The sequence below is a fragment of the Rutidosis leptorrhynchoides genome, chromosome 10 (genome assembly GCF_046630445.1).
Source record: "Rutidosis leptorrhynchoides isolate AG116_Rl617_1_P2 chromosome 10, CSIRO_AGI_Rlap_v1, whole genome shotgun sequence".
NCBI classification, from domain to species: Eukaryota; Viridiplantae; Streptophyta; class Magnoliopsida; order Asterales; family Asteraceae; genus Rutidosis; species Rutidosis leptorrhynchoides.
In genome coordinates, this window is record NC_092342.1 from 335,437,806 (window position 1) to 335,509,894 (window position 72,089).

The 72,089-nt window shown below is 31.1% G+C and overlaps 2 protein-coding genes across 2 annotated transcripts; both read right to left on the bottom strand.

The window, feature by feature from the left end:
* Nucleotides 1–21,977: 21,977 nt before the first annotated feature.
* On the bottom strand, nucleotides 21,978–22,553 carry LOC139871387 (uncharacterized). The gene has a single exon (XM_071859103.1). It carries the CDS (start codon nucleotides 22,551–22,553, stop codon nucleotides 21,978–21,980), a length of 576 nt encoding a protein of 191 aa, XP_071715204.1.
* A 5,086-nt stretch (nucleotides 22,554–27,639) lies between these two features.
* On the bottom strand, nucleotides 27,640–30,719 carry LOC139873652 (AUGMIN subunit 8-like). The gene is made up of 6 exons (XM_071861591.1): nucleotides 29,612–30,719; nucleotides 29,363–29,482; nucleotides 28,347–28,463; nucleotides 28,167–28,256; nucleotides 27,957–28,064; nucleotides 27,640–27,863 (listed from the first exon to the last, which is right to left on the bottom strand). Exons 1-6 carry the CDS (start codon nucleotides 30,713–30,715, stop codon nucleotides 27,801–27,803), a joined length of 1,602 nt encoding a protein of 533 aa, XP_071717692.1. The 5' UTR covers nucleotides 30,716–30,719; the 3' UTR covers nucleotides 27,640–27,800.
* Nucleotides 30,720–72,089: the final 41,370 nt, after the last annotated feature.

The following is a 72,089-nucleotide window of genomic DNA, read 5'->3' on the forward strand; positions in this document are numbered from 1 at the left end:
CTTTGAAGTATAAGGGAAGATATAAAACCCAACAATAACACAGAAATTTCAAACCATATATATCGATGCATATAGTAATATAAAGATATGGGAGAACTAAAAACACTATAAAACCAAGAGTATAGTAGAAGTAAATAGATTCTTCTGGCAGCAGATGAAAAAGAAGAATGACAGATACGAAACTTAGGAGTATATCAAGAATCAGAACTGGATGGAGCATATTAGCGAATGCTATAAGTATGAATTGAGAGAGAAAGAATAAAAGGCGTGAGTTGTGAAAATAAGGAAACGAAGGGGGTGGATATATAGTAAAATATCCGACAGAGCAATCAAAACAGATTATCGCATTTAATCAAAGCGGATCCTAACTTCCTTAATTACCGAAGAACCAAATCTTATTACGAAGATTTTCTCTAAATTCCTTGAATTCTGAAAATCAACAGTGACTATGTCATTGGTTAAAAAGAACGTGCATTTACTCATTTCATTCTTTTGTGATAACTTCACTCGTACTCTTCACAAAAATCAAATTGCTTTATTTATATTACTTGATGATAATAAAACTCTAATTTCCAACTCGTATACGTCAAGAAAACATACTTATTGTCAGCCATGACCATCCCATTCAAATTTCGGGACGAAATTTCTTTAAAGGGTAGGTACTGTGACAACCCGGAAATTTCCAACCAAATTTAAACTTTATCTTTATATTATTCCGACACGATAAGCAAAGTTTGTTAAGTTAAATCTCAAGAATTTTAAATTGTGTTCATACATTCATTGTCACCTCAACCAAATTCCGACGATTCATGAACCGTTATATATAAATAGTTATGTATATATATTATAACTTGAGAATATTAATAAAGTATTAAACGTATAATACTTTACATGAACGTTATTTTTATTATTATTACTATCGTTATTATCGTTAAGGTTATAATTAGTATTATTATTATTATTATTATTATTATTATTATTATTATCATTCAAATAGTTATTAGTATTATCATTAATATTATGATTATTAGTATTATTATAATTGAAACTAATATTAGTAACATCTAATTATTATAATTACTATTATTATTATTAATATGAACGCGATATAAAAGACGACTAAAAGCTATTAAACGAAGAGATTAGGAAATAATGAGTATGAGTATCATGATGAAATTAAGATATTGTAAGATATTGATTTAAAGGAAAAATATCGTTTTCATTATTTTACTATTATTATTATTAAAAGTATTATTAATATTAAAACTATCATTTTTACTAAAATTATTATTTTTAATAAAAATATCATTGTTAATATGAAACATCATTATTATTATCATTTTAGTACTATTGTTAATAATAATTATCATTTTGTCATTTTTAGAAAATATAATTATTTTTATTTTTATTAGTAGAATAATAATAATTATTACAAAATAATACAACTTTTACTTATTATTATTATTATCAATATTATTTTATCAAATAAATATGTGATACAAAGATATTTTACTACGTATAATATAATTACATTAATAATACCTATTATATTATTTTTATGATATTAAATGAACTTTATAAATTTTATTACTTAAGATATATAAAAGTATATTTTTATTATATAAATTTTAATATAAAATTTTATTTATTATTAAAAGAACTATATTATTTACTTTAATAAAATCTATTAAAAATATTTAAATAAATAAAACGACTATACTTAAACTATATAATAATCATATATAAATTTTGGAAGACATTTTGGTCAATATGACTCTTGTTGACTTTTGCATATTTAGTCTCGAGCATTAGGATTGTTATACACTACGACTTGACCTAAATTGTTAGACAGATATTGATCAAATATATAAATATATATAATTAATATAGGTTCGTGAATCCAAGGCCAACATTGCACTTGTTCAATGACGTCATATGTATTTTTACTACAAAATACAGTATTGTGAGTTTCATTACTTCCTTTTTAAATGCTTTTGCAATATATATTTTTGGGACTGAGAATACATGTGCTGTTTTTATAAATGTTTGACGAAATAGACACAAGTACTTAAAACTACATTCTATGGTTGGATTATCGAAATCGAATATCACCCTTTTAGCCTGGTAATCTAAGAATTAGGGAACAATACCCCTAATTGACATGAATCCTAAAGATAGATCTATGGGCCTAACAAACTCCATCCGAGGTACGGATGCTTTAGTACTTCGATTTTTATATAGACGAGAGGATTCTGTTATACAGACGAGAGGATTCTGTTTTGGGGATATTCTATATGCATCTTGTTAATGTCGGTTACCAGGTGTTCACCATATGAATGATTTTACCTTAATGCAGACGAGAGGATTCTGATTGAGGATTATGTTTATGAAAAATGAAAATCTTGTGGTCTATTATATTATTGGAAATGATTTTACCTTTATGCAGACGAGAGGATTCTGCTATTGGAATTATGTTTAATAAAAATCTTGTGGTTTATTAAAATAATAGAAATGAATGATTATGATAAACTAATGAACTCACCAACCTTTTGGTTGACACTTGAAAGCATGTTTATTCTCAGGTTTGAAAGAAATCTTCCGCTGTGCATTAGCTCATTTTAAGGATATTACTTGGAGTCATTCATGGCATATTTCGAAAGATGTTTCATTCGAGTCATTGATTTCATCAAGATTATTATTAAGTCAATTATAGTTGGATGTATTATGAAATGGTATGCATGCCGTCAACTTTAGATGTGAATAAAGTTTGTCTTTTAAAAACGAATGCAATATTTGTAAAATGTATCATATAGAGGTCAAATACCTCGCGATGTAATCAACTATTGTGAATCATTTATAATGTATATGAACGGGTCCTTTCACATGTACATGATATTATTATCTATATGTATATATATGATATCTATTAATCATTATTAAATATTTATATATATATATATATATATATATATATATATATATATATATATATATATATATATATATAAATATTTAATATCTAACAAATGTTTTTATAAGATATATAATATAAATACTAAATGTTACATAGTTAATAAGATATAATTTCTACATATTAAATTTACATACAGGTTAAAATATTATTAATATAATTGTATTACTTAAAAAAATAAATGTTAATATCTAAAAATCAGTATTAATAATATTATTATATAAACAATGAAATTTGATATATATAAACTATTATACTATTATCATTATAATTACTATAGTTATTAGAAAATAATACAATTTATCTTTATTATTAATATTATTGATATTATTACCATTATTATTTCTATTAGTATTATTATTATTTGTTAATACTAGATATTAAAATTTGTATAATTAATAAGATTATGCTTCTTTAAATATTTAATATACAAATATATATATATATATATATATATATATATATATATATATATATATATATATATATATATTTGATATATAATTTTACAAATACATAGATATATACATATAAATAGATATATGCAGATATATATATAATATATAGGCGTATTCTATAGATATATATATTAGGCATCTGTATTATTAATTAATTATTATTATTATTATTAATATATTTATTAATTATATAATTCAACAAAATCGTACTAAATCGTTATCCATAGCTATCTTACAGTAATGAAATTTGTTTTTGTCTCCTAAATTGATAGACATTAAGAAGAAATCGTACTGAGTTGTTGAAATTGCACATCGACTTTTATTTTTTTGTTTTATACATATACCGAGCGAATAATGGTTCTGGCAACCACTTGGGCTAAAAATCAAACACATTGTCAATGATTTTGGCTCACTGACTCAATTCCTTCATCACCATATTCAATTTATTTATTTAACAGCTTTAATAGACAGAATTCAAAACAGAAAAGTAAGTATACAGCTCGTCATACCCTGTCCTTCATAAATTCATCAAAACCTTGAATTTGAACTCCATTTCAAAATCTATAAATGCTAAGTTGTTAGAAATCTTTCACAAAAACTCTCTGTAAAGTTTCAACTGCCAATTTTTCCTATCGAGTTGTAATTTTAAGGTCAAAGTTTTTAACTCAAAAGGTCAACCAGTGTGTTCATCTTGAAATTCAATCGTGTTTTGAGGTTTTGAGTTAAATTGAGAATTCAGATAGTTTCTAGGAGTCGTTTACAACCTTTATCATTTTATAACTATAGTCTAAAACATCCTAAATTCTCGAATTGGAATTGAAGTTCATACGTGTTCTTAGTTTCCTGTTCGAGTTTATTTTTTTATTTTTTTTGTTTTAATTAATTCCAGCAAATACATATAGCTCTGTTTAGTTTATAAATCCAGAAAACAAATTCAAAGTGTTAGTGTTGTGATGTGACGACCCGGAAATTTCCGACCAAATTTAAACTTAATCTTTAAATGTTTCCGACATGATAAGCAAAATCTGTAATGTGGAATCTCAAAATTTTGAAGTGTTTTCATTTATGCAATTAACCTTGGACTGTTCTCGATAATTCACGAACCTTTAATGTATATATATAAATGATCATATAGGTAAATAATTTTATATAATAAATTAAATAGGTTACTGAACTATTATAAAATAAATTAAAATAACTAAAATTTATTATTTGAATAGGTAGAGTATACTAACCATAAATAATTTCGAATATGATTTATCAACGATTAAATATATACCTTGAATTAATTGTTTCAAAATAAATAATTAAAACATTTATCTAAGTAACAAAACTTAATATTTAAACAATATTATATATATAATAGTTGAAAATATATATATATATATATATATATATATATATATATATATATATATATATATATATATATATATATATATATATATATATATATATATATATATATATATATATATATGAATTCAGAACATAATTAATGTTGTATGAATATTATATTTATATAAAACATTTATATATTAAATATTCAATATATATTTCTATTATAATATAATATAATATCTTAAGTAAATATGTGCTATTATATAAATAATATGTAATGTCAAAATACTAAACTTACTTACAAAATTAAAATATAGTTGTTAAAGTATTATTGCTTTAATTTAAATAAATATTAATAGTAAAATTAATATCAATATTAATAATATAATTCTATAAAATTTGATACATTTAATTTATTGTATTATTATTAATATTATTGTTATCATTATTATCTACTCTTATTAATATTATTATTAATAGTATTAATGTTATTATTATTAACAATATTAGTATAATTAGTATTATGGTTATAAATAATATTAGTATGTTTATTATTATTATTATTTTTGAAATTACTAGTATATTAAAGTGTGATGACCCGAAAATTTTTGACTTATTTAAACCAATTCTCTATACGATTTATTATTTTAACACGTTAAACAAAGTCTGTTAGATTGAGTATCAAAATTTTAGAACTGTTTCAAATATACAATTACCTTTGACTACTCTCGACGATTCATGAACAATTATATGTATGTATATATATATGTACAAGTAAAAATGACTTTCCTACAGTAAAAATTACTTTGCTACAGTAAAACACTATTTGCTACAGTAAAACACTATTTGCTACAATAAAACACTATTTTGCTACAGTGAAACCGTATTTTGCTACAGTAAACACTATTTGATGTCGACGAACTAGCAAACAAAAACGGATAAGGCGGCCATGCGATCGCATGGCAAAAACACTGAAAACTCATGCGATCGCATGAGCTACAGTAAATCGAAAAGTAATATAAATACGTCAGTTTTCTGCACGATTCAGCACACACTCACTTCTTTTATTCTTCTGTAAGAGTAAATGATAATTATAATTTATAATTTATAATTTATAATTTAAATAATAATAAGGTATATACGAGGGTATTTTTAATTCGGGTTTCAAATCGCTTTAAGCTAAGGAAATATTGGGTATTGTTCGAGGTATTATTCGTGGTATTGTTCTTGAATCCAAGGCCAACCATACAGTCATCTACCATCATTACGTCTGCGCAATTTGCCTACAATATTGAGTCTCGATATTGAACAGTGAGTTATAGTCTCCCTTTTTAAATACTTTAAATATTTTTGGGCTGAGAATACATGCAATTTATTTTAAACGCAATAAGACACAAGTACATACAAAATTCTACACTGAGTTAAACCGAAAATCCCTTAGCTTTGGTAACTAGTAGCTGCCAGTACATAGGATATGAACTGGTGGGCGCGAATAATTGTATATGGACCCATAGGGCTTGACATCCCCGTCCGAGCTAGAGCGCTAGCCTTTTAACGGACGTATGTTATTTGAGTTTAAGACACGTTGGTTTGTGCGTATTAAAACGAATGGAGTAATTATCACTATAGCGTTAAGTTTAGTTACCAGGGTGCTCTGTTACGTAGAATCTATTGATAAACTTTTGATGAAATCTTGTGGTCTATCTTTATATATGTTTATGACTCGAGCAATTAAACCTATAACTCACCAACATTCGTGTTGACTTTTTAGCATGTTTTATTCTCAGGTCCTTAGAATGCTTCCGCTGTGATGTGCTTGTTGCCTGCATGGAGTCTCTCATGCTTTGTACAAAGTTTATTGCATTCAAAATAAAACTGCGTTGTGTAATAAATAATTGGACTGTGAAGTCAACCTGTAAATTAAAGACTTATGTATTTTGGGGTTTTGCTTATACCTAAGCACTCGCCCACATGTTTATAACTTTCTATGTTTAGAAAGTCACTTATTTTAATGAATGCAATATTTTATCAAAACGTATCATATAGAGGTCAAAACCTCACTGTGGAATCAATGATTAACGTGCTGCGTCAATAGCGATTTTGACGGGTCGTTACAGTTGGTATCAAAGCTTGAGGTCATAGGGAACCAGAAATTACATTAGTGTGTTTAACTGGTAATTGTTAGGATGCATTAGTGAGTCCGAACTATGACCATATCTGTTTTTACTGATTTTTGCTTATTATTTGGTCAAAAACATTATATGTGATATATTTATATGCTAACGTAATTGTTGTTTCAATTATGTGATAGATGACTTCCTCTAATCCTATCATTTTGTACGACTCGGAATCGGACACTGAATCTATTCTATCCACAACTGAAAAGGGCGTTCCAATACCTATTAAAGAAGAAATTGTGTTAGCCGGGGAATCTCAACTCCCGGTAAACCCAGAGGAGGTTCCAGCTCCACCCAGCTTTAGTTTTCCGGAGCCACAGTATCGTTGGCATGGACCCATGATCCCTGGTGTAAACGAGGATCGTCCATTTCTAAACAAATATGGACATTGGTCCAGATATACCGCCGACGGGCGGGTTGTGCCGATTACGCCTGGCAGATTTCGGTTCATGACCACCGGTACATATTCTTGCAGTTCGTCATCATATTCTCCTACACATGACTCAGACAGTTCGTCATCAGACGAGATCAGTAAGGAGGAGGATTTCGCTAATGAAATAAAAGAGATCACTAAGGAGAAATTCCAACTTGCTATAGATAATAAAAACAACCACAATAATAAAATGTCCTTAATTATTAAAAAAGAACAGGACCATTCGATCCGTAACCACCCTTATTGTATTAAACCCACTGAGGCAACGGGTACCTCAAAACCCCAACTAAAAATAAAATACACTGCCAGAATGTCTGTCGGACCATGTGCACACAAACAATTGGCAGAGAGAACCAAATAGGAAGAAGTTTTTGATAGTTCTGAATGAACGACCTCGCAACCATAAATCTTCCATGCGCTATTTTATTGCTTATGTGTGCTACTCTATCTTGTTATGTAAAATAAGCATATGTAAAATATCAGTATTGTATGGTATTGTATTATTTTGGTTTATTAATAATAAATGCATGGAATGATTATTTGTATTATTACTACTTCTTATTATTATTATTACATAATAATGTAGTAACTCGCTATAATTTTTCATAGTGGAATATTATTAGGATTTTAGTAGTTAATTCCTTGCACTAGCTATTATGTATGAACTTAACGGGTAGGTAATACCCTAGAAATAATTATAAAATGCTAATAAGAAGAAAAGGCTTTTATAATAATCGGTTCATATTATTAATATGCTACGATTAACTATTGACAACTCATTTTACCTATAATATTCTATATGATTAAATTATATCTGTTGTGTTTATTGAAGAAACATGTCTCAAATGTCGGATGCTGAGTTTGAGCAACTAGTCGAGAAACGTGTGAATGAAAGAATTGCTGCAACCGAAGCAGCAAAAGCAACAGCCGAAGCAGCAGCCAAAGCAGCAGCCGTAAACACAAATTCATGAAACGGATGCTCATACAAAACTTTTCAAGGATGCAAACCACAGACGTTTAGTGGAACTGAGGGACCAGTCGGTCTAACCCGATGGTTTGAAAAGATGGAGTCCGTTTTCAAAATCAGTAATTGTGCGAACGGAGACAAGTCAAAGTATGCTTCGTGCACGTTGCAAGATGGTGCACTTACTTGGTGGAACAATTATGCTAAAGCAGAAGGAATAGATACGGCATATGATATCTCTTGGGAAGAACTGAAAAAGATGCTAATCGAGGAGTACTGTCCTCGAAACGAGATCAGAAAAATGAAATCTGAGTTACGTAATCTGAAGGTTATCGGCGCGAATCTCAATAACTATGAAAAGCGTTTCATGGAACTAGCCTTGTTGTGTCCCGAATTGGTGCCAAATGAGAAACGAAAGATAGAAATGTATATTGACGGTTTATCGATCAATATCAAAGGAAATGTTACATCGTCCAAACCGAATACGATGAAGGAAGACATGACAATGGCACATCAACTCATGGACCAGATCACAGAGAGTTCGATTAAGGCACCAATTACCGAAGTCAAGACAACTGAAGGAAAGAGGAAATGGGAAGACTATAAGGGCAAAAGTACTCACCTGAAGAAACAAGAAACTTTTAAAGGTAAACAAGATGGGGCAACTGCAAGTCCAAACTATAAGGGACCCCATCCGTTCTGCAAAAGATGTTACACACATCATGCAGGTTATTGTCAAGTGGTCTGTGATAAGTGCAACAAGAAAGGACATGTGGCGAAAGATTGTTATGCCACCGTTTCTGAAGTAAAGACAAAACTGACCGATGTCAAGAAATGTTATGGATGCGGGAAGTCTGGTCACTTTATAAATCAATGCCCTGATAAGGAGAAGAACAAAGAACCCGCACGTGGGAGGGCATTTAATGTTAGTGCCAGTAAAGCACGTGAGGATCCTAATCTTGTCACGGGTACGTTTACCGTTAATAATCAACTAGCTTCTATTATGTTTGATACGGGTGCTGATAGAAGTTATATGTGTAAAGACTTTAGTTTTAAACTAAAATGTGCATCATTACCTCTAGACGATAAATATACTATTGAATTAGCTAATGGTAAACTGATAAAAGATGATAAAATTTGCCATGGTTGCGAAATGAATCTCGCTGGTGAAACCTTCAAAATCGATTTGATACCCGTAGAATTAGGAAGTTTTGACGTAATCGTTGGCATGGACTGGATGTCCAAAACAAGAGCGGAAGTTGTTTGCGCTGAGAAAGCAATCCGCATCCCTCGTAAGGATGAAATGTCATTAATGATTTATGGGGAGAAGAGCAACTCAAAGCTGAACTTTATCAGCTGTATGAAGGCCCAGAAACTTATAAGAAAAGGTTGTTATGCTATTCTGGAACATGTAAAGAAGATCGATACTGAAGAAAGAAGCATTAATGACATGCCGGTTGTAAGAGAATATCCCGGAGTATTTCCAGAAGAATTACTGGGGCTACCTCCACACAGATGTGTAGAATTCCAGATTGATCTCATACCAGGAGCTGCACCTGTAGCCCGAACTCCATATAGACTTGCACCTTCAGAAATGCAAGAATTACAAGACCAGTTGCAAGAATTATCGGATCGTGGATTTATTCGTCCTAGTTTTTCACCTTGGGGTGCTCCTATTCTGTTCGTCAAGAAGAAGGATGGATCTATGAGAATGTGCATAGATTACCGAGAATTAAACAAATTAACGATCAAGAATCGGCACCCATTACCGAGGATTGATGATTTGTTTGATCAATTACAAGGATCAAGTGTTTATTCCAAGATTGATCTACGCTCCGGATATCATCAGCTGAGAGTGAAAGAAGAAGATGTTCCTAAAACCGCGTTCAGAACCCGTTACGGTCACTATGAGTTTCTAGTCATGCCTTTTGGATTAACTAATGCTCCAGCAGTATTCATGGATCTAATGAATCGCATCTGTAGACCGTATTTAGACAAATTTGTCATTGTTTTTATCGACGACATATTGATTTACTCGAAGAACAAGGAAGAACATGAGCAACACTTAAGACTGGTACTGGAGATACTCAAGAAAGAAGAATTGTACGCAAAATTTTCGAAGTGTGATTTCTGGTTACAAGAAGTACAATTTTTGGGCCATGTTGTCAGTAAACATGGAATTAAAGTTGACCCCGCCAAGATCGAAGCCATTAGTAAATGGGAAACCCCGAAGACTCCAACACAAATTCGCCAATTCTTAGGTCTTGCTGGTTACTACCTAAGATTCATTCAAGATTTCTCTAGAATCGCCAAACCCTTAACTGCATTGACTCAAAAGGGAAAGAAGTATGATTGGTCCACAGAACAGGAATCCTCATTCCAGTTATTAAAGAAGAAGTTAACGTCTGCACCCATTTTGTCATTACCGGAAGGAAATGATGATTTCGTGATCTATTGTGATGCTTCACGCCAAGGTTTAGGATGTGTATTAATGCAACGCACAAAATTCATCGCATATGCCTCACGACAACTAAAAATTCATGAAAAGAACTATACGACGCACGATTTAGAACTTGGAGCAGTAGTTTTTGCACTCAAAATATGGAGACACTATCTATATGGCACCAAGTGTACAGTGTACACCGACCATAAGAGTCTTCAGCATATTTTTGATCAAAAACAACTCAATATGAGGCAACGTCGCTGGGTAGAGTTGTTAAACGATTACGATTGTGAAATCCGTTACCACCCCGGAAAGGCTAATGTTGTAGCTAATGCCCTAAGTCGAAAAGAAAGAGTAAAACCTCTTAGGGTCCGAGCTTTGAATATTACAATTCGTACTGATCTTACAAAGCAAATTCAAGCAGCACAGTTAGAGGCTTTAAAAGAAGAAAACGAAAAAGGCGAAATAAGCAAAGGGTTAGAAAAATAACTTGAAGAAAAAGCCGATGGAACCCTGTATTTTGCTGGTAGGATATGGGTACCAAAACATGGTAACCTAAGGCAACTAGTACTAGATGAAGCACACAAAACGAGGTACTCAATTCACCCAGGAAACAGAAAAATGTACCACGATCTCAAGAAGTTTTATTGGTGGCCTAATATGAAAACAGAAATTGCTACTTATGTAAGCAAATGTTTAACGTGTGCAAAGGTCAAAGCTGAGCACCAAAAGCCGTCAGGATTACTGCAACAACCAGAAATTCCGCAGTGGAAATGGGAAAGAATAACCATGGATTTCATTACGAAATTGCCAAGGACTGCAAGTAGTCATGATACTATTTGGGTGATAGTTGATCGTCTAACTAAATCAGCTCACTTTCTACCAATAAAGGAGACAGACAGTATGGAGAAATTAGCACGCCTATATTTGAAGGAAGTAGTTTCCAGGCATGGTGTACCCATCTCTATCATATCTGATCGCGACACCCAATTCATATCACGTTTCTGGCAGTCATTACAAAAAGCATTGGGAACTCGATTAGATATGAGCACCGCTTATCACCCACAGACAGATGGTCAAAGTGAAAGAACAATACAAACATTGGAAGACATGTTATGGGCATGCGTGATTGACTTTGGAACCAGTTGGGATCGACACTTACCGTTGGCAGAATTTTCATACAATAACAGCTATCATACGAGCATCAACGCAGCGCCATTTGAAGCACTTTACGGTAGAAAGTGCAGATCTCCTATCTGTTGGAGTGAAGTAGGAGAAAGACAATTTACTGGACCAGAAATTATTCATGAAACCACCGACAAGATCATTCAAATACAACAGCGATTGAAAACGGCCATGAGTCGCCAAAAGAGTTATGCTGATGTAAGAAGAAAGCCGCTAGAATTTCAAGTGGGCGACAAAGTCATGTTGAAAGTGTCACCCTGGAAAGGCGTAGTACGATTCGGTAAACGAGGAAAGTTAAGTCCTAGGTACGTAGGACCCTTTGAAATCACCGAAAGAATTGGAGCAGTTGCTTATCGATTAAAGCTACCGCAAGAACTTAGTAGTGTTCACGACACATTTCACGTGTCAAATTTGAAGAAATGTTTAGCAGAAAAGGATGTCGTAATTCCTCTTGACGAAATACGAATCAATGATAAACTCCATTTTGTTGAAGAACCTGTTGAAATCATGGACCGTGAGGTCAAACAATTAGAACAAAGCAAAATACCGATAGTTAGAGTTCGTTGGAACGCAAGACGAGGACCCGAGTTTACTTGGGAACGTGAAGATCAAATGAAGCAAAAGTATCCACATTTGTTCACTGATATCGCTCATAAAACAGGTACTACTCAAAATTTCGGGACGAAATTTTCTTTAACGGGGAGGTACTGTGATGACCCGAAAATTTTTGACTTATTTAAACCAATTCTCTATACGATTTATTATTTTAACACGTTAAACAAAGTCTGTTAGATTGAGTATCAAAATTTTAGAACTGTTTCATATATACAATTACCTTTGACTACTCTCGACGATTCATGAACAATTATATGTATGTATATATATATGTACAAGTAAAAACGACTTTCCTACATAAAAATTACTTTGCTACAGTAAAACACTATTTGCTACAGTAAAACACTATTTGCTACAGTAAAAACTATTTTGCTACAGTGAAACCGTATTTTTCTACAGTGCACACTATTTGCTACAGTAAACACTATTTGATGTCGACGAACTAGCAAACAAAAACGGATAAGGTGGCCATACGATCGCATGGCAAAAACACTGAAAACTCATGCGATCGCATGAGCTACAGTAAATCGAAAAGTAATATAAATACGTCAGTTTTCTGCACGATTCAGCACACACTCACTTCTTTTATTCTTCTGTAAGAGTAAATGATAATTATAATTTATAATTTATAATTTAAATAATAATAAGGTATATACGAGGGTATTTTTAATTCGGGTTTCAAATCGCTTTAAGCTAAGGAAATATTGGGTATTGTTCGGGGTATTATTCGGGGTATTGTTCTTGAATCCAAGGCCAACCATACAGTCATCTACCATCATTACGTCTACGCAATTTGCCTACAATATTGAGTCTCGATATTGAACAGTGAGTTATAGTCTCCTTTTTTAAATACTTTAAATATTTTTGGGCTGAGAATACATGCAATTTATTTTAAACGCAATAAGACACAAGTACATACAAAATTCTACACTGAGTTAAACTGAAAATCCCTTAGCTTTGGTAACTAGTAGCTGCCAGTACATAGGATATGAACTGGTGGGCGCGAATAATTGTATATGGATCCATAGGGCTTGACATCCCCGTCCGAGCTAGAGCGCTAGCCTTTTAATGGACGTATGTTATTTGAGTTTAAGACACGTTGGTTTGCGCGTATTAAAACGAATGGGGTAATTATCACTATAGCGTTACGTTTAGTTACCAGGGTGCTCTGTTACATAGAATCTATTGATAAACTTTTGATGAAATCTTGTGGTCTATCTTTATATATGTTTATGACTCGAGCAATTAAACCTATAACTCACCAACATTCGTGTTGACTTTTTAGCATGTTTTATTCTCAGGTCCTTAGAATGCTTCCGCTGTGATGTGCTTGTTGCCTGCATGGAGTCTCTCATGCTTTGTACAAAGTTTATTGCATTCAAAATAAAACTGCGTTGTGTAATAAATAATTGGACTGTGAAGTCAACCTGTAAATTAAAGACTTATGTATTTTGGGGTTTTGCTTATACCTAAGCACTCGCCCACATGTTTATAACTTTCTATGTTTAGAAAGTCACTTATTTTAATGAATGCAATATTTTATCAAAACGTATCATATAGAGGTCAAAACCTCACTGTGGAATCAATGATTAACGTGCTGCGTCAATAGCGATTTTGACGGGTCGTTACATAAAGAGTATTTTTTTTTTATTATTTGTAAGATAAAATTATAATTCATACATATAATTGAATAATAATAAGAGATAAACAATTAGGGATATAAATACTAATATATAAACACTGATCATAATTAATTACATATGCAGATACTGAAAACAGATATTTATAATTAAATACAGATTATAAATATATAAAAGGAATTATAAACACAATTAAAAGCATAAATAAATACAGAAAAAGTATGTGATCTGTTTACATCATTTTCAAACTGTGTTAAATTATATTTTGTGTCCCTAAATTCGTACAACCCAGGATTTAATCACTAACGAATCCAAATTCTGTTAACAATCAATTTCCCCTTTTTATTTTTCTAATATATTTATGTACTGAAGGAATAATCCATGTCGAGTTTGTTAAGTTACAATACAATCTGTAATTTAGCTATATTAGCTGTAACTATATCTATTGTATCTATATAATACTCTGTTAATTCAATTCGTGTGAAAAAGAAACGAAAAAAAATCAAAATTTCTGTTAAACATGTCGACTGCCCTGTATATTCCACTTTTCATCCAAATTTCGAAATTGAATTTTAATTCAAAATCTAATAATCCAATTCCATTCTAAATATTTCATTCAAAGTATCTGGAAAGTTTCAATCGTTAATTTTTCATATTGATCAAGAATTTAAGAGTCAAAGTTTTTATATCAAAAAGTCAAAGTTTGTTCAAAGATCAAATTGAGGTTTTAAAGACAGTTTCTATCGAAATTGCTGATTGTAAAAGTTTTCTTGATTATTTTCCAACCTATTTCATGTTATAACTTTAGTCTAAAACGTTCTCAATTTTAAAAACAAGGTTTGAGTTCATGAAGACCAAAAACGAGTCTGTCCAGGTTTTTAATTCCTTTTTCTGATAAAACAGTTCAAATGTTTCATCTTCACTTCGTTTCTGTTTAGCTTATGAATTCAATATCCAAATCTTTTGGCTGTTATTATTGTTGATTTAGTTCCAGTCGATCTGAGTAAATTGAGGGAGAAGAAGAAACAATGGACGATGGGTTATATAGTTATAATTAGGAATTAAAACCGAAATAAAGAAACATCAGAATGGTTAAGTGTGGTGTCGTGTTTCGAGAGGTCGCGGGTTCGAATCTTGCCTAGGACATTTTTTTTGTAAAGCTTGCAAAGGGTATAACCATTTATCTTTCATCTTTATTATTATTATTTATTGTAATTGTTATTGTTATTGTTATTATTAATAATTTTTATTATTATTAGCACAAATATTATAATTATTATTATCACTAATATAGGTATTAGAACTATGATTATTTGTATTATTATTATTAAGTATTACAAACAATTGTTATTAGTATTATTATTATTAATACAAGTATTAGTTGTTATTATTATTATTATTATTATTATTATTATTATTATTATTATTATTTTTTACATAACCCTAGTTACAAGTATTATATTCATTATTATTATTATTATTATTATTATTATTATTATTATTATTATTATTATTATTATTATAATTTAAATTAAGATTGTTGATATTATTAGTATGATTATTATTAATATTGTTATCATTAATATTATTATCATAAGTATTATTATTATCATCATATAACTATAACATATAGATATATTATAATTACTATCATGATTATTACTATTATTATTATCATAACTATCAGTAACAGAAAAATTGATATTTTTACAAGTATTAGTATTAAGATCACTATACTTATTATTAATATAATTAGTATTAACATTATTACTTTATTTAGTAATATCAAGTATTATTATTATTATTATTTTTACCAATATTAATATAACTTAGGTATCATTAAAATTACTAATAGTAACAAACAAATAATATATATATATATATATATATATATATATATATATATATATATATATATATATATATATATATATATATAACCCATTTAATACATATAACATAACAAAAATCAATATTTTCATATACGAAAAGAATATATGAGACATATATATATTATTAATATAAAAATGATATAATTAATAAATTATATAAATAAACTTATTAGATTACAGTTACGTGTGTTAATATATATACAAATGATATAGGTTCGTGAATCCGATGACAACCTTATACTTGTCCAATGTTGTCTTATGTATTTTTACTACAAAATACATTAGGTGAGTTTCATTTGCCTTTTTACCCTTTATATTTTTGGGCTGAGAATACATGAGCAATTTTTATAAATGTTTTACGAAATAGACACAAGTAATTGAAACTACATTATATGGTTGAATTATCGAAATCGAATATGCCCTTTTTATTAAGTCTGGTGATCTAAGAATTAGGGAACAGACACCCTAATTGACGCGAACTCTAAAGGTAGATCTATCAGGCACAACAAGCCCCATCCAAAGTACCGGATGCTTTAGTACTTCAAAATTTATATCATGTCCGAAGGAGGATTCTGGAATGATGGGGATATTCTTATATGCATATTGTGAATGTCGGTTACCAGGTGTTCAATCCATATGAATGATATTTTTTGTCTCTATGCATGAGACGTATATTTATGAGAAATGAAAATCTTGTGGTCTATTAAAATGATGAAAATGATTATTTATGTTAAACTAATGAACTCACCAACCTTTTGGTTGACACTTTAAAGCATGTTTATTCTCAGGTATGAAAGAAATCTTCCGCTGTGTATTTGCTCATTGTAAAGATATTACTTGGAGTCATTCATGACATATTTCAAAAGGCGTTGCATTCGAGTCGTTGAGTTCATCAAGATTATTATTAAATCAATTATAGTTAGATATGTTATAAAATGGTATGCATGCTGACAACTTTCGTTGTAATGAAAGATTGTCTTTTCAAAAACGAATGCAATGTTTGTAAAATGTATCATTTAGAGGTCAAGTACCTCGCGATGAAATCAAATTTTGTGAATCGTTTATAATCGATATGGACTTCGTCCGGATGGATTAGGACGGGTCTCTACATGTGAGTGAATTGATCCTGAGTCGATTTGAATTAGGGAAGATGAAGTAGAAATAGGATGACAGGATAAACGGGTCATAAATTAATTCGATGGGAATTATATCAGAAAGACAATCACAGAACAATGGTGTAGAGTGTTAGCGGGTTATCAAGGGGTCACGGGTTCGAGCCCCGTCGTGGGCAATTCTTTTTTAGAAAAACTTTCAAAAGGGTATACGCACTTATATTCTCATTTTCATTATTATTATTATTATTATTATTATTATTATTATTATTATTATTATTATTATTATTATTATTATTATTATTATTAGTTGTTATTATTATTATTATGATAATTGTTGTTACTCCTAAAATGTTAGAAGTATTATTATTATTAATCACATTAAGAGTTATTATTATTGTAATTATTAATATAAGTATTATAGTTACAATTACAATTAGGATTTTTATTATTTAATATTGTTATTACTAACATTATTATCCTTACTAGTAATATCAATAAGTAGTATCATTATAAATATTAACATTAATAATAAAAAGATTGTTGTTATTATTATTATGAACATTAAGTATTATGTATTTTTATCAAAAGTATTATTTTCGTTACTATTATTATCAAACTTTTCGTTTCATTTAAAAACTACAGTTATTATCATTATTATTAAGATTAGTAATAACACTAAACATTATTTGTATTATTTTTATATGAAGATTTTAGAATATTAGGAAGAGTGTCATGAAATAAAAATATTATCATTGTCAATAAAATTTCTATTATTGTAGTATTAACGATATTATTATTATTATTAATAAAGTTATTATTATTATTATTATTATTATTATTATTATTATTAGTAAATCATTATTTTTATCAAAAACTATCTTTTCAAATAGATAAATATTTTATACATAAATATACTCATTACATATACTATAATTATAATAAAATTTCATATAACTATATATATCAAATTTATTAAGATTATTTATATAAATACTTACAAATGACAACTATCGATTTTAAATGTAACACTAAATAATTACGTATATAAATATGGACATATTAATATAACTATACAAATATTAAATCAATTTGAATATATACACAAATCAACTATACATAATATATAAATTAAAATATAATAGAAATATTTATTCGATTACTATTATATATATTAATGAATATACAAATGATATAGGTTCGTGAATCCGAGGCCAACCCTACACTTGTTCAATGTCGTCATATGTATTTTTACTACAAAATACCGTATTGTGAGTTTCATTTGCTCCCTTTTTAAATGCTTTTGCAATATATATTTTTGGGACTGAGAATACATGCGTTGCTTTTATAATTGTTTTACGAAATAGACACAAGTAATCGAAACTACATTCTATGGCTGGATTATTAAACCGAATATGCCCCTTTTTAGTCTGGTAATCTAAGAATTAGGGAACAGACACCCTAATTGACGCGAATCCTAAAGATAGATCTATTGGGCCCAACAAGCTCCATCCAAAGTACCGGATGCTTTATTACTTCGAATTTATCATGTCCGAAGGGAGTCCCGGAATGATGGGGATATTCTATATGCATCTTGTTAAGGTCGGTTACCAGGTGTTCACCATATGAATGAATTTTAAAACACTTGCGAGTGTATGATTATTGAATAAAGGAAATCTTATGGTCTATTTAAATCTTGAAATGATCGATTATGATAAACTAATGAACTCACCAACCTTTTGGTTGACACTTTAAAGCATGTTTATTCTCAGGTATGAAAGAAATCTTCCGCTGTGCATTTGCTCATTTTAGAGGTATTACTTGGAGTCATTCATGACATATTTCAAAAGACGTTGCATTCGAGTCGTTGAGTTCCTCAAGATTATTATTAAGTCAATTATAGTTAGATATATTATTAAATGGTATGCATGCCGTCAACTTTCGATGTAATGAAAGTTTGTCTTTTAAAAACGAATGCAATGTTTGTAAAATGTATCATATAGAGGTCAAGTACCTCGCGATATAACCAAATGTAATGTATTCGTCCAGATGGATTAGGACGGGTCGTTAGAATATATAGTTCACCTACGCGCATCCACTTACAAATACCATGCAAATAACGCATAAGCAAGCTAGCATCACCAAACATACAACTAGCAACAACGTTTGTATATAATTCACCACGAATATAAGCTAAACATAACAAGGCATAAACATGCTTAACCATTTCCCTAGGGGTGTTCATTTTCGGATATCCGAAATTCGGATATCCGAATTTTCGGATATCCGAAAATTCGGATATTTTCGGATATCCGAATTTTCGGATAGTGAAAAACCCCATCCGAAATACGAATCCGAAATTTCGGATATCCGAAATTTCAGATTCGGATATCGGATTATCCGAATATCCGATATTTTTGAAGAACTTCGAATATTTTCGGATAATTTTCTGGATATTCGGATAATTTTCGGATATTTCGGATTTTTTCGGATTTTTTCGGATTTTTTAGAAATTTTCGGATATTCGGATATCCGAATATCCGAAAATTTTAAAAACTCCATCCGATATCCGAATCCGAAAAATCGGATATCCGAATTTTCGGATATCCGATTTTTCAGATATTTTCGGATTCGGATTTCGGATAATTCGGATTCGGATTTCGGATTCGGATATTTTGAACACCCCTACATTTCCCCCCGCTTTGGTACTACCGACTTGTAGTCGACCAATAACGTCGATTCCAACTCGCAAAGATGTCACCGTCTTGTGAATCATCATAAGGTGTCACCGACTTGTGAATCACCATAGGGTGTCACCGACTTGTGAATCACCCGCCAATACATAAGAGGTCACCGACTTGTGAACCACCAAGAGGTGTCACCGACTTGTGAAACACCTACCAAGACATAAGGGGTCACCGACTTGTGAACCACCATGAGGTGTCACCGACTTGTGAATCACCTACGAAGACATAAGGGGTCACCGACTTGTGAATCACCTACGAAGACAATACCGACCCGTAGTTCTCATCACCCATACTATCAATAAGTCACCGACTTGTGACATAACTCCAATACTCACGGTGTGGCACCTAAGGCCCACATCACGTACGAGTAAATAAACTACATACATACATGTATAAATATTCCACTCACCTCGATTACTTGAGGAGCTAATCCCGCTTGAGCTCCAAGTCGTTCAAATGTAAATCACCTAAGTAATTCACAACAATTAAGCTAAACACTCTAGCTTATGCCTAAAATCACCATAAGTGCAATTTCGACCCGTTTGCACTTACTTCCATTTTGACTAAGTCAAATCTCACCCAAACCACTCATAATCACAACCAACTAATGATTATATTCCAATAACGCATTTTACTCAACGTTTAATCATCAAATCGCCTACTTGCACTATTTTGACACAAAACCCATTTTGACCTAAACTCAAGTCAAAACACCAAATCTTGCAAGCTTACACCTTTAATCACTAACAACCTAAGTTAGCTAGTGATTTTAACACCCAAACATGATCATCAAATCATTAATTTCATCATCCAACCCAAAACTCACCAACAAGGGTCATTAACACCATTTACTAGCTTAAATCTCCCATTAATAAGCTAGATGGGTTTCCTCAAGAACCCACTAGTTCAAACCCTAACATGAACATCAAATCAAACAATGAAATTCAGAGTTAAAACTTACCACAACAACTAAAACGTAGCTAGGAGCGAGATGAACAACTTTAACTCTTGCGTCTTGACTCAATTCACTCTTCTTCTTCTTCCTCAAATCGAGCTCTCTCTAAACTCTCTTTCTCACTCTAAGATAGGATGAGATGATTTTGTGTGGGTGAAATGAGATCTAAAATGGGATCTAGATCAGCTTTGAAGGCTCCAAACCGACACCCAAGTGAATTGACCAAAATGCCCCTTCTTATTTTTACACAACAACAAAACTGCACAAAAACTCGCTGTGGACCGCTGGTCCACTCCTGACCTGCCTATTTCAAGAATCTCATGCTGGACCGCCGGTCCAAAGTGGACCGCCGGTCCAAAGTGGACCGCCGGTCCAGGTTGCACATGTTTCCAGTTTATGTTGAATTTGGACCATCGGACCAAAGTGGACCACCGGTCCACACCTGAGCCGTTAACATTTGAACTTGTTTGCTAGATTTGGGATGTTACACCAACCATAACATCACAGGATAACTTGCAGATTTTTCTAAGGGCATTTTCGTAAATATAGATGCTCCAACATTTCTACTAGGTGTGATTAAAGACTTCAGCGGCTTCTCGCAAATGTCCATATTTATGTTCAGATTTTTGGAATTTGTTAGATGTTGATCTACAGAGGTTTAGAATTCTCTGACTGGTCAACGATGTTTTTCCATTTAAGCGCGGTATGTTTTCTCTACGAAGTTAACTTTCTAGGAGGTGTTATGTTTCGGTTCTGTGATAAATTTGATGACGACTTCAAGGTTCGATCAAAAAGATCCTGGCTAGCAGTTTTTCTTTCTTGCTAGTGGATTAAGAAAACGAATCATACTTGAAAGCAACATTTATAGAAGGCAACTCTAAGCAGTTGACGCTCTTAATTTCTCATAAGGTATTAGGTTCAACCCCAGTAACTATAAAAATCTCAATAACATCAGTTATAATAGCTTGATTATAGATTATTTTAGGTACCAAACATGTATATAATAATAAAATTTATAATAAAATAACAATCATAACGATTACTTTATGCTTCTTCTTTTTCATCCGAAACAAAGATGCTTCTCCCACAAGGACTCCCTGTGTCTAACAATTCAAGGCTTTCCATGTAAGTTTCCATACGAAGCCGATAACACCTTCCAAGCTTGAAGACTTTTGAAAACATGCCTGTCTTGTGATGATAAACTTGATACCAAGTTACCGAGTAGAACAGTATATCACCGTTGGCAATAGGTTGAAGACATTGATAAACATGTTCCGGTTTCAATCTATGTATCAACGACCAAGATGCAACATTATTATACTCCCTCATCACCCAAATAAAAGTAAGATTCTTACATCTATTATTAGAAACAAAAGCAAGAGAACCATTGTAGATTGTTATTCGTTTGGCCATCGAACTATGCTTTGGCAATAAAATCTTACCAAAAACATGAGTACTCAAATTAAACGTCACTATATAATTAGTCATTTCGGTTGATAATTCTGTTACACAACCAGATACGAACCAATATAATGTGCCACTGAGATATAATGATTGTAACGCAAGAAAGTCAAACCAAAAATCAGGGGAAGTAATCAAAATCCAAGAGCCCCTTTTCATAGAGTAAATAAGTGAGCTATGATTTTTTATTGATTCCAAGTGTTTAATAAAAACAATCGTGTAATTACAAGTGATTGGATCCTAACCAAACCCGAAGGTCGCCCAACGACTATCATTAAAGGAGATTAGTCAATTATCATGAGGAATGGTTAACTTGCCCCGAATTGGAAAGTTCAATAGACTAATTAATGCTCCCATAACCATTAGTCCAATTAACCATACAATTAATTCTGTTACATGAACCAACAATCATGGGTATGGGTTTGCCAGCACACTTGAATTTCGTTAAGCCTATGTAACCATGCCCTAGATACAAAGGCAGACACGAATGTATTGAATAGACATATTCATTTACATTGTTAATCGACTGTCTCGTGAGGACTTTATGAGGAAGTTTGCCAGATTCGATAGTGTGCATGCGGATAAATTTTCGCTAGCAATACGAGAATACCATGATTTTGAGAGTGATCGAAATCGAATGAGAGATTTGACCGGTAGTCTTTTGAAGATATTAAGCATCAAATCATCACATAAATAACCACACATTATGCTATTATGATTATTATCGATTAAGCGATCGATTAAACATTTTTGGTTAGGAGAATATAATTGCACACAATCGATCATTGTAAGCGCAGGGGTAACATTGATGCCCTACGTAGATTCTAGTTCATGGGCCCGGTCAGCCCAGTAACATATTAACCTAATTTTTAATATTCGTATAATTTTTTTCTCATATATATATATATATATATACTAGCTTTATGTTGGACGGAAACGTATAAAATAAGTAAATAATCAATTATACGAACAACAATATATATATGAGTTTTTAAAAATAAAATAGATTAATTTATATGTGAACTAAAGATATACTCCATTTCAAATTATGGATATGCGATTTCCAATAATGTTTAAAATGTCATACCCATAATTCGAAATTGAATATGCATTCTATACGCTTCTTCAATCATGTATCTAGTATATGAGCCCGTGCTTTAGACTAACAGATATTCAATACCACCATATTCAAAGAAATACGTGAAAGATATTATTTCAAAATTGTTTATTGGATATTTAGTGAGTCACATTAATTCGAGCTTAACTATTAGTCATGCATTGAAATATCCAACATGTTTTGACTAACTCGAAATAGCATCATTAATAGTAAAGACATACCTTTTTAAAAGTTAGAACTCGTGCGATGGGCAAATGCATTAACATAGTATGGTACATATAGAAATAATATGGCTTAAATAAATTATATGTGCGTATAGATATATGACTGTAAATGACATACGGAGTAATATGGAAGTTTAACTTTGCATTTGAATATCATGCTCCTCCGCTTAATGAGATAACCATTTGCTACCAATGAAGAATTTTTTCTCATCGTAAATTGTGGTGAGTGGTTTTACACCAATAGAAACCATAAATTTCATACAAAATAAAAGGAATGATGTGAGTGAATCTTAAAAATAACAAAAAAAAAAAAAAAAAAAAAAATTCGGTATATCCTTAAGTTATTGACATTTTATTTATATAATATTTAAAATTTCAATTTCAAAATTTGAATCCACTAATTTAATTAGAAAATATCACGGAGTAGAATATTTTTTACCGACCTAACTTTAGCAAAAAAAATTAAACCAAATATTTAATTATAATTGACCACTACTTTTATTATTATTATTATTATTATTATTATTATATTTTATTATCATCCTTATATATAGATAAACTATAATTTAATTAATAAAAACAAATTACCAAAGAAAATCAAAATTTTGATTCGTGCTTTGATAGTCATTACTCATGACCATTATTTTAGTTGGAGATATGGACGATTATGTTCAATTTAATTTTAGCAATATTAATTATCTCCTATTGTGTTTTTGTATGGAGTATTTAATCGGCCATATCTATAATTCTATCTATATAATTATAATTATATATGGAAAAGGGACATAAAAAGGAATGTCATGTTTATCAACTAAAGATTTTTGGGTGTATTTTATTATTTTATTATTCTTTATCTTTTAAGATCATTATATTTAATTAATTTAATATGTAAATTTTATTATCATCCTTATATACAGATAAACTATAATTCAATTAATAAAAAAAAATTACCAAAGAAAATCAAAATTTTGATTTGTGCTTTGATAGTCATTACTCATAACCATTATTTTAGTTGGAGATATGGATGATTATGTTAAATTTAATTTTAGCAATATTAATTATCTCCTATTGTGTTTTTGTACGAAGTATTTAATCGGCCATATCTATAAATCTATCTATATAATTATAATTATATATGGAAAAGGGACATAAAAAGGAATGTCATGTTTATCAACTAAATATTTTTGGGTGTATTTTATTATTTTATTATTCTTTATCTTTTAAGATCATTATATTTATTTAATTTAATAATATAATGACACGTAGGACAATTTAATTTAGATTAACTGAGAAGACGACACGTAGGCATAATGGCACGTGCTTTATAATAATGTATAGATAGATGTATAGATATCTATCTATATTTTTCTATTAAAATCCTATAATAATAATGTCATTATTAGACTAATTTATTTATTATAAAAAAATAAAAAAGAAAAAGAAAAAAATCAAAGGCCTTAAACTGATGTCATTAATCTAATTATAACTAATTAAATTAAATTACTTATTTATTTATTTCATGTTTTTTGGGAGAAAAAATTCACTCTCATTGATTATCAATTAGATCGACAATATAAATGTTACGACGACGAGAAAAATAGTAATTGTGATGAAAATTGAAAGAATGTCGTGGGAGAATAAATGTAGTTCATTTATTCTGACCAAGTTAAGTATATTACGGAGTAATATATTTGTAAAAACAACAAGTTACTTAGTCGGAATATGTGGTTCCACGGGTCATTAAACTAAATAACTTTAGCATTTACGTTCACTTAATACTTAAAACATCATTAAACTGTTTCTTTTAAAAAACGTGATTTCACGAGTCATTTCACTAGTATTCATATAAATCTCTAAAATGATGATTTCATCATTTTACTAATTACTTTTTAATTTTGATAATGATGATGTCATTATTATTTTATATGTTAATTCTACTTGATTAAAAATTAAAAAAAAAATACAAAATAAAAACAAATAATTATACCGATAATATATGCGTCACGATTTTGAAGGCAATAAGATTTTATGATTTTAAATTATATATAAAAAATAAAAACAAATAAAAACCGATGATACAATTTTAATGATTTACATTATAAATTAATTCAAATTAAAAAAAGATACAAAATCAAAACAAATAAATACCCAGAATATATAAATACACCCATGACCATATGTACAAACTTTATAACAAATTATACAATCTTTTATAAAATAACCCATGAACGCATGTACAAACTTTGAAGCATATTGTACAACCTTCGTATAATAATTGTATTTTAAGTTTTTAAAAAATATTAAAAGACATTTGTTATTACTAATAATTATTATAAAAAATATAAATACTCAATTTTTAAGCAAACTTTATTATTATTATTATTATTATTATTATTATTATTATTATTATTACTATTATTATTATTATTATTATTATTATTATTATTATTATTATTATTATTATTATTATATTATTCAAATATGTGTTCTCTTTACGAGATTAATTAAGTTACATATGTATCTGAACTACATATCTCAATAAAAAGTTGTAATGTAGGTTTTAATGAAAAGAAAACAGTAATTGTGATGAAAATTGAAAGATGATGGTGAGAGAATGAATGTAGTTCATTTATTCTGAACAAGTTAAGTACATCAATATGTTTGTAAAAACGACAAGTTTGTTAATCGGAATCCGTGGTTCCACGGGTTATTAAACTAAATGACTTTAACATTTACATTCACTTTCACTTAATACTTAAAACATATAATTAAATTGTTTCGTTTAAACAACCTCGTCTAGTCATTTTACTAGTATTAATGTAACATGTAATAATAGTTAATTTTAAGCAACTTTTGATTTGGAATTATTGGTTGATTATGCAACAATTTTAATTGAGAAATTAAATTACGTATAAACTACTTACGTAAAACTTTTTTTGTAAGCATAGAAGTCCTCTAATTGCCTATAATCACAAAGTTTATGGACATTTAATCACAAAGTCCTCTAATTCCCTATAATCACAAAGCTTATGGACATTTAATCACAAAGTCATCTAACTATGAAATTTTGCAGAACTCAGTCACCAATTATTTTAGGTATTGAAGCAGACGAACTATAATTTTTAGAACGATGTTGGGGAACTAACTGAGTTAAAAGTAAATTTGCAGAACGAACATACAAGGGCCGGACATTTCCCTAAGCCCAAAGCAAACATACACAACAAACAAAACACAACCACTAATCCATTACTAATTTGGCATCAGCCCACTTCATACACCAAATTCTACCAGCAATTAAAACTGCAGGAGACTTTTTAACTTTCAAAAGCATCAATTTGCATCTAATATAATCTTGAATAATTGCACTAATCTCCTCCTCATTCCTTTTCCTGATAATAAACGTAAGTTACTGTCATTGTCACATGCCGGGCACGTGTCATTTACCCCAAATGATCAACTAACCATTTGAACGGATGTCAACAGCTTTTGAACAGAACTTCCCGCCCATTTGTTTGTTAAGTAGTTAGTTAGTTGTATTGTGTAATTCAGTTTTCAATTTGTCAATTCTATAAAGAATCTCTCAATTTCTGTACAAATCATTCAATTGTAATTCAATTGTAATAAAACAACCAATTCAATTTCGACGCTATTTCTTAACCCTAGTTTCCAGATTGAACTGTTAAGCTTGATTTCAATTCACCGAATTCAGATTAAGCTGATTAAGATCATTGCAGTTATAGAAAAATATCGACAAATTAATCCCACAATATTTACAGGTTGAATAAAAGCATTGGTAGTAATATCACTATTGTCAGCGTCTTAGTAAACCTATAAACTTTTGGTGTTCACAACAACGTTGTCAGTATATTTCTTCACTCACGAGACTATAGAAGTTAGTCTCGGGTTCACCAATATATATTACATTCTTGAATGATGTTTTTGTTATGTAACGAAATAACTCTGTTATCATAAGCAAATGTTGCATTACTCGTTGCCCAACAGCCATCAATACTCATGAGTTGTTAAAACAAAATGTAAGTTAGTTTGTCAAAAGTGAAGACAGAGTTATGAAGTTTTTGACTGGTGTTTCAGTTGTATTAGATGTGTCCTAAGGCTGTATTCCTTTACCTGCAGAAAATAAAAATAAAAAAATACAAATTAAACATTTTGATTATACTATAAAAGACAAATGAGGAGTAAAAGTTTAGAGATTTATTTTACCTTTAAAGAAGCTGCAGACACCATAAGAACTTCACATTCATCAAGAAGAGCTCTTTCTTGTGCCACTACAATTGCAAGTTCAGATGCAAGGTAATTTGGTCGCTCCAGCTGTTTAATTATGGTATGATTCAGTAACTAATATCACAAATCAAACAAAATCCTTATTGAAAAAGAAAAGGAAAAAAAACAGAAAATTAAAAACTTTCTTACCCTTGATATAGTAGACTGTATGGAGGTTCCAAAAGCTTGCATTACTTGGATTGCTGAGCTAAGAGATGACTTCACAGTTTCGGTATCGACCTGAAATTTGTTTGATGGTATATATTAGTCGATGATTATATTATGAATATACATTAGTAAATTTAAACATTGTTTTGATATATGACATACAATTGCTCCTTCAGTTACAGGTAGTCGGAGAGTATTTGATTGTAGATGTTCAATGGCACCAGCTAAATTTAGGTTGTGCCCACTTTCTATTGAAGCCCATTCTTTTAGGTAGGCCATCTGATGATAGATATGACGATATTAGCCAATATAATACAACGAGTGCATACCTATATCTATGCGTGTTTTTCTATTTTATAACATATTAGTCCGAGGTCCTTCTGAAAGCAGTCCCCTACCCTTGGGTGGAGAAACGATTTCCCTTTATCTTAGGGTAAAGGAATAACTATCTATATCCCACATCCTCATATCTCACATTTGTGAATTTTAGTATTGATGTTGTCAAGGTTGCAAAATTCGCTATTGGGGGATTAATCGGTCGGGACTTTGGAAGGATTAATCGGCAATTCGGGAATTAATCGGGGATTAATCGGATTGTACTGTATTCATTTAAATATTAAATTTTAAAAATTATATGTGTAAATATAGAAAAAAATCATAAATATAAAAATAAGCTTTAATATAATTGTCTAAAATTGTTCATTTTGCTCCAAAACTATAAAGTTCTAGTTTAAATTCATGTTAAAATGTTAACCATTTTTTACTTTGACTGAATTTGATTACCAAATTCAATTTTGACCCATCAATTGACGTTGACCGTTTAATTAAACGGATTTTTAGAAATCGGAACGGATTGCTCATAAAAATGATTAATCGGTGATTAATCGGCGAGTAATCGGGTTTTTTACAACACTGGATGTTGTAATACAACGAGGGCGTTTAGTTAAATAAAAGTACTACGTAGGATTTTTTTTCTAACGACATTTCTTAAGGTTATTGTTAAGGTGCATAAACTACATGTAAAGTGCAGCTAAGTGTTCACTTTAGATGGCCAGTTTTGAATTGTACAACCATTTCATGCATCTTAACGACAATACTTGAGGACTGTCGTTAGAAGTATAGGTATATTTAGTAATGTGAAAAGATTGAAAAAAATTATGTAAAGGAAAATGCAATACTTGTTGGTTTAAAACAGAGTAAAGGTTCAGCTTCAATTTCAACTGATCAACTTCAATCCTTTTTGCAGCTACTGAAACCCTAAGTTCGTAGGTACGTCTCCACACACTAGATAATGAATTCTGTATCAACAATCATATTATGCTTATCAGTCTTGATGTTTTAATAGATAACGAAAATGAGAATGCTATCAATTTCACACAAAAAAATAAATAAATAAAAACTATATTATAAAGGTATTGTTAACAAACCTCAGCAGTTAGTTTCTGAGAGTTCAACGCGTATTTTGCCCTAGCGTTAACAAACGACCATTGCATTTGCCGGTTGTGAAGTAACCTTAGATAATGTGCATCTTCAATCTGATCAATTACCTTTCTACCCTTTTTAATATCAGCAACAAACGTGAGAACCGAAACTCTGTCTGAGGTGCACGGTTGCCTCAATGGACTAGATGGCCTACGAGAGGGACTGATCCCTCTAGAAGGAGCTGCACTAACGGGCCTTTTTGAGCCCAAACCAACTGGCTTACAAGGTGAAGCTGGTCGGGGCCCACTAGCAGGCAAAGACTGAGATCGTACTGCTAAACTCGACGAAACAAGATTAGACATTCTTTGTAAATTATCATATTCCGATGATAACTTCACAGGACAACTCGCAGATTTTTCTAAGGGCGTTTTCGTAAATATAGATGCTCCAACTTTTCTACTAGGTGTGATTAATGACTTCGTTGGCTTCTCGCAAATGTCGATATTTTTGTTCAAAATTTTCGAATTTGTTCTGTTAGGTAGGCGATGTTGATCGACCAGAGGTTTAGAATTCTCTGACTGGTCAACGGTGTTTTTCCCTTTGAGCGGGGTCCGTTTTCTCTCGGGAGTTGACTTTCTAGGAGGTGTTACATTTCGTTTTTGTGTCAAATTTGATGACGATTTCAAGGTTCGATCGGACAGCGCCTGAGGTGGCGGTTTTTCTTTCTTACTAGTGGATAAAGATAACGAATCGGATTGGAAAGCAACGTTTATACTACGCAATCGTGAAGGCCATAAACCCTGCGCCTTTCTTGCCACTAATTCTACATCGACAGATGTTTCATGGACCGGAGTTGAGCAACGTGACGGTGATTGCGGTGTCACATGTCGTCTTCTTTCTGTTGATACCGCTCTTGTTGAAACAGGCGTTTTTGTGAATGTTTTTGGTGTATTTGGAGAAGGAGAACGTCTCGGTGTAGGGGATTTGTACCGAGAACTAACTTCATTTGTGTGGGACCGAGACCGAAAATTTGTTCCATCGATCTTTTCAAGTTTTTGATTTGATTCATATACACCCACTCTGTTTAAACTTGGCCACATTTGCATCATCTATCATATGATGAATCAAAACTGGTTAAAAAAACAGCCTATTTTCACAGTTATAAATCTTGATATGATACAGGAGTAACAGACTTGTACTGTTACAACATATAAAGGAAGATTATGACCAAAAAAGTATAAAGTTGATGATCAAAAGCATAAGTCTTTACACCAAGATCTAAAAAAGAAAATTCTCTTGAAACTTGCACCAAACTAATGTGATCAAGAATCTTCACAATACATTAATCATCTCTTAAAATCTTAAGAATGAAGAAAAACTTCAGGGGTCTAAAGAGTACTAAAATGAACTTTACAGACCATACTAACAGCTCACATCACAAAAAGAGAACAAAATAAATGGTAGGATCAGTTTAGGTTCTTTAAGAGAATTGAATTTTTGTTGATGAAAAAGTGAAGGAATATAGGTCCAAGAAAGAGATATAAGGCGAAATTATAGTAATGGTGAGGCAGTTATGGTGGGGTAGTCAAATAACATGATCTTCAAAGTATAATAAATGAGCAAAAAATGATGGCTCTTAAATAAAATTAAAAAAGTTGAAGTTATTATTTTTCTTTGTTGGCTGTCTCATCTGAGTTTGAGATCATTTGGAGACTAAGAATCTATGCTTATATCATTTTGGATTTCATACTGAAGTTTTTTATTTGGAATTAAGGGACAAAATAGTTGAATAATTAAGAAGCTGAGTCATAAAAATGAAAGTAATAATGTATGTATTATTATGTATATAATCAATAATCAATAATCATAATCAGAGTAAAGGTTGTGGAAACAAAAAATGGAACACCATGTGCAGAATAAGATCATTGTCCATCCCCATTAATTCATTGAATCAACAAAAACATGTATATTTATTTATTTTATATTGCATATTGCATGTAAACAGGGGAATTGTTCATAAGCTCTGTATCCTGATGCATATTTATAAAATGTATTTTACTTGTTTTTTAAAAAAACTAAAATAAAAAATAAAACAATACCAAAATATTGTGTCAAATTCATCGAACGCATGTCTGATTATTCATATGGAAATATGTTATAACTAGTCCGGATCCGGCCCGCGCGATGCGACGGGGGCTTTCGGCTTGTGTATTCATATTTAACGTAGCGCTGTGTATTTACAGAGGGGAAAACGGCCCATGTCTTAAGCGCCGTTTTAGATGTCGTTGTTTTAAGCGTTTTTAAAAAGTGTCCGTTTCGAACGTAGTTAGATTCGTTTTGTTCAAAAAAAAATTCGAGTGTAACGGCGCTGTCGGAAAAATTTAACTTGCAGCGAACAGAAAGATACGGGCTGTCGTTGTGTTAAGCGTTTTTTAAAAAGTGTCTGTTTCGCGTATAGTTAGTCTCGTTGGGTTCGTGAGACTTTTTCGAGTTGAACGGTACTCTCAAAAAAATTTAACTCGCACCGAGCGAGAAGACAGGGCACGTTATAAATTCGGGGGAATTAGTTTCTTTTATTTTAATAAAATTATATGTTTACACTTTTTACCTTTAAAAAAGCGTAAATTTAAGAGGTTGTTGTGTAAATTGAGCCGAAGTTGAGGGACCTATTGTAGTGTGACTTAAGGGGTTGTTGTGTAAATTGAGGCGAAGTTGAGGGACCTATTGTAGTGTGAACGCAAACGCAAAACTACAACCGGAAATAACTAAAACTACACATTTGGCCATGTGTTCTAGTATATAAGGGTTAATTGAGGCGTTGTGTAAATTATATGTTTACACTTTTTACCTTTAAAAAAGTGTAAATTTAAGGGGTTGTTGTGTAAATTGAGCCGAAGTTGAGGGACCTATTGTAGTGTGACTTAAGGGGTTGTTGTGTAAATTGAGGTGAAGTTGAGGGACCTATTGTAGTGTGAACGCAAACGCAAAACTACAACCGGAAATAACTAAAACTACACATTTGGCCTGTTTTAGTATATAAGGGTTAATTGAGGCGTTGTGTAAATTATATGTTTACACTTGTTACCTTTAAAAAAGTGTAAATTTAAGGGGTTGTTGTGTAAATTGAGCCGAAGTTGAGGGACCTATTGTAGTGTGACTTAAGGGGTTGTTGTGTAAATTGAGGCGAAGTTGAGGGACCTATTGTAGTGTGAGCGCAAACGCAAAACTACAATCGGAAATAACTGAAACTACAGATTTGGCCATGTGTTTTAGTATATAAGGGTTAATAACAACAAAAAAATAAAATAATAATAATAATAATAATAATAATAATAATAATAATAATAATAATAATAATAATAATAATAATAATAATAATAATAATAATAATAATAAAAGTAACAAATTTTGTTTAATAACAATTTTAATTAGTAGTAATAATTAATAATAATACTCTAATAAATTCACATATGAAGTAGAATTTTCATTTTGGTACTAAATCTACTATGTTTGTTCTTTATCTATAAATCCACCACACATATTTTGTTCATTAATCCACGGTGTTTTTATGATAAATCCACCATCCAGATCTTGAATATCGATGTAGAAACTTGATAGGGAGTAATAAATTTAGTAATTTATTACTAGTTAGTACCAACGTCTTTCATGAACAACGCATGTAGTGTCTGGATGTTGCAGATTATTGTCCCTGATTTCCGGAACACTGGACACTCCTGAATTCTCAATAACCGGTAGTAAATGCATAATTCTTACTAATATAAATTCATATTAAAAATTAATATCATATATCTAATAAGATTATATTTACATGACTGTTATTGTTATTATCATCATTATAATATCATAATAAGGGAATTAAGATCTACACAGAAAGTTATTCCGTCCTACTTTGTTATATTTATAGTAACAGAGCAACAGTATTACGGAGTATTTTATTATTCAAGATAACAGTAATGTTAAATATACTTAAAGCAACTACAAAAGGAGTTTAAAGAAATACTATAAAATTATGCAAGTGATTAATGTATTCGATTGTATAAAATAAAATTGATAGCTAGAAGTTCAATTTAGCGAGATAAAGAAGATGGAAATCACAACATGCATTACCTTTTGATACGTTTACTGTAATCCAGCCAGCTATATATCTTGAATCTTGATCGATAATCAGCCAGAGGAAAGATTCCGGCCGGCAAAAAGAATTAACTTTTGAACTTTCGATCAGTTAAGAAAATGAGAATTAATTTGAACAGGTAGACTATACGTTTGGTTTGGTTGTTGAGGGTATTAGGAAAAGAATGTTTTTGGCGCCAACGAGACATAAGCTTTAATCCAAAGTATAATTATTGCAAAGTATCTACATCATTGATAATCATCTAAAGTTATCTTTATTTTGTTTTTGTATACATTAAAGTATGAAAGTTAAATGTATATAATAAATAATAAATTTGATCATATTTGTTAAACTATATAGATATAAAAGTTGTATAATTTAACAAACAAAAAGAAATCTTGGCCGATTAATAGAAAATAATCAATTTGTTTAATAGTAACTGGGAGGGAGGGACCTACTAACGTGCTTCATCCTTATTAAAATTCTTAAGCTTGCGGATTTGGGACATCATATATTCGTGCTCTTTTCGGTGGAAAAGAAAATAATATAATAATGATAAAAAAATATTTTAAAAGTAAAAACAAAACAGAAAAGACTCGAGCAGAGCTTTATACCAAAACGAGAATTACCCGTATTTGATTTTACTTTTACTACGGAAAATAAATAAATATATTATATAATTAACTATTTATACTACGAAAATTAAATTCAGTATCAAAATTACTATAACCATTAATCAAATTAGTGTTAAAATATGCAAATCTTGGTGTTGTTAAGTGTCGACTTATACTGCTAACAGAAGCAGATTTACGAACTCTTGAGGGTAGCTGGATGGTTGGAGGTTTGAGAATTCCTATAGGACACCCAAGTTCAAACTTCATAAACTACATCTTTAGGGCATTGGCTTAAAAAAAAACAAAAACAAAACAATATTTACTTTTCTGTCTCTCCCGTTCCCAAAATTTTAAGTTTCTTTTCACGTCCAACGTGCTTTCGCATTCGTCAGTCATCGAGTCAACGACATGATGTCGTTGATCAGATCTCTGTGATTCTCCTCTCCCTTTCACTAATTGTTTTCTTCCCCATCTCCCATCTTCCATTGATTTGTTGACTTTCGAGGTCTGATTCATTTTTTCGCTTTTCTGGACACCATCCTCGTCTTAGCCGAGGAATACTTATTATGAGTGAGGTGGTGGCTTAGACTGAAAAGTGGTTGTTTCACTGGTCTGAGTCGGTGTCTAGCTCTCTTTATGGCGAGATCATTTTTTTCAACGTGTAACTCTGATGTGATTTTCCAGCGACGCTCTTTCTCTTTATGATAGATTGGACCTTTGTTCGAATAGCTTCTATTCTAATGTAATGGCGTCGTTAAAGTCGCTCGTTCCTTGGGTTCTTGTTTGGAGAGAGGTACAGATGGATCTACAACCGGCGACGTAAGGTCGCCGAAATTAGTTTCAAGGTCTTTTCCATCTATGTTTTGGTCTGGTTTGGTGGTTTCCTGTAACCTCTTAACTCTCTAGACCATTCACTCCGGTTCTTGGATCTCGTTTTTCCCGTCACCGTACGCATCTTTCCTCATCGGAATCCACCTACAGGACTTGCTTTGGTGTTGCTGACTGTCCAACCAAACAATATTTTATATATGTTTTAACCCTCGTGGTTTCTTGCTATTTCAGTTGTTGGCACTTTGGAGTTTCATGGATTGTTTAGCATTTGTTTATATAATTCATACTTAGTTCATTTTTTGGTGGCGGCTTTCGTATTTTCCGATCGGAATTCTTCTGTTTATCTTTGGTTTAGTTTGGTCGATTCCTATTTCGTACTTTGGTTGAGGAAGTATGTAATGGTTGGCAATGGTGTATTATGGGAGTGTTATGAGAGGAAGTGGTGAGGAAGGTGGAGAGAGAAAGATGACGTGACACTGAGGAAGTGGTGAGGAAACTGTCATGGTTGAGAGTGGTCTTAGAGTAAATAAGAATAATATACTACGGAGTAGTACAATTATAGTTATTTGATCAAGCATAAAATGGTCCATGGGGTTCGGTTCATGCGAGATCAACAATAAGGAGGGGTTTAAGGGTTTTTTGAGTTTAGCTCTCCGGTCCGGAGTACCATGAATAACCCTCATACGAGATGATGATCTCAGAAAGGGTGGTTAAATGTAACCCACCATCATTCGGGTCGACCGGAGTTGATGGCCCAAGGGCGATGTTAGGATTTAAGTTGTATGCGCTACCTGAAATCGCTATGTGTGAAATCGCTAAGTGTTTGAGGATGCTATTCCGGTAGCGCGGGTTAGCTGGAGTGATATACTTGAGAGTATTGTTGTGGATGAAGTAGGGTATGTTCCTAGAATGTGATCCCCCCTCCTCTTTCTTGTTCAATGTTATCTCTAATTATACTTGTGAGCTTTTGTCCCTTAGTGCCACGTACAGGGGACAAAAGGATATGTTGGTGCCACGTAAGGGGACAAAAGGATATGTTGGTGGTACGTTGTATTGTCTCCGTCCTTTTATTCCGAAAAGCTGTAAAAGTACTGCCATTATCTTACTGCTGTCTCCTTTATACTCCGTTGTCCTTTTCTGGCTGCCCTACGATGTCAGGATCGCAGCCTGTGTCCTTTCTTCTTTAGTGTCGCTATAGTACATTTCTAGCCTTATTTGTGCCTTAGATATAGCGCTATGTTTAAACTGCGTGATCGAAATTTGCGAGCTTATTATCAAATCATGATTAGCTAGCGCGTCAGCTAGCGTGTTAGCTAGCGCATGGATTATGATCCTGCGCGTTTATATGGGGCGATGAACGCTGATCTAGTATATCGCAAATAGATATACAACTATACGCATCATTAAGTCCCCCTAGTTCTATATTGCGCCCAATTTATTACGCGTGATGTAGAACTCTAATTACGACATGTAGTGCGCTAGAAGACTCATTTAATGCAAGGTGTTGTGCACGATGTAGAACTTCTAAAGATGACGTTCAATGCGTCGAAGAGTTGTATTTAATGCAAAGAAACGTGAATGTTGCAGGACCCTTATTATGACGCACAGTGCACTAGATCAGTGCATTTAATGTTAGGGTGGTTTTTACGGCTTGTCAGCCTGTCCAGCGCGGGAAATCGTAAACTCAATCATCAGTCTGCCACATGTCACTGTAGCCTGTCACTCAGAATCGTCAACGCAATCATTACTTCAACATGATCACTGTAGCTTATTAGTTCCCTCTCCATTAGATTTTCAACACGTGTACGGCTACGATGTGCCTTCATTTTTTTAATGTTTTCCTTCTTATTCCTATAAATACTTTCTTTTCATGAAGTGTTCATCTTCTTCTTCGAACTACTGTCCCAATATTTTTCAAGCTCCTTTTCTTCTTATACAAGATTTCATCTTTTTCTTTCTTCGTTACTGAACCCAAACATTAGGGGGATTCTCTTCGATGATCTTTCGCCATAATTTGGAGGGCAATATTCTTCGCCTCCTCAGCTTTATTTACTTTGGTAACAGTCAACACTCCAAAGATCCTCCTATTTGACGAAGTAGCTATATTTTTGAAGGCAACACCATCTGGCACCCTTCGTTATCTACCTGCCGCCGGCATGGGGGGCAATGTTCCTTCTACTGGCGTCGAGTTACATGTGTTCAAGGGTTGCACATATTCTGAGGAGGAGGTTCTATGCACAGATGTGGAGTCCAGTGATCATGATATTATGGAATCCACCCCTTCTGTTGTAGACAAAGGGGGCTCGGTTGATTGGGACATTTTTACCCTTCAAGAAGGAGTACAAGCATGCTGAAAAGAGTGAGGAGAAGTCCTGTAAGAAGGAGAAGGTTGGTAAGCGCGCTTCTTTGCTTGCCTTTTCCTTACCTTTTTAGTTTTTCTGTATTGCGTATTCTAATCATACAATCTCGTCTTTTGTTGCACAACTGGTGGTGAGAGTGCGCACGGCCCTCTCTAGGACGTGTTTTTCTATTTTAACAAGCTGGCAACTCGAAACGATATATACGTATAGCTAAGTTAGTCATCCAGGTAATAATAAGATCCAACAAGTTTATGATCCCTATCTTTTGTTGGGTTAAGCTTGTTGATTCTTGGTCGGAAATTAGTTGGGTCCCATCTGAATTTGATGGTCAAGTGCGACAAAAGGAGATCCACTTCAGTCCGTAACTACTGCGGCGCACTTGCATCACAATCAATCAGATGGGATTCCTGTATAAACGATTACTCGATTCGCTAAATAAGTTGCCACTATAAAGTTACGTTCAGCCATAAAGCAGTCTTCTTAGCATGCAGTATAAATCTCTTTATTAACTTTTGTAAGAACAGCTGTTGCTTTAGAGGTTAGGTACACATTTGGTTCGTCTATCAAATATATACATATATCAGCAGACTTGCCAAGGCTCGGAGTCAATGCAACTCGCTGCCACTAACCACCAGAAAGATTAGCAACTTCTTGACCCATTAGCTGCTCGATATGAAAAAGGCCATAAGGGGGAATTCAGAGACAGATCTGTACATGGATGTGTAAAGTACATGATAACTCCTTAATTATACAGAATTTTGATAACATTTTAAGGAGTTATCTTATTATTTTAAAGTCATTTTAATCCGATAACACACTAAAATGGGTAAAAGGGGAAAAAGGGTAATTCTAAAGATTTTATTGCAGTTATGCATCAAACATGATCAAAAACAAGTGAAAATTGACGACCTCGAATGTCAAGACACTATCCAGGAGTCTTGATGTTAGGGTCATTTTAGGGTGATCTCGAGAATTTCAGTACAATCTGAAACCAAAGGTTATGCGCCGCCAAATGGTACTCCATCTGGTGGCACATACTAATGATTTAAAAAAACATGTTTAATGAAGTGACATTAGATTCAAATTTATACCCGTTATACATAATTACATTGCGAGTGAAATAATAGGGCTTAAAAATGATATATACCATGCTAAGTCATGCATACACAAAACTAATAATACGATATAAATTGAAAACGTTCAAATAGAACATTAAAAATGAGTAAAATTTCTTTTTTCGGCTTCGTGACGACCTTGAATGTCAAGACAATATACAACAGTCTTGATGCTAGGGTCGTTTTAGAGTGATCTTGAGAATTTCATCACAATCTAAAACCGAAGGTTATGCGCCACTAAATGGTACTCCATCTGGCGGCGCATATTAATGATTTAAAAAAGCGTGTTTAATGAAGTGACATTAGATTCAAATTTTTATGCATTATACATTATTACATTGCGAGTCAAATAAAAGGCCTTAAAAGAATATGTACCATGCTAAGTCATGCATACACAAAAGGAATAATATGAATGAAATTCAAAACGATCAAAATCGAAAAAAGGCAAAATTGAAGGCTTTCTAGGACTCGTTTCAAAAAATATTTGGGATAAACCGCCTATGGCAGTTTACCAACGGATAGATCCCGAAAAAAATACACGATTTGAAAAAAAAGGTGACTAAATCGGAGCTACGAGTCAAAAGATACGATATATCGAACATTTTGGCACAAAACACAAAACACCAAGCACCACGAACCGTCGGTGGTGTTTGGAGAGTGGTGCAATTTTGCGAGGAAAGATGTCTTTTTCGGAATCTGGTCGACCTCGAATGACAAGAAGGTTCTGAGAGTCTTGCTCGTTCGGCCATTTTAGGGTGATTTTGAGAATTTCAGCACAATCTGAAACCGAAAGTTATGCGCCGCCAAATGGTATTCCTGCTGGCGATGCATACTAATGATTTAAAAACGTGTTTAATGAGTGACATTAGATTCAAATTTATACCCGTTATACATAATTACATTACGAGTGAAATAATAGACCTTAAAATATATATATATATATATATATATATATATATATATATATATATATATATATATATATATATATATATATATATATATATATATATATATATATATATCATACTAAGTCATCATACACAAAACTAATAATAAGATATAAATTGAAAATGTTCAAATAGGACATTAAAAATGAGTAAAATGTCTTTTTTCAACATCCTCACGACCTCGAATGTCAAGACACTAACCAAGAGTCTTGATGTTAGGGTCGTTTTAGGGTGATCTCGAGAATTTCAGCACAATCGAAAACCGAAGGTTGTGGGCCGCCAAATGGTACTCCATCTGGCGGCGCATACTAATGATTTAAAAAAACGTATTTAATGAAGTGACATTTTAATTCAAATTTATACCCGTTATACATAATTACATTGAGAGTGAAATAATAGGTCTTAAAACGATATGTACCATGCTAAGTCATGCGTACACAAAACTAATAATACGATATAAATTGAAAACGTTTAAATAGAACATTAAAAATGAGTAAACTGTCTTTTTCGCCATCCTGACGACCTCGAATATCAAGACACTATCCAGGATTCTTGATGTTAGGGTCATATTAGGGTAATCTCTAGAATTTCAGCACAACCTGAAATCGAAGGTTATGTGCCGCCAAATGGTACTCCATTTGGCGGCGCATATTAATGATTTAAAAAAAGCGTGTTAAATGTAGTGACATTAGATTCAAATTTATATGCGTTATACATAATTACATTGCGAGTGAAATAAAAGGCCTTAAAAGAATATGTACCATGCTAAGTCATGCATGCACTAAAAGGAATAATATGAATGAAATTTAAAACGACCAAAATTGAAAAAGGCAAAATTGAAGGCTTTCGAGGACTCGTTTCGAAAAATATTTGGGACAAACCGCCTACGGAAGTTTGCCAATGGATAGATCCCGAAAAATACATGATTTGAAAAAAACGGTGACAAAATCGTAGCTACGTGTCAAAAGATACGATAGATCGAACATTTTGGCCAAAGACACAAAACACCAAGCACCACGAACCGTCTATGGTGTTTGGTGCGTGGTGTGATTTTGCGAGGAAAGATGTCTATTTCGTAATCTAGACGACCTCAAATGGCAAGAACGTTGTGAGAGTCTTGCTCGTTCGGCCGTTTTAGGGTGATCTTGAGAATTTCAGCACAATCTAAAACCGAAGGTTATGCGCCGCTAAATGGTACTCCAGCTGGCGGCGCATACTAATGATTGAAAAAACGTGTTTAATGAGTGACATTAGATTCAAATTTATACCCGTTATACATAATTACATTACTAGTGAAATTATAGGTCTTAAAACTATATATATACCATGCTAAGTCATGCATACACAAAACTAATAATAAGATATCAATTGAAAACGTTCAAATACGACATTAAAAATGAGTAAAATGTCTTTTTTTCGGCATCCTGATGACCTCGAATGTCAAGACACTAGCCAGGAGTCTTGATGTTAGGGTTGTTTTAGGGTGATCTCGAGAATTTTAGCACAATCAGAAACCGAAGGTTATGCACAGCCAAATGGTACTCAATTTGGTGGCACATATTAATGATTTAAAAAAACGACATTAGATTCAAATTTATATGCGTTATACATAATTACATTGCGACTAAAATAAAAGGCATTAAAAGAATATGTACCATGCTAAGTCATGCATACACAAAAGGAATAATATGAATGAAATTCAAAATGATCAAAATCAAAAAAGGCAAAATTAAAGGCTTTCGAGGACTCGTTTTGAAAAATATTTGGGACAAACCGCCTACGAAAGTTTGCCAACGTATAGATCCCTAAAAAATACACGATTTGAAAACAAAACGGTGTGCAAAATCGGGGCTATGAGTCAAAAGATACGATAGATCGAACATTTTAGCCAAAGACACAAAACACCAAGCACCAGGAACCGTCTGTGGTGTTTGGTGTGTGGTGCGATTTTCAAGAAAAGATGTCTTTTTCATAATCTAGATGACCTTCAATGGCAAGCACATTCTGAGAGTCTTGCTCGTTCACCCGTTTTAGGGTGATCTTGAGAATTTCAGCACAATCTGAAACCGAAGGTTATGCGCCGCCAAATGGTACTCCATCTGGCGGCGTACACTAATGATTTAAAAAATGTGTTTAATAAGATATAAATTGAAAACATTCAAAGAGAACAATAAAAATGAGTAAAATGTCTTTTTTCAGCATCCTGACGAACTCGAATGTCAAGACACTTTTCACGACCCGGAAAATTTTGACTAATTTTAAATCAAACTCTCGATACGATATTGTATTTTTGACACGATAAGCAAAGTTTGTTAGGTTGAGTCTAAAAAATTTTGAACTGTTCATATATTCAATTGACCTTCGACTGTTCCCGACGATTCATGAACAACTATTTGTATATATATATATATATATATATATATATATATATATATATATATATATATAATAATTTGAAATATTATTTGATTTAATATATGATTTAATTGTAGGAAATAAATATGTAAAATGATATACGAAGTAATAAAAACTATGTTATTAAATATATATATATATATATATATATATATATATAGATATTTATATTTATAAATAAATATTACTTGTAAAAAAATATAATATTATAATTAGTTGTTTAAAAGAATATAATTAATATATTTACTTAAACTTGTTAATTAAGATTGGATATATATATCGAATGTGTATATTGAAAATTGATGATTTGAGCTTAATTTGTCAAAGTTTGTATTACTCAGTTGACATTTCATTAGCGTTCATATAAATTTAACATGAGTTTATGAAAGATTAAAATAAAAGTTGGAGTGTAAATTGATTACGAAGATTTTAGAATTTGTTAAAATATTTTTACCTTTTTAGATTAAATTTTAGTACCCCGTACATATAAATTGGAACAGAAAATAAACGATTATCAAACCTTTTTGATCTGGTTTCAAACAGTTAATGAGTGAAATAATTAAATATAATTAATTTAAAATTTTGGGATTTTTAGGAACACTTTTATACGTTAGCTGTTTAGTAATGGACACGATATAGCTATTCGGGGAAAACCGTCGGTAGAAAAATCCAAGTTTGATGCTGCTAACCTGTTTACACTGCACGCTCAATCTCAATATGTGATTTTATTATTATTATATTTATTACTTATTATTATAATATATATTATCATCTATATCTTAAAATCTATATATGTATGGGTAGGAATGTAGGATAGAGTTTTCTTTACAGATAATTAAGATCAACACATTTCACTTCATCCCCACCCACTTCAACAGTGGATACAACCACGGCTACCATCTTCCTCTCTAAACCGTTACCACCTTAACACCATGATATCATAAACCACAACAAACACTTTCATATAATCACCTACATTAAAACCATCACTAAATTTTCTGTTGTGGCAAAGAACACCACAAACCACCAATTTCAGCGTTTGATATACTAGTTTCTGTTTTCCCTTTTGGTCAGACACAACCCAACAACCGTCACAATTTCTTTTTCTTCTTCGTGAACCATTTAAACCACCATGAAAACATTTTTTTTTGCTGCACGTTAACTGTTACTGCAAGTGTTCATGTTTCTGTTTTCGATCCAAACACCACCCTCCACCATTCTTCTTCTTCTTCTTTGTGAGTACTCAAATCAACCATGACCACCCCTTGTAATTACGTAAAGGATGTATTTAAATATAAAAGGTAGGCTATATGTTTTAAAGCACGATGTAGAAAAACATTTATGGCAGACAAGCAACTATTCGTGTGACCCATGTTGGTCAAGAAACTTTTACTTTTGCTCCTGTTTCAAACGTCATAAACCACCATCCAAACAATACTGTTTTCGCTGCTACTTCAACTATTTTTTTCTGTACAAAACCCATCGTGAACCTGCTACTGCTGCTCGATCTCTTCTGTTTCTACTTCTGTACAGTAACGCTGATGGTGATGATGAATGATATAGCGAAGCAGATGATTAATGATCATGGCAAGGTTGATAATGATACGGTAGTGATGACGAAGATGGAATAATTATGATGATGAACGATGAGATGATTACGACGATTGAAGAACCGAAATTAAGTGGGATTTATTTTTCACGGCTCGTTGTTCTATTAAACCCTCGAATAGATTATGTTTATAACTTGGGCCAAGTCAATCTTTTGGATTGGGCTGCCGTTTTATGTTTTTCTAATTGGACTTAATAAATTTCATGTTGATGGGCCTGTGAGACTGGATTAAATATTGGGCTGAGGAGTAACGTTTCTGTTGGGCCATTTTGTGGATCCACTCAACAAGACAGAAATATAACGGGTGTAAATATAAATGGGTTATACATATTAAACAGAAAAACAGCAAATAGATCCATGGTTAGGGGTGTTGTGTGTTAAGTGAGAGGTCTTGGGTTCGAACCCAGGCATATGCACTATTTTTGGATCTTTTCTTAAGGTAGTATTACTCACATTTATTATTATTATTATTATTATTATTATTATTATTATTATTATTATTATTATTATTATTATTATTATTATTATTATTATTATTATTATTATTATTATTATTATTATTATTATTATTATTATTGTTATTATTGTTATTATTATTATTGTTATTATTGTTATTATTATTGTTATTATTATTATTATTATTATTATTATTATTATTATTATTATTATTATTATTATTCATTAACATTATTATTTTTTAACATTGTTAATATTATTATAATTTTACTACTAGTATCATTATTATTATTATTACAACTATATTATTTTTAAAAGAATCATTTTAGTAAAATTATCATTTTTATTAAAATTATTATCTTTATTAAAATTATCATTTTAAAAATTAACATTTTTATTATTACTATTATTACTATCATTATTACTATTATCCTTATTAATTTAAATTTTCATTTTATCAACATTATTAGTAAAATTATCATTTTTATCACTTTTATTATTATTGTTATAATTATTATCATAATTAGTATTATTATTAATCATTATTAGTATTAGGTGTTACTGTCAATATTATTGTTTTTATTATACAAATAAAATAACTTATTATTATATTATCCTTATCAAGATTTGTTATATATTATTATCAATATTTTTACTATCAATTCTATTATATATTATTACTATTATTATTAGTATTATTATTTTTATAAAAATATTACAACTTTCTATTATAAATATGATTTTACCAAATAAAGTATTAGTTATATAACAACTTTTTATATATAATCATATATATATATATATATATATATATATATATATATATATATATATATATATATATATATATATATATATATATATATATAAAGATATTCATCCTAATATGGTATATAATATAAATAAACTCAGTTGATTAAATGTGATATGTGTTAATATATATATAAATGATATAGGTTCGTGAATCCGAGGCCAATCCTATACTTGTTAAATGCCGTCATATGTATTTTTACTACAAAATACATTAGGTGAGTTTCATTACTCCCTTTTTATATATATTTTTGGGCTGAGAATACATGCGCTGTTTTATAAATGTTTTACGAAATAGGCACAAGTACTAAAACTAATTCTATGTGGGTTTAAACCAGAAATATACCCTTAGCTTGGTAACATAAACTAGTTGTCTATGTACGGTAGGCGCGAATCCTAAAGATAGATCTATTGGGCCTGACAAACCCCATCCTGACTATGGGATGCTTTAGTACTTCGAGGTTATTTTAAACACACCTGATCTGGTGTACTTCAGAGGGTAAAACATGAACGTTAAGGCTTGTTACCGGGTGCCTACAACTTATAGAATACTTTTATGCACTTGCGAGTGTACATATATTTATAAACGGAAATCTTGTGGTCTATTAAGATATTGAAATGATTGTTATGATAAACCTATGAACTCACCAACCTTTTGGTTGACACTTTTAAGCATGTTTATTCTCAGGTATGAAAGAAGTCTTTCGCTGTGCATTTGCTCATATTACTTGGAGTCATCCCTGCATATTTAGGACAGTACCTCGCAATGGGATCAAATGTTGATGACTTCGTCCAGGAGGATTAGGACGGGTTATGACAGTTGGTATCAGAGCGGTGGTCGTAGCGAACCAGGTCTTGCATTAGTGTGTCTAACTAGTAGTTGTTAGGATGCATTAATAAGTCTGGACTTCGACCTAGTATTGTTAGGTTATGTTAATGAGTCTAGACTTGAACCTGGTCTGCATGATTAAAAGTGTTTGCTTACCACCATTTGTCAAAAAATATCTACTTATAATTTTCAGTCTCGACGCGTCTTATTGCAATTATTGCATAGACGGTGTACAGACAAATTCACATCCCATCAAATTAAGTCTTGTCTGACACGTTTCCTCAATTCCCTCCGTAATCTACGGGATCTTCTATACTATATTTAGGTATTCTATGAAATTAAAATATCATCCGATATCCGAAAATCATTTCATATCCAAAAATCCTTTTATCTAACTGTACAAGGCGGAACTTGCAACCAGTTCAAATTCCTTAAATTCTGACAGCTATCCCGATATGGATTTCGACTCTAGCTCCGAAGACATTGTAATCGGAATGGAACAACCAATTTGCCATCACCAATTCTGGATAAATTGGGGATGGGTTCGTAGTCTACTTAATTATTGGAGACAAGAAGAAGGTGATCCCTTCCATCCACCACATTGCCCTCTTGGCGAAGAACCTGATGCACTTACCGGTGAACCTATCCGAAACACCATTTTTAGCCTCATCTCTAGGGTAGCTCTTCACGATTATCTTCTATCTAAATTTCTAAACCTTATTCATCCGATCGTTCCGATCGACAATCATCCCGGAGTAATAGAAGAAGTCAACGAGCTTCGCGCTCGAGTAATGTCTTTGAAGAATATGGTGCAAAACTTAACAGCTCCAGCAACATCACCGGCACCAACTGTACCACCAACATCAACACCAGTACCACCAACAACCCAAGTTTCAACATCACATGCCTCAACATCTCATTCTGTACCTCGAGCATAATCATCGTTCTACGTATCGTTCTATCTACTTTATCTTCGTTCTACATATCGTTCTACATCGATTATCTTCGCTCGACATGGCGATTATGTAATATCTAAAGTTTTAGAGATTATGTAATCTAGTACTAACAGTAAATCAAATGAGTTTAATATCATATTGACTCATTAAATCCATGATTAAATCTGAAGAAAATATATACGTATATATATTTTCATAAAGATTGTAATTAAAAATTCTTTCGTACAAACTGTTAATGGTGAAATATTTTAACGGGTAGGTAATACCCGAGGAATATTTAGATTTCACATTAATAAGTTACACTGTACATTCTTCCAATCTGATTCAACAATCATTTACTATCCTATTTACATCCACCGATGCACGTATCCGTTCACCACAGAATAACCATTTTCATTCAATTTCATATTTGGATTTTGACCTATCAGAATCCAACAAGTGGCATAATGAAGAAAACATGGACAAAATAAAATTTGTTAGAAAAAACAAATTAACTATGAGAAAATTTTTGTTAAGAATCCACGCTAACTGTTCCTAGCTAATTGTTCCTAGCTAACTGATTACATTTTATTTATCGCAATTTATATTCTCGCAATTTTATTTATCGTCATTTAATTTCTGTTATTTATGTTTACGCACTTTAAATATTGGAACACGTATACAAGGTTTTGACATATCATATCGACGCATCTATATATATTATTTGGAATAACGATAGACACTCTATATGCAGTAATGTTGGAGTTAGCTATACAGGGTTGAGGATGATTCTACAATAATATATATATATATATATATATATATATATATATATATATATATATATATATAGTTTGAGTTGTGATCGAGTCTGAGACATATACACGGGTCACGATACATATTAAATAATTCGAATATTATATATTAAACTATATATGAATGATTGGACTATTAACTGTGGACTATCGACTGTGGACGAATAATATTGGACAATTAAAATAAATTAAAATACTGATTATAACATATGAAACTAAATAGTTCTTCAAGTTTGCCACTTGATTTCATCTTAAACCTCATTTGTATCTTGACGATTCCAATCTGCGTTCAAATATTTCATAATTCTTGAAAACACCTCAATCGAGAGGATGAACCAACCGCACTTCATCTACGGAAGGAAAGATTTATGCATATAGTTATGTACATGAAAACACTCAGAACCTGAGTAAACGTTTAAAACATGTCTGTGCTAACTCCTTTGGTGTTGTTATTATCGAAATGACTTTGCAATCCCTTTTCAAGGTAGCAAATTTTGTCACAGCTCCAGCAAGTCAACTTCGAATTTTCACTCAAAACAACCTTATTATAACCTTGATATGTATGCGTGCTCATTTATTGTTACCAGAGAACCTTTTATATTCCACCATACTACCATCAACATTAAATCATCTAAAAACACAATTCTCTTGAAACCACCTCGGATTGATAACCGACGATTCAGATATGACTGCATTAAATGCATACGAAACAGTAAAATTGTAAATGGCTTAAATGGCCAAAAGTTTGATGATAAAGAATGGAGTGTTGGGAACGCTCGATAGAAAAGTTGGTACTGAAAAACGGATTGAGTTAACCATGAAGGAGACCAAGGACAAATACAAGGACCAAACCCTATATTCAAAGAATCCAGGTAACGCTGGATCCGATGAAATCTGTAGAAAATATCTTGCTCCGAAATCATGCTAAAATCTTGCTAAAAATTTTTCTTCTTCAACCTTCGAACTTAGAAATTCTAAAATATCATCATAAATATCTTCAATATTTCTGAGGATATTTTCATAAATCTTCTTGTCCGAAATTATCTACCTCTTCGTGTTTTCTATATTCCATTATATTGGAAACTTCTGTAAAATCTAAGTATAATTTTGAATGAATTCTGGAGAAGTGTTAAGAATTTGAGCATGAGTTAGTATAATATAATGACACTTGGCCAACGTGATTATATTACAGTAAGTCATGCTGAGTTTCTAATGAAACGTGATGATGGTTCACAGTAGATCATACCATTATCATGTGTCATGTTACATAACTCTTTCATTCTGCTTAACTTCTGAACATATCAAGAAAATATATTCTTGATAGTTCTATTCTCAGTGATTCTGATAATTTGACAAATCAAATCGTGTTAATACATTCTTTCATATTAGAAGATGATGTTTATTCGAAATTCCATACTTATGAATTCTGGACCGTTACTCGCTTTACTAGAGGTCGGGAGGATAATAATGAAATGTCCCGTTCTTATTGATTAAAAACGTTCCATATTAATTGATTTCGTTGCGAGGTTTTGACCTCTATATGAGACGTTTTTCAAAGACTGCATTCATTTTTAAAACAAACCATAACCTTTATTTCATAAATAAAGGTTTAAAAAGCTTTACGTAGATTATCAAATAATGATAATCTAAAATATCCTGTTTACACACGACCATTACATAATGGTTTACAATACAAATATGTTACATCGAAATCAGTTTCTTGAATGCAGTTTTTACACAATATCATACAAACATGGACTCCAAATCTTGTCCTTATTTTAGTATGCAACAACGGAAGCTCTTAGTATTCACCTGAGAATAAACATACTTTAAACGTCAACAAAAATGTTGGTGAGTTATAGGTTTAACCTATATATATCAAATCGTAACAATAGACCACAAGATTTCATATTTCAATACACATCCCATACATAGAGATAAAAATCATTCATATGGTGAACACCTGGTAACCGACATTAACAAGATGCATATATATAAGAATATCCCCATCATTCCGGGACACCCTTCGGATATGATATAAATTTCGAAGTACTAAAGCATCCGGTACTTTGGATGGGGTTTGTTAGGCCCAATAGATCTATCTTTAGGATTCGCTTCAATTAGGGTGTCTGTTCCCTAATTCTTAGATTACCAGACTTAATAAAAAGGGGCATATTCGATTTCGATAATTCAGCCATAGAATGTAGTTTCACGTACTTGTGTCTATTTTGTAAATCATTTATAAAACCTGCATGTATTCTCATCCCAAAAATATTAGATTTTAAAAGTGGGACTATAACTCACTTTCACAGATTTTTACTTCGTCGGGAAGTAAGACTTGGCCACTGGTTGATTCACGAACCTATAACAATATATACATATATATCAAAGTATGTTTAAAATATATTTACAACACTTTTAATATATTTTGATGTTTTAAGTTTATTAAGTCAGCTGTCCTCATTAGTAACCTACAACTAGTTGTCCACAGTTAGATGTACAGAAATAAATCGATAAATATTATCTTGAATCAATCCACGACCCAGTGTATACGTATCTCAGTATTGATCACAACTCAAACTATATATATTTTGGAATCAACCTCAACCCTGTATAGCTAACTCCAACATTCACATATAGAGTGTCTATGGTTGTTCCGAAATATATATAGATGTGTCGACATGATAGGTCGAAACATTGTATACGTGTCTATGGTATCTCAAGATTACATAATATACAATACAAGTTGATTAAGTTATGGTTGGAATAGATTTGTTACCAATTTTCACGTAGCTAAAATGAGAAAAATTATCCAATCTTGTTTTACCCATAACTTCTTCATTTTAAATCCGTTTTGAGTGAATCAAATTTCTATGGTTTCATATTGAACTATATTTTATGAATCTAAACAAAAAAGTATAGGTTTATAGTCGGAAAAATAAGTTACAAGTCGTTTTTATAAAGGTAGTCATTTCAGTCGAAAGAACGACGTCTAGATGACCATTTTAGAAAACATACTTCCACTTTGAGTTTAACCATAAATTTTGGATATAGTTTCATGTTCATAATAAAAATAATTTTCTCAGAATAACAACTTTTAAATCAAAGTTTATCATAGTTTTTAATTAACTAACCCAAAACAGCCCGCGGTGTTACTACGACGGCGTAAATCCGGTTTTACGGTGTTTTTCGTGTTTTCAGGTTTTAAATCATTAAGTTAGCATATCATATAGATATAGAACATGTGTGTAGTTAATTTTAAAAGTCAAGCTAGAAGGATTAACTTTTGTTTGCGAACAAGTTTAGAATTAACTAAACTATGTTCTAGTGATTACGAGTTTAAACCTTCGAATAAGATAGTTTTATATATATGAATCGAATGATGTTATGAACATCATTAATACCTCAAGTTTAGTAGGTAAACCTACTGGAAGTGACAAGAAATGATCTAGCTTCAAAGGATCTTGGATGGCTTGAAAGTTCTTGAAGTAGGATCATGACACAAAAACAAGTTCAAGTAAGATTTTTACTCGAATTAAGATAGTTTATAGTTATAGAAATTGAATCAAAGTTTGAATATGAATATTACCTTGAATAAGAAAGATAACCTACTGTATATAACAAAGGTTTCTTGATCTTAGATGATTACTTGGAATGGATTAGAAAGCTTGGAAGTAAATTAGTAAACTTGAAGGGATTTTTGAAGTGTTCTTGAAGTGTTCTTCCTATGATGATTATAGCTTGATTCTTGAAGTGATTTTTGATGAAGATGATGATTAACTACTGGAAAAATACGTTCATAATAGTGTGTGTATGTTGAGAGAGAATTAGAAAGAGAATTGGAAGTGAAATGGAGTGAATGATGAGTGGTAATTGGTGAGTGGTGAGTGGGGTTAAAAGGAATTCTAGTTAGTTGACTAGCTCATGGTAGAAGTTAAAATTGATTAGTCATACATGACATAATCAAGAGTGGAATCCCATGCTAGTTCCTATTGGTATATACTCATAGTAAGTACGTTTTGAAGCTGTGTATAATACGGGTAAGAATACGACTAGAATTCTTGATGAAAGAAAAGAATGGAAAAGTAACTGTAACCATTTTCGTTAAGTATGAGTGTTTTGATATATGTCTTGAAGTCTTCCAAAAGTATTTTAATACATCTAAATACACTACATGTATATACATTTTAACTGAGTCGTTAAGTCATCGTTAGTCGTTACATGTAAGTGTTGTTTTGAAACCTTTAAGTTAACGATCTCAATTAATGTTGTTAACCCATTGTTTATTATATCTAATGAGATGTTAAATTATTATATTATCATGATATTATGATATATTAATATATCTTAATATGATATATATACATTTAAATGTCGTTACAACGATAATCGTTACATATATGTCTCGTTTCGAAATCCTTAAGTTAGTAGTCTTGTTTATATGTATATAACTCATTGTTAATATACTTATGTAGATACTTACTTATCATAATCTCATGTTAACCATATGTATATCCATATATATATATATATCTTCATGTCGTTTTTACAAGTTTTAACGTTCGTGAATCGCCGGTCAACTTGGGTGGTCAATTGTCTATATGAAACATATTTCAATTAATCAAGTCTTAACAAGTTTGATTGCTTAACATGTTGGAAACATTTAATCATGTAAATATCAATCTCAATTAATATATATAAACATGGAAAAGTTCGGGTCACTACAAATAAAAAGGCAAAGAGCTCCAAAATATAAGATAAAATATGAAGCCCAATAACAACACAGAAGTTACAAACCGTGGGTATTAATACAAATAGAAATATAAAGACACGGTATAGTTAAGAATAGTATCACCCCAAGGTAAAAGTAGAAGTAAACAGATTTTTCTGGTGGAAGATTGAAAAGAAGAATGACAGGAATGATAATTAGGAAAATATCAAGGACTAGAACGGGATTTAAGCATTTTCACAATCTTTTGGATGTATGAACTAAGAAAGAAAGTATAAGAATGGTGAGAATAATGGAACGGAAGAGTTTAATTTATAATGGAAATATCAGACAGAGTAATCGAAGCAGATCATCTCATTTAATTAGAGAGATCTTAATTTCCTTTCTCACTGAAGAATCAAATCTTTTAGATTTTCAAGATTTTCTTTTAAATCGCTTGAATTCCGAAATTCAACCCAGACAACGTCAAAAGTTAAGATGCACCTTATTTTCTGAATTCAACAGTGACTATGTCAAAAGTTAAGACAAACCTCTATTTACATCATTTCACTCTTTTGTGACAGCTCCACTCGTACGCTTCACATGATCGAATCGTTTTATCTATATTAATCAAAAATGATAAAACCCTATTTTGTCAACTCCTAATCGTCATGAAAACATTCTTATTGTTAGCTATGACGACCACGATCAAATTTCGGGACGAAATTTCTTTAACGGGTAGGTACTGTCACGACCCGGAAAATTTCGACTAATTTTAAAACAAACTCTCGATACGATATTGTATTTTTGACACGATAAGCAAAGTCTGTTAGGTTGAGTCTCAAAAATTTTGAACTGTTCATATATTCAATTGACCTTCGACTGTTCCCGACGATTCACGAACAACTATTAGTAAATAGATACATATATATTTAAATACATATATATATATATATATATATATATATATATATATATATATATATATATATATATATATATAATAATTTGAAATATTATTTGATTTAATATATGATTTAATTGTAGGAAATAAATATGTAAAATGATATGCGAAGTAATAAAAACTATGTTATTAAATATATATATAGATATTTATATTTATAAATAAATATTACTTGTAAAAAAATATAATATTATAATTAGTTGTTTAAAAGAATATAATTAATATATTTACTTAAACTTGTTAATTAAGATTGGATATATATATATCGAATGTGTATATTGAAAATTGATGATTTGAACTTAATTTGTCAAAGTTTGTATTACTCAGTTGACATTTCATTAGCGTTCATATAAATTTAACATGAGTTTATGAAAGATTAAAATAAAAGTTGGAGTGTAAATTGATTACGAAGATTTTAGAATTTGTTAAAATATTTTTACCTTTTTAGATTAAATTTTAGTACCCCGTACATATAAATTGGAACAGAAAATAAACGATTATTAAACCTTTTTAATCTGGTTTCAAACAGTTAATGAGTGAAATAATTAAATATAATTAATTTAAAATTTTGGGATTTTTAGGAACACTTTTATACGTTAGCTGTTTAGTAATGGACACGATATAGCTATTCGGGGAAAACCGTCGGTAGAAAAATCCAAGTTTGAGGCTGCTAACCTGTTTACACTGCACGCTCAATCTCAATATGTGATTTTATTATTATTATATTTATTACTTATTATTATAATATATATTATCATCTATATCTTAAAATCAATATATGTATGGGTAGGATAGAGTTTTCTTTACAGACAATTAAGATCAACACATTTCACTTCATCCCCACCCACTTCAACAGTGGATACAACCACGGCTACCATCTTCCTCTCTAAACCGTTACCACCTTAACACCATGATATCATAAACCACAACAAACACTTTCATCTAATCACCTACATTTAAACCATCACTAAATTTTCTGTTGTGGCAAAGAACACCACAAACCACCAATTTCAGCGTTTGATATACTAGTTTCTGTTTTCCCTTTTGGTCAGACACAACCCAACAACCATCACAATTTCTTTTTCTTCTTCGTGGACCATTTAAACCACCATGAAAACATTTTTTTTTGCTGCACGTTAACTGTTACTGCAAGTGTTCATGTTTCTGTTTTCGATCCAAACACCACCCTCCACCATTCTTCTTCTTCTTCTTCTTCTTCTTCTTCTTTGTGAGTACTCAAATCAACCATGACCACCCCTTGTAATTACGTAAAGGATGTATTTAAATATAAAAGGTAGGCTATATGTTTTAAAGCACGATGTAGAAAAACATTTATGGCAGACAAGCAACTATTCGTGTGACCCATGTTGGTCAAGAAACTTTTAATTTTGCTCCTGTTTCAAACGTCATAAACCACCACCCAAACAATACTGTTTTCGCTGCTACTTCAACTATTTTTTTTTCTGTACAAAACCCATCGTGAACCTGCTACTGCTGCTCTATCTCTTCTGTTTCTACTTCTGTACAGTAAAGCTGATGGTGATGATGAATGATATAGCGAAGCAGATGATTAATGATCATGGCAAGGTTGATAATGATACGGTAGTGATGACGAAGATGGAATAATTATGATGATGAACGATGAGATGATTACGACGATTGAAGAACCGAAATTAAGTGGGATTTATTTTTCACGGCTCGATGTTCTATTAAACCCTCAAATAGATTATGTTTATAACTTGGGCCAAGTCAATCTTTTGGATTGGGCTGCCATTTTATGTTTTTCTAATTGGACTTAATAAATTTCGTGTTGATGGGCCTGTGAGACTGGGTTAAATATTGGGCTGAGGAGTAACGTTTCTGTTGGGCCGTTTTGTGGATCCACTCAACAAGACAGAAATATAACGGGTGTAAATATAAATGGGTTATACATATTAAACAGAAAAACAGCAAATAGATCCATGGTTAGGGGTGTTGTGTGTTAAGTGAGAGGTCTTGGGTTCGAACCCAGGCATAGGCACTATTTTTGGATCTTTTCTTATGGTAGTATTACTCACATTTATTATTATTATTATTATTATTATTATTATTATTATTATTATTATTATAATTATTATTATTATAATAATTATTATTATTATTATTATTACTATTATTATTATTATTATTATTATTATTATTATTGTTATTATTATTATTATTATTATTATTATTATTATTATTATTATTATTATTATTATTATAGTTATTATTTTTCATTAACATTATTAATTTTAACATTGTTAATATTATTATCATTTTTACTACTAGTATCATTATTATTATTATTATTATAACAATATTATTTTTAAAAGAATCATTTTTGTAAAATTATCATTTTTATTAAAATTATTATCTTTATTAAAATTATCATTTTAAAAATTAACATTTTTATTATCACTATTATTACTATCATTATTACTATTATCCTTATTAATTAAAATTTTCATTTTATCAACATTATTAGTAAAATTATCATTTTTATCACTTTTATTATTATTGTTATAATTATTATCATAATTAGTATTATTATTAATCATTATTAGTATTAGGTGTTACTGTCAATATTATTGTTTTTATTATACAAATAAAATAACTTATTATTATATTATCCTTATCAAGATTTGTTATATATTATTATCAATATTTTTACTATCAATTCTATTATATATTATTACTATTATTATTAGTATTATTATTTTTATAAAAATATTACAACTTTCTATTATAAATATGATTTTACCAAAGAAAGTATTAGTTATATAACAACTTTATATATATATATATATATATATATATATATATAAAGATATTCATCCTAATATGGTATATAATATAAATAAACTCAGTTGATTAAATGTGATATGTGTTAATATATATAAATGATATAGGTTCGTGAATCCGAGGCCAATCCTATACTTGTTAAATGCCGTCATATGTATTTTTACTACAAAATACATTAGGTGAGTTTCATTACTCCCTTTTTATATATATTTTTGGGCTGAGAATACATGCGCTGTTTTATAAATGTTTTACGAAATAGGCACAAGTACTAAAACTAATTCTATGTGGGTTTAAACCAAAAATATACCCTTAGCTTGGTAGCATTAAACTACTTGTCTATGTACGGTAGGCGCGAATCCTAAAGATAGATCTATTGGGCCTGACAAACCCCATCCTGACTATGGGATGCTTTAGTACTTCGAGGTTATTTTAAACACACCTAATCTGGTATACTTCAGAGGGTAAAACATGAACGTTAAGGCTTGTTACCGGATGCCTACAACTTATAGAATACTTTTATGCACTTGCGAGTGTACATATATTTATAAACGGAAATCTTGTGGTCTATTAAGATATTGAAATGATTGTTATGATAAACCTATGAACTCACCAACCTTTTGGTTGACACTTTTAAGCATGTTTATTCTCAGGTATGAAAGAAGTCTTCCGCTGTGCATTTGCTCATATTACTTGGAGTCATCCCTGCATATTTAGGACAGTACCTGGCAATGGGATCAAATGTTGATGACTTCGTCCAGGAGGATTAGGACGGGTTATGACAACACTATCCAAGAGTCTTGATGTTAGGGTCGTTTTAGGGTGATCTCGAGAATTTCAGCACAATCTGAAACAGAAGGTTATGCGCCGCCAAATGGTACTCCATCTGGCGGCGCATACTAAAGATTTAAAAAAACGTGTTTAATGAAGTAACAATATATTCAAATTTATACCCGTTATACATAATTACATTGCGAGTAAAATAATAGGCCTTAAAACAATATAGTTACAGGTGGTGAATGAGCAAGACGTTCACCACCTTTTGTACGTTCACCACCTGTAACTATATCAAGTTTTTGGCGCCGCTGCCGGGGAGTGCTAAAACGCTATACTTTTAATTTATATTTGTAAAAATATAATTATAAAAAAAGTAATTTCGGGGACACGTGTGTCAAATTTAGATTTAGTTAAGATTTTAGTAAGTGGTAAATTTTAATTGCTATCATTCCTATCATTTCTCTTTTTCGTTGTAAATTTATATTTTTTTTTTGTAACGCAAGTGTTAATTGTTTAATCAATTACAAGTGTAAATGGGTTAAAAAAAAAAAGCACTCAACTAAATATATGGGATTTAGTTTGATTCGTTCTCTTGTAAAACCACTAAAACCACAACCATATGAAAAAACTTTATATCATTAGCCATACATCTAATATATATAAGTTGTCAACCGACCTTTTTACTCATTTTCCAAATAGTACAAGATACGGAGTATGGTAAACCAAAATTCGGTGCAATAAAATCTTGCAAAATCTTGGGCAAATATTTGATTCCTATAAAGTCGTATTTATCAAATAATTCAGGGGTATATTATGTAACTTTTAATTAATAATTTATATCATGTCGCTTTCATGTGAATAGTAAATTAATTAATTTCATTATATTTACTATTCATGAATAGTAAATGAGTTAAAAAAAGTTTTTTTTAAAAAAAATAATAAAAAAATTTATTAATTGAGCATAATATATATATATATATATATATATATATATATATATATATATATATATATATATATATATATATATATATATATATAGTTATTATGAATTTCGTATCCATTATGTTTTTACATATATATATTATGACAAAACATATGAATGTGCAAATATTGTGTATTACAATCGAAGCAAGAAATATTAACGGTTGGTGTCATTATCAATATATTAAGTCCTAAAAATTCAATTGTCAAACTATCATCAACAAGTAAAAAATAAAAAATAAAATCAATTGCCTTGTAACACAAAATTTCCCTAAATATTTCTATCGCTGAAATATGATTTTATCTCTTTAATAGAGTCATAGTTTAATATATTATATTATTTCTAACTGCGATATATATATATATATATATATATATATATATATATATATATATATATATATATATATATATATATATATATATATATATTAAGTTTTATTACCTTTAGATTTTTAGGCTCTAGTTACAACTTTTAGTATTAATTATAGTTTTTGCCGTAGTTATTTTTATTTCTAGATTTTTAGGCTTTGCCGTAAAATCCCTTAAGTGCTTTTTCTTTAGACTAAGATTTAGGTGCTTTAGAATTTTGCGACGCCGTTTTTATATTTTAGTACCTTTTTAAGTTATTACCATTTGGGATATAGTTTTTCTTTTAAGCTTTAATATTTTTAGACGCAACTTTTAATTCTTAGTTTTTAATTCCTTTTTAAGTTTTGACGCGCTACTTTCTTATTTTTATTTTTCGACGCCTATTATTTTTCGACATTTTTATTTTTCGACGCGCTCTTTTTCTTTCTTATTTCTCGACGCTCTAGTTTTTAGGACTTAGAAATTTTCTCTACTTCTTCTCTAAAATTTTAAAAACGAAAAATTATTTTAATCGGTTAAATTGATAGACATCCAAATTTTCTGCTTCGTAGTAATAGTTGGATTTGTTAGTGGCTGAGTTGTGAGCTTCCGATTTAAAGGGTTCTGGCTCCCTGCTGCATCTATTGACTATTCGAAATGTGGGCAAAAGCAGAAAAGTCTATTAATTTGATAACTTATATAATTTTTATTTTTATAACTAATAGGATAATTAGTAAATGCACCACATTGTAGCTAAAATTTGGTAATAAGCGCATTATGAAAAGTCACGAAGATATTTTGGAAACTCTTTATGACATACGAAATCAATACTCTCAACCGAGTGTTGATGAAACTTCGTTCGGTCAATCTTGGATCACGAATGACGAAACAATAACTGGTTGTGAAATCTGTGGAGATTATCACTCAACATGGGAATGTTATTATTACGTTCCTATGAAAAATTATGCACCCATTGAACCTGAATGAAATGATTATGAAGAATACAATTCAAATTGGGATTATTCCCAAGAATATTTCCAAACTCAACAACCAGTAGACGAGGAAAATTATGTGTCTGAAAATTTATTAGACAATATGAAAATCAAACTCGAAGAACTTGATGCTCAAAATGAACAAATGAGAGAGTTTATAAATAGGCAAGCTGAAACTCTAACAGATTACACACCTGTTGATCTGAGGAGTCGTGTGCAAGAAAATCTCATATCATCGAATTTTGATGAATTCGAGAGCTCCGAAATCACCAATCATCCTGATGATACTTTTTATTCAGCTTTACCAATTTCACAACATATCGACACATTAGCCTCTACCAACGAAATCAACGATCCATCAATGGATGCAGAAGAAGTAAGGGTGACAAATTGGTACTCTTGGAAAAACGATAACGTTGAAAATTTTACCCCCGAGACCAAAATGGTGGGACCGATTAATGAAGAAGAATTTGCTTTGATCCTGAAATTCACCATTCCGCAACCTTCCAACCCAATATTCTTAATAGACGAGTCATCTACTAAAGATGAACTACAAGCTGTAATAGATATTGACACCTCGAATTTCAACCAATTGGGTAATAGAGGTGAAAACTTTGATCCCGAGAATAAACGGAAGGAAATGTTAGGAATTATCCACCGTATACAAATATGTATGTCGGTGTATATCGATCCATTTGACCAAGAACCAGAAAAGAGACATATCCATTTACTAAAAGCTACACTTAAAAAAGAATTAAGTAGTGACGATCGAGTGGATCTAAACTTTAAACCCATTGATATATTTTATACCACCCGAGATGTAAATAACTGGCTCACTATTTTAATTCGTGGAACTTATTCTACCGACTTCACATGTCGTCAGCTAAGTATGGGGAAGTCTAACCCCACTTAACGTTAAATTCAGGGTTCGGGTTAGTACATAACTCGTTAATAAAAATGCATGATAAGTTAGGGTAAAATACGCATTTTAAAAAATTAGCAAACAGTTCAGAAAAGCAACCATTTGTGAAGAAAAACATGTGTGATAAAACAAGAAGGAATGAACGATGAGGTGCACCATCTATCACCCTGCAATTTTATGGTATCTTTAACTACGTTCTACACCAATAACCCTCATGAATTTATAATTATAGTCTGATTTCATGCATATGAGGGCATTGCATGATCTCAAGTGTGGGGAAGGGTTACAAATTCTCTCGGGTTTACACTTGGTTTAATTGCCAAAATTTTGTAAAAATTTGAAAAATTTTCAACTAAATGAATTCAAAATCATGTTTATACATATTTATGAACGATGAAAACTAGGTGTTAATACCGAAATTATCGTTACCTCGGAAAGGACATAAATTGAGAAACAACCCAAAACGCTTGAATTCATTTAAAATGGAATATAGGAGAATAAAAATGTAAAGAAAGAAACTAAGTATGGGGAGAATGTACCAAGTTAATTAAAAACTATCTATCACATGTTTATGCAAAGTTATTGCAGGTACTTTTATTTTGGACTAAATTAACTGTTTTACCCGATGAAAGAAAAGAAAAAATGGATCTACACGATGAATCAATTCCATCATTAAAAGGAAGTAAAGTCTTCCGAAAAAGACACGCGCTTCTTGATGTAGGTCAAGAAGTTGTCGTCCAGACCAGCTGTAGGTTGACGAAAAATCTAGAAAAGTCATCTCTAAAATCAGCAGGAAATCCACAGACCTCAGCATCAAACAGGGTCGCCAAGTGGTCAGATTTATCCTAACCATGAGAAGGATTTATCTCGTACAATGGGGGGGCACCGTGCAAATTAGCTTGATAAGACTAATGAATCAGATCCTCAGAAAGGATAGTCTCCTTAAAGATTAAAAATCAGCTTTTAAGATTGATATTACTCAATCCTTGAGATTGACCTTAAAGATTGAGAATTCAAACTCATGAAATTCAATGATATCTAAACTCGAGCTTGAACGAGAAAATATTTTGATCAAAATTACAAACCGATTTGTTTTCTGAAAACCCATTTTTAATGCGTTCATTACCATTGAAAGTAAAATTCTGAGAATTCATTGGAATTCATTAGGTCACCTGAACCAAATCGGGTGTCAACCGTAAGAACGGTGGTTGCATAGCATGGTAGAAGACAGGACCTTGTGCCAGACCGAAAAATCATAGGATGATCTTTACTATTGCTCCTACAAAGGATAGTAATAGCATCCGACACGTTTTTGGACCATAATCAAATGCATGTCATTAGACATTGCCTTAACAGTTTCTTGTTCATCGCTTTCCTTTACAACCGGACGGTAGTTTGCCGAAAGGTAATATATGGGACAAGTAAACTGGGCGTGTTGCTTTCCTAATACAAGGATAGCAAGTGGGTAACACAAAACCACAAGTGTTGAGCTAAAATTTTCAAATCTGAAACCCACACAACCCACAAAAATATTTTGCAAACACCGGTGAAGGGTTATTCCGGAAAACTTGTCTAGGGTAAAAGCTAGATTGAATTTTCAAAAGATTAAATGTTTTCATAAAGATCCAATTTCCTAACGGATCTAAATTTTCATAGTCATGTGGAACTATAAACCGCCTTTCAAATGTGCACTTTGCTTTGGAAACCGAAAGTAAATCGGCTATTTGATTGCAAGTGTCGTTGACCTAAACCCGAGGTAACTGTGGATGACACACCCACCTTTAACCATCGTTACTATCATTGTTTATACCGCTACATCAAAATCACTGATGTACAAAGTGTGAAGAATAAAGAAGTGACTCGTGTGATGTATTATATTGTTTCAAGACTGTATTGCTTGAGGACAAGCAACGTTCAAGTGTGGGGATATTTGATAGTGCTCCAAATGAACATATATTTAGTAGCAATATCGTTCTAATATGTAAAGTTTTTAAATGTAATTTCCTTATTTTTAGTTGTAATAGTTAAATAAATAAGTGCAAAGACGAAAGACGCAAATCGCTCAAAAATGAAGATTTAAAGACAAAAACGAAGATTTGAAAGACCAAAACGTCCAAAATGGTCAAACGTACAAGTTACACTCCAAGTGGTTCAATATATTGATGAGAAAGGTCTCAAAATTACAAAAGTACAAGCCGCAAAATGTAAAGTACAAGATATTAAATTATACGAAAAGGCGTTCGAAAATCCGGAACCGAGACATGAACCAACTTTCAACGCTCGACGCAACGGAGCTAAAATTACAAGTTAACTATGCTCAAGAATATAATATAATATTTAAATAATTCATAATAAGAATAATAATAAATAATAAAAAGTTGTTAATTGAGCATAGCTAAGGGGTCATAAGTGAAAATTTTAAATCACCAATTGCCTATAAAATGAAATTCACGGAGTAATGATAAAAACACCTTTTCTTCTCCTCATTCATATGTAGTATATATATATTTATATTTTAATTTTAATTTTAATTTTAATTATAATAATAAGGGTATGTTAGCGAATGTTGTAAGGGTGTAATTCGAAATTCTGTCCGTGTAACGCTACGCTATTTTTAATCATTGTAAGTTATGTTCAACCTTTTTACATTAATGTCTCGTAGCTAAGTTATTATTATGCTTATTTAATCCGAAGTAATCATGATGTTGGACTAAATATTAAAATTGGGTAATTGGGCTTTGTACCATAATCGGGGTTTGGACAAAAGAATGACACCTGTGGAAATTAGACTATGGGCTATTAATGGGCTTTATATTTGTTTAACTAAATGATAGTTTGTTAATGTTAATATAAAGATTTACAATTGGGCGTCCCTATAAATAACCATTTACACTCGATCGGACACGATGGGCGGGGTATTTATATGTATGAATAATCGTTCATTTAACCGGACACGGGAATGGATTAATAGCCACTAGAATTATTAAAACAGGGGTGAAATTATGTACAAGGACACTTGGCATAATTGATAACAAAGTATTAAAACCTTGGGTTACACTCAGTCGACATCCTGGTGTAATTATTAAACAAAGTATTAAAATCTTGTTACAGTTTAAGTCCCCAATTAGTTGGAATATTTAACTTCGGGTATAAGGATAATTTGACGAGGACACTCGCACTTTATATTTATGACTGATGGACTGTTATGGACAAAAACCAGACGGACATATTAAATAATCCAGGACAAAGGACAATTAACCCATGAGCATAAAACTAAAATCAACACGTCAAACATCATGATTACGGAAGTTTAAATAAGCAATACTCTCAACCGAGTGTTGATGAAACTTCGTTCGGTCAATCTTGGATCACGAATGACGAAACAATAACTGGTTGTGAAATCTGTGGAGATTATCACTCAACATGGGAATGTTATTATTACGTTCCTATAGAAAATTATGCACCCATGGAACTTGAATGGAATGATTATGAAGAATACAATTCAAATTGGAATTATTCCCAAGAATATTTCCAAACTCAACAACCAGTAGACGAGGAAAATTACGTGTCTGAAAATTTATTAGACAATATGAAAATCAAACTTGAAGAACTTGATGCTCAAAATGAACAAATGAGAGAGTTTGTAAATAGGCAAGCTGAAACTCTATCAGATTACACACCTGTTGATCTGAGGAGTCGTGTGCAAGAAAATCTCATATCATCGAATTTTGATGAATTCGAGAGCTCCGAAATCACCAATCATCCCGATGATACTTTTTATTCAGCTTTACCAATTTCACAACATATCGACACATTAGCCTCTACCAATGAAATCAACGATCCATCAATGGATGCAGAAGAAGTAAGGGTGACAAATTGGTACTCTTGGAAAAACGATAACGTTGAAAATTTTACCCCCGAGACCAAAATGGTGGGACCGATTAATGAAGAAGAATTTGCTTTGATCCCGAAATTCACCATTCCACAACCTTCCAACCCAATATTCTCAATAGACGAGTCATCTACCAAAGATGAACTACAAGCTGTAATAGATATTGACACCTCGAATTTCAACCAATTGGGTAATAGAGGTGAAAACTTTGATCCCGAGAATAAACGGAAGAAAATGTTAGGAATTATCCACCCTATAGAAATATGTATGTCGGTGTATATCGATCCATTTGACCAAAAACCAGAAAAGAGACATATCCATTTACTAAAAGCTACACTTAAAAAAGAATTAAGTAGTGAGGATTGGGTGGGTCTAAACTTTAAACCCATTGATATATTTTATACCACCCGAGATGTAAATAACTGGCTCACTATTTTAATTCATGGAACTTATTCTACCGACTTCACATGTCGTCAGCTAAGTATGGGGAAGTCTAACCCCACTTAACGTTAAATTTGAGGTTCGTGTTAGTGCATAACTCGTTAATAAAAATGCATGATAAGTTAGGATAAAATATGCATTTTCAAAAATTAGCAAACAGTTCAGAAAAGCAACCATTTTTGAAGAAAAACATGTGTGATAAAACAAGAAGGAATGAACGATGAGGTGCACCATCTATCATCCTGCAATTTTATGGTATCTTTAACTACTTTCTACACCAATAACCCTCATGAATTTATAATTATAGTCTGATTTCATGCAAATGAGGGCATTGCATGATCTCAAGTGTGGGGAAGGGTTACAAATTCTCTCGGGTTTACACTTGGTTTAATTGCCAAAATTTTGTGAAAATTTGAAAAATTTTCAACTAAATGAATTTAAAATCATGTTTATACATATTTATGAACGATGAAAACTAGGTGTTAATACCGAAATTATCGTTACCTCGGAAAGGACATAAATTGAGAAACAACCCAAAATGCTTGAATTCATTTAAAATGGAATATAGGAGAATAAAAATGTAAAGAAAGAAATTAAGTGTGGGGAGAATGTACCAAGTTAATTAAAAACTATCTATCACATGTTTGTGCAAAGTTATTGCAGGTACTTTTATTTTGGACTAAATTAACTGTTTTACCCGATGAAAGAAAAGAAAAAATGGATCTACACGATGAATCAATTCCATCATAAAAAGGAAGTAAAGTCTTCCGAAAAAGACACGCGCTTCTTGATTTAGGTCAAGAAGTTGTCGTCCAGACCAGCTGTAGGTTGACGAAAAATCTAGAAAAGTCATCTCTAAAATCAGCAGGAAATCCACGGACCTCAGCATCAAACAGGGTCGCCAAGTGGTCAGATTTATCCTAACCATGAGAAGGATTTATCTCGTACAATGGGGGGCACCGTGCAAATTAGCTTGATAAGACTAATGAATCAGATCCCCAGAAAGGATAATCTCCTTAAAGATTAAAAATCAGCTTTTAAGACTGATATTACTCAATCCTTGAGATTGACCTTAAAGATTGAGAATTCAAACTCATGAAATTCAATGATATCTAAACTCGAGCTTGAACGAGAAAATATTTTGATCAAAATTACAAACCGATTTATTTTCTGAAAACCCATTTTTAATGCGTTCATTACCATTGAACGTAAAATCCTGAGAATTCATTGGAATTCATTAGGTCACCTGAACCAAATCGGGTGTCAACCGTAAGAACGGTGGTTGCATAGCATGGTCGAAGACAGGACCTTGTGCCAGACCGAAAAATCATAGGATGATCTTTACTATTGCTCCTACAAAGGATAGTAATAGCATCCGACACGTTTTTGGACCATAATCAAATGCATGTCATTATACATTGCCTTAACAGTTTCTTGTTCATCGCTTTCCTTTACAACCGGACGGTAGTTTGCCGAAAGGTAATATACGGGACAAGTAAACTGGACGTGTTACTTTCCTAATACAAGGATAGCAAGTGGGTAACACAAAACCACAAGTGTTGAGCTAAAATTTTCAAATCTGAAACCCACACAACCCACAAAAATATTTTGCAAACACCGGTGAAGGGTTATTCCGGAAAACTTGTCTAGGGTAAAAGCTAGATTGAATTTTCAAAAGATCAAATATTTTCATAAAGATCCAATTTCCTAACGGATCTAAATTTTCATAGTCATGTGGAACTATAAACCGCCTTTCAAATGTGCACTTTGCTTTGGAAACCGAAAGTAAATCGGCTATTTGATTGCAAGTGTCGTTGACCTAAACCCGAGGCAACTGTGGATGACACACCCACCTTTAACCATCGTTACTATCATTGTTTATACCGCTATATCAAAATTACTGATGTACAAAGTGTGAAGAATAAAGAAGTGACTCGTGTGATGTATTATATTGTTTCAAGACTATATTGCTTGAGGGCAAGCAACGTTCAAGTGTGGGGATATTTGATAGTGCTCCAAATGAACATATATTTAGTAGCAATATCGTTCCAATATGTAAAGTTTTTAAATGTAATTTCCTTATTTTTAGTTGTAATAGTTAAATAAATAAGTGCAAAGACGAAACACGCAAATCGCTCGAAAATGAAGATTTAAAGACAAAAACGAAGATTTGAAAGACCAAAACGTCAAAAATGGTCAAACGTACAAGTTACACTCCAAGTGGTTCAATATATTGATGAGAAACGTCTCAAAATTACAAAAGTACAAGCCGCAAAATGTAAAGTACAAGATATTAAATTATACGAAAAGGCGTTCGAAAATCCGGAACCGAGACATGAACCAACTTTCAACGCTCGACGCAACGGAGCTAAAATTACAAGTTAACTATGCTCAAGACTATAATATAATATTTAAATAATTCATAATAAGAATAATAATAAATAATAAAAAGTTGTTAATTGAGCATAGCTAAGGGGTCATAAGTGAAAATTTTAAATCACCAATTGCCTATAAAATGGAATTCACGGAGTAATGAAAAAAACACCTTTCTTCATATTTGTTTATCTCTTCTGTAATATGTAATATATATTTATATTATAATTTTAATATAAATTAATTTTAATAATAAAGTTATGGTTTAGTTGGGTTATTGCAAGAAATGTTTTACGGGTTTTAAGTCGAAATTCTGTCCGTGCAATGCTACGCGATTAATCACCACTGTAAGCTATGTTCTTCCTTTTTAATTTAATGTCTCGTAACTAAGTTATTATTATGCTTATTTGAGCCGAAGTAATCGTGATGTTGGGCTAAAATATTAAGACGGGGTTATTGAACTTTGGACCATAATTAAGGTTTGGGCAAAAGACCGACACTTGTGGAAATTGGACTATTGACTATTAATAGATGGGGGGGTATTGTCTAATTGAGTGACAACTCATTGGAGTCTGTCGAACCTATCTTCAAATTAATTAACCTAATAATTAGTAATGATTATGGTTGTCCTATTTAGTGACGTTCATATGGAATCTATTATAGTCATTTAATTAATTATTCGGGTTGGGTAATTGATTATTCAAACTGATCAAGTGGGTAAATTAATATTCATATCTAATCAAAACAGGGGTGGATTACATACAGTGATAACTGGTGTAATTGTTGACAGAAGTGATAACTGCGTCACAGTTTAAATCCTTAATTAGTGGGAATATTTGACTTCGGGTATAAGGGTAATTTGACGAGGACACTCGCACTTTATATTTATGACCGATGGACTATTATGGACAAAAACCAGATAGGTATCAAATAAACCCGGACAAAGGACAATTAACCCGGGTAACAATTAATTAAATCAAAACGTCAAACATCATGATTACGGAAGTTTAAATAAGCATAATTCTTTTATTGTATTTCTCATCGTATCTTTATTTACTGTCATTTTATTACTCGCAATTTTATTTACTGTCATTTTATTTATTATCATTATTTTACGCACTTTAATTATCATCATTTATCTTTGCGCTTAAAATATAGAATCGACAAACTGGTCATTAAACGGTAAAACCCCCTTTTATAATAATATTACTACTTATATAATTATATATATTTTGTATAAATATAGTTGTTAAAAATATAGTAAGTATCACCAGCTCCCTGTGGAACGAACCGGACTTACTAAAAATTACACTACTCTACGATTAGGTACACTGCCTATAGTGTTGTAGCAAGTTTTAGGTATATCCCACTCTATAAATAAATAAATAACTTGTGTAATTTGTAACGTATTTTGTATTAAAAATAATAGTATATTTCGTACCCCCACGCTACATCATCATATATATTAAATAAAATTGTTATTTACATGATTAAATTTTTTCAATATGTTAAGCAATCAAAGTTATTAAGACTTGATTATTTGAAATGAGTTTCATGTAGACAATTGACCACCCAAGTTGACCGGCGATTCACGAACGTTAAAACTTGTAAAAACGACATGACAATATATATATGAATATACATATAGTTAACATGAGATTATGATAAGTAAGTATCTCCATATGTATATTAACAATGAGTTATATACATAAAAATGAGACTACTAAGTTAAGAAACTTGAAACGATATATATAACGATTATCGTTATTACAACGTCTTACTAAATACATATGTATCATATTAAGATATTGTTACACTATATTTAACATGATAAATTGATAATTATATATATCATTAAGTATGTTAACAATGAACTACATATGTAAAACAAGACTACTAACTTAAGAATTTTGAATCGATGCATATATGTAACGATTATCGTTGTAACGACATTTTAACATATATATCATATTAAGATATATTAATACATCATAATATCATGATAATGTAATAATTTAAAATCTCATTAGATATAATAAACAATGGGTTAACAACATTTAACAAGATCGTTAACCTAAAGGTTTCAAAACAACATTTACATGTAACGACTAACGATGATTTAACGACACAGTTAAAATGTATATACATGTAGAGTTTTAATATGTATTCATACACTTTTGAAAGACTTCAATACACTTATCAAAATACTTCTACTTAACAAAAATGCTTACAATTACATCCTCGTTCAGTTTCATCAACAATTCTACTCGTATGCACCCGTATTCGTACTCGTACAATACACAGCTTTTAGATGTATGTACTATTGGTATATACACTCCAATTATCAGCTCTTAGCAGCCCATGTGAGTTACCTAACACATGTAGGAACCATCATTTGGCAACTAGCAGGAAATATCTCATAAAATTACAAAAATATTAGTAATCATTCATGACTTATTTACTTGAAAACAAAATTACATATCCTTTATATCTAATCCATATACCAACGACCAAAAACACCTACAAACACTTTCATTCTTCAATTTTATTCATCTAATTGATCTCTCTCAAGTTCCATCTTAAAGTTCTAAGTGTTCTTCATAAATTCCATAAGTATAGTTTCATAAAAATCAAGAATACTTCCAAGTTTGCAAGTCTACTTCCAAGCTTTCTAATCCATTCCAAGTAATTGATAGTGCTCCAAATGCACATATATTTAGTATCAATATCCTTCCAATATGTAAAGTTTTCAGTTGCAATTGTTCTATTTCAAGTAATATTCGTTTATATTAAATAAATGTGAAGACAAAAGGCGAAAACGAAGATTTGAAGACGCAAACGTCCAAAAAGCTCAAATGTACAAGATACCATCCAAGTGGTTCAAATTATTGATGAGAAACGTCTAAAAATGACAAGAGTACAAGTTGCGGAACGCAAAGTACAAGATATTAAATTATATGAAAGGACGTTCGAAAATCCGGAACCGGGACCTGAGCCAACTATCAACGCCCGATGCAACGGACCAAAAATTATGAGTCTACTATGCACAAGAATATAATATAATATATATATATAATTATATAAAATTATATATATTATATTATATAATTAAATATAACGTCGACAAGCTAGCAAACAAAGCAATTGGGCATGGCCAGGCTGGCCATGCGATCGCATAAGATTAACACTGAGAACCCATGCGATCGCATGAGCCTCAGGATCAGACCACATCTTTAAATAGCCAGCCTTCCTGCTCGACTCTTTACACATAATAATAATAATACTCCCCCTGTAATATATATATATATATATATATATATATATATATATATATATATATATATATATATATATATATATATATATATATAATATTAGTTTAGTTTTATATTAGATTAGTTTGGGTTATGTAAAGGTTATTTTTTGGGTTTTAAAGTCGAAGTTCTGTCTGTGTAAAGCTACGCGATAAATACTCAATGTAAGTTATGTTCTCCTTTTTAAATTAATGTCTTGTAACTAAGTTATTATTATGCTTATTTAAGCCGAAGTAATCATGATGTTGGACTAAAATATTAAGACGGGGTAATTGGGCTTTGTACCATAATTGGGGTTTGGACAAAAGAACGCACTTGTGGAAATTAGACTATGGGCTATTAATGGGCTTTATATTTGTTTAACTAAATGATAGTTTGTTAATTTTAATATAAAGATTTACAATTGGACGTACCTATAAATAACCATATACACTCGATCGGACACGATGGGCGGGATATTTATATGTACGAATAATCGTTCATTTAACCGGATACGGGAATGGATTAATAGTTAATGGGCTTATTAAAATAAGGGTGAATTATGTACAAGGACACTTGGCGTAATTGTTAACAAAGTATTAATACCTTGGGTTACATGCAGTCGATATCCTGGTGTAATTATTAAACAAAGTATGAAGACCTTGTTACAGTTTAAGTCCCCAATTAGTTGGAATATTTGATTTCGGATATAAGGATAATTTGATGAGGACACTCGCACTTTATATTTATGACTGATGGACTGTTATGGACAAAAACCAGACGGACATATTGAATAATTCAGGACAAATGACAATTAACCCATGGGAATAAACTAAAATCAACACGTCAAACATCATGATTACGGAAGTTTAAATAAGCATAATTCCTTTATTTTCATATTTAATTGCACTTTTAATTATCGCACTTTTATTTATTGTCATTGTATTTAATTTCACTTTTAATTATCGTACTCTTTAATTATCGTAATTTTATTTTATCGCACTTTTATTTATCGCAATTTCATTATCATTATTTACTTTACGTTTTAAATTAAGTTGTATTTATTTTTAATATTTTACATTAGGTTTTAACTGCGACTAAAGTTTTAAAAATTGACAAACCGGTCATTAAACGGTAAAAACCCCCTTTTATAATAATAATATTACTTATATATATTTGTATTTTTATAAATTTAAAACTAATATAGCGTTAAGCTTGTTTAAGTGTATCCCTGTGGAACGAACCGGACTTACTATAAACTACACTACTGTACGATTAGGTACACTGCCTATAAGTGTTGTAGCAAGGTTTAGGTATATCCACTCTATAAATAATTAAAACTTGTGTAATTTGTAACGTATTTCGTCGTATTTCGTAATAAAAATAATACTATTTCCTAGTACACCTCGCATAACATCAAGTTTTTGGCACCGCTGCCGGGGACACTAAAACACCGGAAGCGAAACGCTATTTATATTTAAAAAAAAAGATTTTTATTAAATTTTTATTAAGTTTTTATTTTGTAAAAATATACGTTTTTTTTAAAAAAAAATTAAAAAAAAAATTATTACAAAAATATAAAAAGAAAATATAAAAAAAATCTATATATTTTTAAGAGTTGTTAAATATATATAAAGTTAAAAAGTATTTTTAGTTTAGTTTTTAAAATTAAATTTTTATTTAAGTTATATTTGTATTTTATTTAATATAAAAACAGAAAAAAATATATATATAAAAATCAATCGGGCCGAGAATTGTAGCAGTCCAATTTTTGAACCGGATCTGAGGCTCATGCGATCGCATGAGATTTTAACTATCAAACCATGCGATCGCATGGCTTGATTTGACCCGCCTGATACCTCTGCCGACAGAAATTAGGGTTTTTAAATAATAATAATTATTAATATAAACCTAATTAGGGTTTTAATTATATATTAATTAATTTTAGTTTTATTAATTTGTATTACTTTGTTTAATTAGTTTTATAAATTATGAAATTAATATTTTTATAAAATAAATAATATAAAAATAATATTTTTATAAAAATTATACTTTTTATAACTTTAAGTTTATTTTTTTTATATTTTGTATCTTT

Coding starts and splice junctions, on each gene's coding strand:
- LOC139871387 (XM_071859103.1), bottom strand. CDS start 22,553: ATGAAAAGGGGCTCTTGGATTTTGATTACTTCCCCTGATTTTTGGTTT.
- LOC139873652 (XM_071861591.1), bottom strand. CDS start 30,715: ATGATGCAAATGTGGCCAAGTTTAAACAGAGTGGGTGTATATGAATCA. Junction 28,065..28,166: donor TACAGTCTACTATATCAAGG/GTAAGAAAGTTT, acceptor ATAATTAAACAG/CTGGAGCGACCAAATTACCT. Junction 27,864..27,956: donor TGTCTGCAGCTTCTTTAAAG/GTAAAATAAATC, acceptor TATTTTCTGCAG/GTAAAGGAATACAGCCTTAG.